Raw genomic sequence first — 72,089 nt, 5'->3', positions numbered from 1 at the left:
ATTTTAAAGCCTTTGTTGGTTTGCTCCTCTATTTCAATAGCTTTTCCATCTTGTAGTCAGATGTTCCTTACTAGGTATGTGTGTTCCCTTATTTGCTTTTCTGTAGTTGGGGCGCTATGGGTTAAGTGCTGTTTGTTTCTCTTTGTTTACCTTAGTAGGAAGTACAGACAGGATTAGAGACTGGAGTTTAAATGCTTGGCCTCAGTCTTGGTAAAGAATGAGAGTAACTCTAGAGCAATAGATCACCTCTGTCTCTTGTTTCTCTAAAGCAAGCTCTATTCCATGCTTCAGAATTCCTAAATTTCTAACTCACCTCTTAGCTGCTCCTTTCTGCAGTTGTCATGCTCCACAAAACTTGAGCTACTTGACAAAGGAAAATAGGTGTGGCAAGAGCCAAAGGACTCAGTCAGCCTTGCATTGGCAAGCAGGGGGCACCCAATGCAGACTGTGGTCTCCATGTTGCCCCAGCAATGACTATTACCCCCCTCCCCAGGGTGAGAGACCTGGGCTGAAATGTGCTGCAGCTCACTCACTTGAATATTTCCAAAGGAGAAGAGAGAGAGAGAGAGTCCTCCCACATGACCTTCCTACTCCAAATCTTTCCACCACTGAACCCAATGGGTTCAACCAGGAATGTATTTGTTCTCCTTCTGCTAAAAGCAAAGCTTTCGTTGCCCACAATGACTGCAGAACTCCTAATGACCTAGGCCAGTCCTGCATATGTGCTCACTTCCAAATAATTTCTCTAGTAAAATTTATCACACTCAGTTGTGTTGTGGGCGGCAGTCGCCCAAACTGACCTGTGGACCGGGGTATCTACCACCCTGGCCACAACCCCTTTCCCCTCCTTCCTCCCCATTCTCACAGTAAGACACTAACCTTAGCATAAAAACTCTGTGGGGAAGTCCTATGACAATGTTGGCAAACCTCTGAATCTTCCTTTGAGCAAATTTTATTTTTACAGTTGGTTTAGGGGAGAAGATGATCGAAACTTCTCTATTCCACCATGTTGTAGGTGGAGTTCTCTCTGGTAAAAATCATATTTAAATCATCATTAAATCATATTTCTAGGAATACAATGAAGAATATAATGAACTAAGCCATCCTTCGCATTCTTCTAACAGCACTGGTGAAATCTTTGAGGCTTTGCTTCAGTTAACTTTCAAGTTTCCCTCCTACTGCATTTAAGGGGCTGAGAAACATGAATGCTAAGGAATCTAGTCAATGTCAGTGTCATGAATATTCATCTACTCAACATATTTTGTTTAACGTATGACAGGTCTAATTCAGACATGGAAGAGATAATTATTGGGGCGGGAATATGTCTACAAGGAATATATATTCTAGGAAAAATGCACATACAAAGAAAATATTTTAATATTAGATGATAATTTCAGAAAGTATGTACTGAGTAGAGCAGCAGAAGAACAGAGAGGAGGCATTTATTGTTAATATATTTACTGAGATGTCCTATCTATTAAAAAATGACCTGAATGATGGAAAGAATGATTAGATTCCTTCCTCCAGTACTGAAAACCCACAGTCATTGTCCTAAACAAAGAGGTACTGACCCAGTCTTTGGCCTAATGATAGCCATGCAAAATCTAAGCTTCAAATTAAACACAAACCAATTCATTCCTCTTTTCTTCACAGATATAATAGCCTAAATAATACCATTGAAAGTTACTATTAGAGACAGTGAGAGTGATCAAATAAAACATTTTAATTTTACTTAAGACTCCAAAGAATCAAGTTATTTGCCCACTGTGGGGGAGGGAGGGAAATGGTTAGTTAACTGCAGAATGAACCTGTAATTCAGGTCTTACTTTTTTTTTGAACTACTTTATAGCACCTTTTGCAATGATTTACACAGATTTTACTGAGGTTCCTCTTCAATTCTCTCCATTTCTTCATCTCTTCAATCCTCTCTGACAACTATTTATAAGTACAGCTTAGAGGATATTTTATTTCCAAAGGCCTTAAAATTGCTCTAGCATTTAAGCATCATTGTTTAAATGATATGGCTTATAATAAATCAAGTCTTCGTTCCATAATTCTTTTTTTTTATAGAGGCATGTTTTATTTATTTGTTTGTTTGTTTGTTTGTTTTGTTTATACATGCACTGGGTACAGTCAGAAGCATGGGAGGGTGAGAGAATTCGCCAGAGCGGGGAGCAGAGCAGGCAGAAGGACTTAAGTACACTGCTGAGGGGAGCAGCGGGAGGCAGGAGAGGTCTGTGCGCCATGTGGGACCCTCCTCCGGTGGCCGGGAAGCAGCCGGGGATCGAACTGGCGCTGCAAGAGGCCGCCGGCAGCTTCGCAACCCAGCACTCAACTGCTGCGCCACTCGTTCCATAATTCTTATCTTACATTTATTCCCATCACACTGCTCAGCATTTCTATGTTCTATTAATTTCTTGATGACAAATGAGGTTGAACGCCTGTTCGTGTTTATTGACATTTGGGTATTCTCATTGTTTGGCCTGATTGGTGTGTATTGTGCTTCTTTGTACTTGACAATCTTTCTTTTATGCACAGAAAATCTTTACATATTCTGGATATTAGTTCCTTGCCAGAGATATGTATGTCCTTATTTAATCATAGATATTTCAGTAACAGAAATACAACTTATGTCTCTCTAATGATTCAAACTTAATTCTTTTGGAGGTCATGGAAGGGTCTCTTTAACATACATTTAGATACTACACAGAAAAAGACACCAGATTTTAAAAAAATAGTGAACAGAGGTCAGAGAAATCACACAAAACTTTTTCCGACCTTCTGCATTATTAGTTTGACTCCATTGTAGGTAGAAATTTCAACATCAAAAACAAAATCAAAATATAGGATCCATACAAAGCTGACATAAATTTTAAAGAAATTATGAGAATCAAAAATTCCTTGCATATGATATATACATACACACATATGCAGACACAGCTAATGAAGCAGAGGGAAACTATAGCACAAAGCCAAAATACTTTTTTAATTAAAAAACAATTTCAGATATAAAAGAACACTACAAGTGAATATAAAAACTCAGTCTATGATAATAAAATGCCAAATATCTCAAAAAATGGCAAAACATTTCAACAAATGTTTCACCAAAAATTTATAAATTACTGCTAATATGCCCATGATATTTTCTATATTATTAATAGAGAAAATGCAAATTGAAATCAAAATAAGAATGTACAAGTCACCTATTAGAATAGTTGAAATTAAAAAAGATTAACATATTTGGCACTTGAAGAAACAACATTGCTTATTGTAGTTCTCATTATATGTAGAGGAAATATTTTAATATATTTATTAATTTTAATATTATAAATGGGGAAAGGTAAAGAGATTAAAGGAAGGTATTCTATTCTATACTCCACTCAAATTAGTAAAATATCAACAGCAATAGACTGTGACAAGTTATGTTTTTGTAGAAACAAAAATATTTGTCTCCAAAGAGAAAGTCAAAAACATTAATAAAGTAAAATGTAATTCTTTTTATTAATTACAATGTAACTCCATTTAAATATGGTCTCAAATCATAGAAATGCAGAATAGATTAGTAAATGCCAGGAGCTTGTGATGGGAGAGTAATAGGGGAGGGGAAATCAAAATTACTCTAAAGAGGTATCTGTCTTTGTTGTGACAGAATACTTCTCAAGTGCAGTGGTGTTTACACAAATCTATACACATGACAAAATAGCACAGAACTGGAAGCATACATTGCATCAATGTCATTTTTCTAACTGTATATTATTCTATAGTTAACTCTTAAGGACAACTCTGTGAAGGGCACATGAGGCCCACCTGTACTATCTTTGCAAATCTTTTTTTTTTTTTTTCAAAATAAAAGAGAAACAAAAATTAACATTACAAATCATAACTGATAAAGTGTTGATACCCAAAATATATAACAGACTCTTACAAGTGAATAACAAAATAAATTTTAAAATTGGACAGAGTGGCCTGAAAAAATATTTCTCAGAAAAGGAGGACACTACAGATGGCCGACAGGCACAAAGAAGATGCTCATCATTACTGAGAGAAATATAAATCAAAACCACATTTAGTTATCACCTCCAACCTACTAGAATAACTATTATCGAAAACACGCAAAACAAGTACTGGTGAGGATATGAAGAAAAAGGAATTTACAAGGGTAAATTGTGGTGGGAATGTAAATTGTTATTTCCACTATGATAAAGTATGGAGAGTCTTAAAAATAAAGAATACGAATGTCATATCATCCAGCAATTCCACTTCTGGACATCTATCTGAAGAACACAAAAACACTAATTTGTAAAGACATGCATGTCTTTTCTTATGCATTACTTATACTAACTTTAGCCAATAACTTTATTTTCCATAAGTGCATTATGGATAAAAAAAAGTTGGGATATATATATATATATATATATATACATACACATATATATAAAATGGAATATTACTCAGTTTTTTTTTTAAATCTTACCATTTGTGACAACATAGATGGAACTTGAAGTTACTACGCTAAGAGAAATAAGTCAGAGGAAGTCAGACGAAGTTTTTATCAAACTATGATTTCATTCATACGTGGTGTATAAATTGAAAAAGCAAATTACAGGGCCTCCCAGGTGGCGCAGCGGTTGAGCGCTGGGTTGCGAAGCTGCCCGCGGCCTCTGCGGCGCTAGTTCGATCCCCGGCTGCTCCCCGGCCACCGGAGGAGGGTCCCACATGGCGCGCAGACCTCTCCTGCCGCCCGCTGCTCCCCTCAGCAGTGTACTTCGGTCCTTCTGCCTGTTCTGCTCCCTGCTCTGGCTCTGGTGAATTCTCTCACCCTCCCGGCTTCTGACTGTACCCAGTGCATGTATAAACCAAACAAACAAACAAACAAACAAATAAATAAATAAGACATGCCTCTAGAAAATTAAAAAAAAAGAAAAGAAAAGAAAAAGAAAAAAAAAGCAAATTACAAGTAAAACAAACTCTCAGACACAAATGACAAACTGGTGGTTATTAGAAGGGAAGGGAGCAACAGGGATAGGTGAAGTGGGTACAGGGGTACAACTATATGGTGATAAATGGAATCGACTTTTAGTGGCAACCATGATGTAGTATTTACAATTGTCAAAGTGCAATGCTGTACACTTGAAACCAATGTAACATTATTAAACAGTGCTACTTCAATATAAATTTACTAAAATAAAAGTTTATATTTCTAAGTAATAATGAGTATATGGAGCAAGAGGATATCTCAAACATTGCTATAAGTAATGCAATATGGGACAGCCATCTTGGAATACATTTTTGTATTCTCAAAGAACACACTTAACATGCAATGCTAAGGCTAGCATTTATCCCTGTAAAAATGACAATACATCCCCTTCAAAGGCTATAAACTAAAGCCTATAACAGCTTACAAATACATAGCAAAAAAAATGGAAAAGCTGAAACATTCATCAAAAGAGAATGAAAAAACATATTGTGGCATAATTATCCACTGTAATTGTATTCAATAAAAACATTTAATTACTGATATAGTCAACAATATGAGTACATATAGAATGTACTTTGCTAAGTGAAAGCAGACAGACACAACAGACTACCTTCTGCTTGATTCAAATCCATATAACATTCTAGAAAAGCAACATCCCTAGAATCACAAAGCATATTGATGTTTTCTAGGAGATATGGATTTGACAGTCAAGGAATACTTTTCAGAGCGATAACATGTTCTATATAGTGAATATTGTAGTGGCTACATAATGTAGTTTGTTTTTATCAAAAACTCATCAACTTATAAAGAATGAATTTGTTGCATATAAATTACACTTCCATAAATGTGATTTTTAAAGCCTATCACCAAATTCCATTAAACAACTTCTTTAAAATATCTCAAAATAAAAGTGGATAAGCATCAATTCTTCAAGAAGACTTAAAAATTCTTAACATCTATAAACCTAACATGGAATCAAAGTATATGAAGCAAAAAATAATAGAACTACAAGGAGAAAGAGATGAATCCACTACTAAAGTTAGTGACTTGAACATTAGATCAGAATGGACAGATCCAGTAGACAGGAAATCATTAAGGACTTGCCCATATCATCAATCAATTAGATATAGCTGGCATCTATAAACTTCTTCGCCTAATAATAGAATATACATTTTTCAGAAGCTCTGATAGAAAATTCACCAAGAGAAAGGACAACCTGGGCCTCCCTGGTGGCGCAGGGGGTTAGGCACTGCACAATAGGGCAATCCGAGGCCTCTGTGGCATGAGTTCGATCCCTGGCCAACCAAAGAGTGGCCCACGTGGCACAGCAGACCTCTCCTGTCTCGCCCGCTGCTCCCCTCACAGTGTATTTCAGTCAGTCTGCCTGTTATGTTCCCCATTCTCTCTGGTGGGTCCTCTCACCCCCCGCATCTCTGGCCTGTGCCCCAGCTCTTTTGTGCATAAATAAATAAATCTTTTAAAAAAAGATAGAAAAATAAAGCACAACCTGTGCCATGAAGTACAACTTAACAAATATTAAAATAAAAATTATTCAATGTCAGCTCTCAGACCACAATGTAATTAAATGAGAAATCAGTAACAGCAAGATGACTGGAGAGTACCAAAATAAGTGGAGATTGAACAACACAATTTTGAAATATTTTGAAGTAAATGAAAATGAAAACCCAACTAGTTGAAATTTGTAGGATGCAGAAGATGAAGTGGCTATGGAGAAATTTATAATATTGAATGCATATAGCAGAAAAAAAATTCTACTATAGAAAACATAGGATAATATCTCCAAGAAAACTTTGACATAATTAAAATTTTTAATAGGATAAAAAAAATTAAACAACTGATAAATAGGGTTACAGCAAAATAAGAACATCTGTTCATCAAAAACTTCATTATGAACATAAACTGACAAGCTCTTGAGTGGGAGAAGAGAAGATATTTGCAACATGGCCCTCCCTGTAAGCACAAGGTGTTAAGTCTCAGCACTATGAAGCTATCGGCAGCCACTGCAGCATAAGTTCAATCCCTGGTCAGGGAGCTGACCCACATGGTACAGCAAACATCTCCTGTCTCAACAGCCCACTGATTTCCTCAGCAGTGCATTTCAGTAGATCTGCCTCTTCTGCTATCCACTCTATCTCGGGTGAATCCTCTCACCACCCCCCCACCTCTGGCCTGTACCCCAGTTCTTCTACATAAAAATAAATTTAAAAATCTTTTTTTAAAAAAAGATATCTAGGTATTGGAACAAGAACAGACATACAGACCAATGGAATCGAATAGAAAATCCAGAAATAAACCCACATATTTATGGTCAACTAATCTTTGACAAAGGAGCAAAGACTATGCATTGGAGCAAAGAAAGTTTGTTCAATAAATGGTGCTGGGAAAACTGGGTTGCTACATGCAAAAGAATGAAGCTTGACCACTACCTCACACCATACACAAAAATCAACTCAAAATGGATTAAAGAACTAGACATAAGACCTGAAACCATAAAATACATAGAAGGAAATATAGGTGAAACACTACGTGATTTGCACATCAAAGACATCTTTACAGACACATCACCCAAAGCAGTGATAGTGAAGGCAAAGATAAACAGCTGGGACTACATCAAATTAAAGAGCTTCTGCACAGCAAAAGAGACAATAACAAAAACAAAGAGAAACCCCACCAACTGGGAGAACATTTTTGCACCCAACACTAATGATAAAGGACTGATCACAAAAATCTGCAAAGAGCTGATGAGACTCAACAACAACAAAGAAAATAACCCAGTCAAAAAATGGACAGAAGAGCTAAAAAGAAACTTCTCTGAAGAGGAAATGCAAATGGCCAATAGACATATGAAAAAATGTTCAACATCACTTGCAATCAGGGAAATGTAAATCAAAACTACCATGAGATACCATCTTACACCAGTGAGAATGGCACATATTAAAAAAACTAGCAACAACAAATGTTGGCGAGGTTGTGGAGAAAAAGGAACTCTCCTGCACTGTTGGTGGGAGTGCAAACTGGTCCAACCACTATGGAGAACTGTGTGGAGATTTCTGGACCTACTAAACATAGAGCTTCCATATGATCCAGCAATTCCACTCCTAGGTATTTACCCAAAGGACACAGAAACATCAATTCCAAAGAACACCTGCACCCCTATGTTTACAGCAGCACTATTTACAATAGCTAAGCTTTGGAAACAGCCCAAATGCCCAAAAATAGATGACTGGATCAAGAAGATGTGGTACATATATACCATGGAATATTACTCAGCATTCAAAAAAGATAAACACATGCAATTTGCAGCAACATGGATGGCGCTAGAAGGGATCATGCTCAGCGAAATAAGCCAAAAAGAAAAAGAAAAATACCGGATGGTCTCACTCATAGCAGGAATCTAGAAAACTTAAATAAGGGATCAGGAAAATGAATAACTATAAGAAAGTGAAAATCAAAATCAACAAAAAACTATGAACCAGAGACACTTTTTGGGGGGGTGGGGGCCGGGAGGGGAGGGATTGGGGTCAGAATGGGGCATGTGCAGTTGTATGGGGGAATATAAAAATAAAATTTATTATTTAATAAAATAAAATAAAATAGCACATGGTGGGGCCTCCCTGGTGGCACAAGGGGTTAAGCACAGCACTATGAAGCTGTCTGCAGTCTCTTCAGCACAAGTTCGATCCCCAGCTGGCCAGGGAGCTACCCACATGGCACAGCATATCTCTCTGTCCCACCTGCTGCTCCTCTCAAATATGTACTTCAGTCAGTCTACTCGTCCTGCTCCCCACTCTATCTCTGGTGAATCCTCTCACTCCCCACACCTCTGGTCTGTACCCCAGTTCTTGTATGCATACATAAATAAATCTTTAAAAAAATAAAAAAAAGGTATCTATAATGTACATATATTTTACAATGACTTTGATCCAAAATATAATAAAAGGGCAGATAATAAATGGGAAAATATTTGAACAGAGGATATCCTAGTGATCAGTAAATAAATGAAAGTTACTAAACGTCACTAATCATAAAGGAAAAGCTAATTCAACCTACAATTTTTTATTAGTATGTTTGCCTTACTGTTACATACCTACCAGAGTAATTTGGTCAAAATGAAAAAGAAAGACAACATTAATTGCTCTGAAGGACATGAGGCAACTAGAATTCTCATACATGCCAACAGAAGTGTGAAATTAGATACACTCACTATGAATAACCATTTCATGGTCTCCCAAATTTGAATATGAATGTGGATAAGCCGTGATTCCAAACTTCCCTCCTAGATAAATAACCAACAAAATTGTTCACATATGTCCATGAAAATACATGTATAAGTATGTTCATAGCCCCGAACTGTACCTAAAGCCCATAACAGTAGAATGGATGCATACATTGTGGCATATAAATATATAGAACAGAATTCTCTGCAGCAATGAAAATAAGCTGTCCCCACACACATCATTGATAACTTAACCAAACAGTAGTTCATAAAGGAAGTGAGAGATAGAGCATTCACTGAAGGATACCATTTTCTGTAAAATTTAAAATAAGCAATGCCTATAGATATTGAAATAATACACTCAATGCCTTTGTACTCAAATGGCATGAAGGGGACTTCTAAGGTGCTGTTAATATTTTGTTTCTTTATCTGAATACTGCTTACAGGTGTATTCTCTTTGTGAATATTGAAAAAGTTATAAACTGTATTTGTAAACTATTTAATATACATGTTATAGTTTATAAACATTTACACAAACTTTCCCTCAAAATAAAATTATAAAATCAAAGTAAAATGAACAAGGAGAAGACAAGAAAACAAATTAGGCAACTAAATTTTACTTACAGTTTCAGAAATTTGAAAATAGACAATTCATTTTGGCAGTTTATTAAAACAAACACAATATAACTAAAAATGTAAAATTTCTCAGGTATGCAAAGTGTTTGATGATGACAAATAAAGGAAAAAAGTTAGTTTGGGGAACTTTGCATGTGAGCATCAGATTAATCTGTATATTTAATTTAAAACAAGTAGAGCAAACTGTTGACTGTTAAGGTTAGGCAATAAGTGCACAGATGATTATTACATTGTTTCTATCTTTCTGTATCTTTAAAATATTTCACAGTAAGATACAGAAAAATCTACACTCATCATAATTTATTAGATATATTCAATATTTGGAATAGAGAAAAAGTAATTTGATATTTTGATAAGTGCATAAAAATTCAATAAATTAAATATTTACTTTTGGTAAGTTAGGTAAATAAGGGGAAGTCCTTGAATTTTGATGGCAATGTGCCAGATTCAACAGTGTGTATATCAACTATTGTGATTATAGAGGCATTTTCATTAAAATAAAGAGCTAGGAAAGGATAACTATTTTCCCCCATTCAACTTTGTCTAAGATGTCTGAGTCAGTGAATAGGGCAATACAACAACAACAACAAAAAAGAAGGATGTGATATAAGTATTAGAAGGATGTATTCTATAGACAATATGTTGTCTTCCAAGGATCATCTATGAGAATGTACAGAGAAATTATTAGAATTAAAATAATAGTTTGCTAAAGTTACCAAATACAAAAATCAACAACTTAAAAAAATTAAATAAAATAAATAATTTTTAAAAATCAACAACTTTATACCAGTTAGAGATAATTAGAAAATATTATAAAAGATTCCCATTCACAAAAGCATAAAACAGCAAGTCCTCTGTGATCAACCGAACAAAAGACCTCTCTGGGGCATAGATCACAAAACGTCACTGAAGAAAACCTAAATAAATATCATCATATTGTGGGTTGGATAAATATATAGACTCTCCCAAAATTAGTTAATAAATTAAAGCAATTCTGAATGCAAACTGGCCCAACCACTATGGAAAGCTGTGAGGAGGACCCTCAAATTGCTAAAAATGAATCTACCATATGACCCAGCAATTCCACTCCTAGGAATCTACCCAAAGGACACCAAAAACATTAATTCAAAAGGATAACTATCCTTTGTACTCCTATGTTCATCGCAGCACTATTTAAAATAGCCAAAATATGGAAACAAACTTAAAGCCCCAAAATAGATGAATGGCTCACGAAGATATGGTATATGTACAAAATGGAATACTACTCAGAAATCAAAAAAGATAAACTCATGCCATTCACAGCAACATGGATGGGCCTGGAAGGGGTTATAATCAGTTAAATAAGTCAAAAGGAAAAAGAAAAATATCGGGTGGGTTCACTTATAGTAGGAACATAGGGAAACCACACAAGGGATCAAGGGGAAAAAAAGACAAAACTAGTAGTCAAACTATAAATTGGAGACATCCATCAGTGGAGGGGGAGGGAAAGGGATCAAAATGGAAGGGAAGAGCATAAGAGTCTGGTGATGGTTCTCGGGTATCTTGGTGGTGGTAATTTTATGGGGACAACACCTGAGAGGAGAAATCAAACACTGTTCAAAAATGAACAACGATGTAAAAATTTATAAATAAATAAATAAATAATGCAATTCTGAAAAAATTTTAATTGGGAGTTGTACAACAATACAAGCTAATTCTGCTATTTATTTGGAGAACAAAATGTCAAGAATAAATCAAGATAATTTTGAACAAAGTATTGGATCTATTAAACAGTAAAACTTTTTTACTACAAAATAATTGTGATTTTAGTATGGTACAGGGAAAAAATAGATCAATGGGATATACCAAAGATCAGAAAATCACTCACATGTGGTAAAGGTTTTAATACAAATCAATAAGAAAAGGCATCAAGCCAGAAAATATTCTCAATAAATAGTTATCCACATAAAGTACATAAAACTGGATCTAAGCCTTATATAATTCACAAAAATTATTTCCATTTGGGGAAAAAAGATTAGGAAAGTGATTCTTAAATAAGACACAATAAAACACCAACTGAAAGGAAAAATATTGATAAACTGAGTTACGTTGAATTTGAATACCTCTATTTTTTTTAAAAAAAGGCATCATAAACAAAGTCAAAAGCTAAGGCACAACCAATTACTATTAGTTTCCAATATAAAATAACTAGAAATCTGTAAGAAATAGAAAAATAATCTGTTAGGAAAAAAGGGTCAAACACTAATTCACAGAATAGGAAATTCAAAAACTCAACAATGAAATGACAATGTGCACAAACTCGATGAGAAATAATCAGAAATTAAAGACTGATGGTACAAGAGTTGGCATATCACAAACTGGAACTCTCATCCACTACTGGCAGAAGTATAAATTGGTCCAACCACAGTTTAGATAATTTTGTCAATATAAAGATAATTTCAAAATGAATATGCTTTCTGATCCACTTATTTGAGTCCCAGACAAATACCCTAGAGAAACTATCTCATGGGAAGAGGGAAAGCTGTGTGTAAGAATGTTCATATTGTTCATAACAGAATAAAAGGAAATAATTACATTTCCATCCACTGGAGAATAAATATTTTCATTATATCTCCAGTATGAAAAGCTTAATAGTAGTTTTAATGAAGTAAAACAAAATATTAATCATAGAATTGAATGAGCAAAGTGGGTTGCAAAAAATGATTTGTACATTCTGATATTTAATAATCTTTGATGAAAAGCTAATTGATGTATAATTGATGTGATTTTTATAAACATATAGTATACATGCATAGTAAAAAATCACTATAGAAAATGATCAGCAGTGCATCATCAAAAGTATATTCTGATGATAAAACAGGTAGGAAAATAAGATTAGGAAAGTTTTTAGCAGAGCATCAGTTATGTCTCTAAATTTAATTTTAAAATATCTCAAGCAAATAGGGCATGATGATCAAATTTCATCAAGTTGGGTGATGTGTACACAGGTGTTTATAATTTTGTATTCTTTCTGAATATTTGAAACTTTTCACAATAAAACATAAACAAAAGCTATTATATATTATTCTAAATCTTTGGGACATACAAAGTTAACAATACAGCAAGTAATCATTATATGACAATATTTATTACATTAATAATAGATGTTGTAAAAGAAACTATTTGTTTAGCAGGCCAGGACAAACATAAAAATGCTATCTTCTGGATCTTCTTCAGACCCCATCCCAGTCACAGTTAATTTACATATGCCAAACAGAAACAACACAGTGGGTGATACATATAGTACACATACACAAAGCTATTTCCATTAAGATGAGCAGGTCAGGTCATAGAGCCCAGGTTACATGATGTGTTTGGATGTGTGGTTTGCTTAGAGAATCTTCCCTGTAGCTAGAACGGACAATACTACGAGGCATTGCAGTGCATTCTGGTAATGAAATAAGTTTCACAGAAATCTCAGATGGCTCTGTATCCAGACTTTCTACAGGACATATATGGATGATGTTCAGACAGGAACACAAATGGGACTGTGCTACAAGAGAAAGGATTCCTAGGGAAAAGAGAAGCCAGGGAGTGCAATGAAGGATCAATGAAAAAATCACATTTCCCTGTGTTTTGGCAGAGAGACCCTAACCCACAGCCCCAGGGATCCCTACAAACTGCCCCAAGCCATGGAGCAGTCTTTAGCGTAAAAGTCTGGGAGTGTATGCAGAATTGCTTAAATGCTACACCATTCAATTAAATTAAGGATTCTTTTTAAAAGAGGACATAATTCTGACTTAGAGCAATTTCAAATGAAATTATAGTCTTAGTAAAGGAGGGTGCCCAGTGTTGATGGGTGGACATTCAGCATCAGATGTAGCCTCTCTGACCACATATTGCCTGAACAGTACACCGAGGGTCACTGTGCTGCTCCACACAAGTGAGCATTCCATCTCAGCCACTCTCCCCAGTTGTGACTTTGCTGGTCATCTGTGCCCAAAGTAGAGACTAGCTCAAAGGCATTAGAAAAGGTGCAAATGAGGAGTCACCTTGCAAGGCAGCATCCTGGCCATTTCATATACAGTCCCAACCTCCAACTCTGTCCTTGTAGGAATGTCCTTGAAGGCTGAGTCTCCTTGAACTTTAGTGACTGAAAGTGCAGGGATGGAACTTCTCCCACCCACCCTTCTTTCCCATGCTTTCTCTCTACTCTCAAGGGCCCTGGAGACTCACCAGAGGCAATAAAGCAGAAAACATTTAAGTAGGCAATGAAAGTGATCCAGGTGATCTTGTAACTAGTGTAGTACACGGCTTGACCTTGTCTTAGCTTTTGGTGATACAGAAGGAGTGCAGAGAATAGAAGGATACCTGATGCCCAGACAAAAGGAGAAAAGTCTTTGCTGAGGAATTTAGCTCGTTCACTCAAGTATTAACCCAAGATACGCCTGACCGCCATGCCTCCACCCTGTACACTGTGTCTTAGACAAACTCCGCTCCAGTGGGAATGTGTCAATGAAGCTGCATACCTGAGCCACAGAACTGGGAAGGCCGGGTGAGAGAATGCAGCCTGGACCCACAAATCAAGGACACCACCAAGCCTGTTTTAGGAGAGCCACAAAATTACCTGTGAGGAAACTGAGGACGACAGGGATGAAGTGGATGTATTTCATGCGAGGAATCATATAGGTATATTCCAAGCCCAGGAACAAGTTATGGAGGAAGGAAAGGCTGAGGACCAACATCATCATGATCCTGACCACTTCCAGTTTATCTGTTGGAAAGGAGAATCTTAATTGAGAGAAGGACAGATATTTCTTCTAGGCTCATTTCCACACAGGAGCCACAGATGGCTAAGTGGGGACGGGGGCAGGAGGAGAGGTGCAAGATAGGATTAAATAATAAAAATGGAAGAGAATATTAAAGAGTCAGGGAGCCTTAACTGCATAGGAAAGAGAAGCAGAAGAAACTATTCTCTAGCTTCTATCTCAGTAAGTTTCCCTTTCTTCTATACTCTTCAAGGAACTCACTGGAAGTGGACACTCTGCAACCTGAGGAGGTTACCTGGAGAATCACAGATAAGCTGGTGAGACAAGTGAAAGTCAAGGAAAGATGAACCCTCCCTCTGGACCCATCTCTTTCCTTAGTATAATTCTGACCTTCTGGCCAAACCGTAGTGCAACATATCCAAGGATTGTGACTTATATATTTTTGTGTTTTCAATTTCAATATGACCCATTCTTCCACAGGGATTCCTACTGTCAAGAAGACTAAGCCCCATGAGGAGAAGAACATGTTGGTCGCCTGGATCTTTCTGGTTGATATATGCAGCATTGTGAGTGGGGACTACAAGCCAAGACTACCATCAATATCTCACGTCTCTTCTCTGATTTTAGTCCTCACAAGAAAGCCAAGATGTAGACTTTTAGTGGTTGTTGCGGCAGTGGCTGTGGCAGATGCTGAAATAGACGATGGAACAGAGAAAATAAATTCACCCTTCACTACTCCTATAACTGGGCCAGTCTGCTGTCAGGATTGCTAACTGTCATGGAATCTTCTATTGGTCTGACCCTTGACCTGTAGCAAGTGCAGTGGAAGGACCAACGTTCCTGAGTGTGCTACCAGATATAGAAGGAGATGTAATTTCACAGAAAGAATCTCTAGTTATGGAATCATACATAGAGACCTTGAAATGACTCAGATATGCATGACTAAGGAGGTCCCATGTTACTTTAGAATTATGTGTTCCAATTCTGGACCTACTAAACTTAGAGCTTCCATATGATCCAGCAATTCCACTCCTAGGTATTTACCCAAAGGACACAGAAACATCAATTCCAAAGAACACCTGCACTCCTATGTTTATAGCAGCACTATTTATAATAGCTAAGCTTTGGAAACAGCCCAAATGCCCAAAAACAGATGACTGGATCAAGAAGATGTGGTACATATACACCATGGAATATTACTCAGCATTCAAAAAAGATAAACACATGCAATTTGCAGCAACATGGATGGCGCTGGAAGGGATCAAGCTCAGCGAAATAAGCTAGAAAGAAAAAGAAAAATACCGGATGGTCTCACTCATAGCAGGAATCTAGAAAACTTAAATAAGGGACCAGGAAAATGAATAACCATAAGAAAGTGAAAATCAAAATCAACAAAAAACTATGAACCAGAGACACTTTTTGGGAGGTGGGGGGCGGGAGGGGAGGGATTGGGGTCAGAATGGGGGGGTTGCAATTGTATGGGGAATATAAAAATAAAATTTATTATTTAAAAAAAAAAAAAGAAAGAACCAGTGAAAAGAAGAAGGAATTGAAGACCATTGACATGAGTAGTCAGATAAGTGGCATCACGAAAGTGAATGAGCATTCAAAATTTAGGATGTTGCCCGTAGTTTCAAGGTCCAAGATTTGTACCAGGGAAGTGCTAGAGCAGCCCAGTGTCTCATGCCCTCCCAGGAGACCCAGCCAGCCAGCCACCATCTTATATTATTGCACTACTCCATATGAATGTTTTTATTTCTGTGCTAGATCCATAGGGATAGAATTCCTTGGTTAAAATATTCAAGTCTCTGGTTTATAGTTGCTTGTTAATTTTTTTAAAGATTTATTTATTTATGCATATAAGAGCTGGGACACAGGCCAGAGATGCAGGGGGTGAGAGGACCCACCAGAGACAGAGTGGGGAACAGAACAGACAGACTGACTGAAATACACTGCTAAGGAGAGCAGCGGGCAAGACAGGAGAGGTCTGCTTCCCCATGTGGGTTTTTCACTGGCGGGCTGGGGCTCGAACTTGCGCTGCAGAGGCTGCGGATTGCTTCATAGTGCAGTGCTTAAACCCTTGCGCCACCAGGGAGCCCCCTTGCTTATGATTTTGATTTTTACTTTATTATAATTAGTCTTTTTCCTGGTCCCTTATTTAGGTTTTCTAAAATTCCTGCTATGAGTGAGACCAGTTTTAATAGATAATGATAGTAAAGATATAAAGGTGTAGTCAGATTAGAGAAACTTAGAGGATGTGAGAAATTACTAAAATGCAAGACAAAGATGAAACCAAATTTCCAGGTAGGAAGGACAGTAGTCAATGAGGCCATTATAAAATGTAAATTATGGGAGGAAGCACAAACCCGAAAAGGAAAAAGTTGGTAAAGACCACTCTGGGTTAGGTTTAAGGTATCTGCAGGACAACAATAGGCAGGATTTGTTTCTGGAACTTGAATACAGATTAGGGTGTCAGCAAGAGAGCTAGTTGAAACACTGGTGTGTGTATCATCAATCACTATATTGCATAGAACGTGACCAGAAAAGGGAAGGAAATTCTGGAGAACACCAACATTATGAGAAAAAGCAAAGAAATAATGAGAAGGTAAAAAATGCAAATGTTTGGTGACATGCACCTGGGGAGGTAAGAATATACTCCCTTGAATCATTTACAATGTTATAAACAAAGGATGCCTCAATCAAAAAAAAAAGGAAAAAATATTTTTAAAAACTTGTTGCTGAGGAAATAAAAAGAGGCTAGAGTTTTGAGGAGAGATTGAGCAACTGAGCTACAGAGAAAACAAGTTAGGCAGTTGAACATATGTCACTTACTTTGACAATAAGGATGTTATTGGTGATTATGGGATTTTCAGTAAAATGATGGCGAATAGAAAGTAGGAGAGATTTTTTGGAGACATAAATATTTTAACTTACAAAAAGATATGCTAGAAAGATATAAAATGATATAAGATGAAGATTTAGGATATAAAGATTTAAGCTACCTGAGACCTGAGTAGTCTGATTCCTGTCCAAGCTGAAATAGTCATGCCTGACATCTGGCTGAAGGGAATGGCACCAAGGGTCTGTGTGAGCCCTGGGCATAGAGAGAAGTGGGCATTCCCCTTCACAGTTGGGTCTTGGTGAAAGTTGTAAAGGGGGTGTTATCGCACAGTATCTACACAGCACAAGTGCATGGTCCTTGCTTTGCTGCCCCTCACATGCCACTTCAGGCCACTGGCTTCTCTGCTCCCACCTTCAGCAGGATGTGTCCCGAGGTGCGGGCCTTCAGGATGAGTTCCCTGATGTGCACAACTGGGTAAGGGCATTTTGCTACCCTTTAGCCCGAGCATTGTGATTATGTGCCTGTCTGGAATGCTTCTGAAATTAAAGATCCCTTTATCCAACCCTAGACTTTCAGAATCAGAACTTCAGAGGGTGGATCCCACTTTTACCAGGCCCCCAGGTGATTTCTCAGCACAATAACAGTTAAGAGTCACTTTCAGTGATAGTGCTGACAGCGGGACATGGTATGGGACATAGTCATGGATGTTTTCCTTGTCCTCTTACCCTCTTCCACTGTGTGCAGGAACCTACTAGTATGGAGCTCTGAATCTAAGGTGTCTTTACTTCTGGGGCTTCCTTCAAGAATCACCTGAATATCTATGTGAAATTTTGAATCACATAATTTTTGCAGTGGTCAGAGATAAAAGACTAGCAGGTATTACATTAGCCAGAGCACTGGCTTTATGACTGGGCTGACTCCACTCCCAGAATCTGTGTTTGCTCCCATATTTAGTGATGTGTATCAGATCACATAGGAGGACCCTAAAAACTCACTTTATGACTCTCAATGTAAACTGCCATCATCCTACATTCTTTCCTCTTTGGGCAAAAAAGCATGGACGCTGGTATGAAGCATCTCTGGATTTCTTTCCCAACTCTGCATCTTAGCAGATGTGTGACTCTGAGCAAATGTCATCATCACTCCTAAATCCATTAGTCTCACTCTTTGCTGAGTACTTTCTACTGGGAACTGGGATCAAATTCACACAGTGCCTAGGTCAGCACACAACACATATCAACACCTTTCACCTTTTCTTCCCCAATGTTGTGGGGATGGCTATGGACAGAGGGATGGAACAGACCCACCCTGGACATGGCATGTGAGATCATCAGGACCATGTTCAAGTCTCTGTATCATCAAGGCCAGGAATTCTTGAGGGATTCAAGTGGAGAGAAATGAAAAATTTGATTTGATCAATTTAATCTGGTACGATAAGCTTGTCCATTCTCATAGAGATTTGAAATCTAGGAACAGCATGAAGCTCTTAGACATTTTACTCTGAGTCATGTCCCTTTGTCTACTCATACTATTCAAATATCTAAAACAGAAATTATTAATTTTAATAGAAATTTATTTACAATACTGGTGTACATTAGGATTTATTGGATAGATTTCTGGAGAACTACCACCCAGGGAACACACTTAAGCCACATGTCCTTTCTGCACAGATCCTGAGCTCCGTTAAGGTTAAAGTCCCATGGCTGGATGGAAAAGGAACAAAGGCCAGGGGTGCCTGGTGGGAGCTGGCACAGGATGCCGATCACATGGAACAGCAACTCTCACTAGCATTAATATAGTGAGAACAACAGTGCAAGGAGGCAGAGTGTGGACGTGTGTTTCTTCCCCACCTAAAAAACACACCAACTAAAGGCCATGGCTTAACAAGAGTTTAAAAGACAGAAAAAAAATGAAGCAAAAATGATACCATCCCTCTAAATATCCATGACTTGCACTACCTCGCCTGACTCTATATATATAATTCATCATTTCTGTGTCACCCACTATTTTGCAGATAGGAAAGAAAAAAGCTGTTCTGACTGATAGATATGTCTGGTCTGTAGCCAAAACACCTTGAACATGCACTATCAGGTCTGACTGCAGATGCTAAGCAGCATCTGGACTGATTAGTGCTTAGATGGGGGATGTAGGACCCAGTGGTGATGATCATATCAATATATTTAATATCTCTTTGTATCCTCTTACCTTCAGTGATTTCTTCCTACCTCTAATGTACATTTAAATTCTATAAATAAATCAGTAAATTCTACCCACACATAAAGAATGTCTTTCTCACTATGGAGAGCAGTGATGTGCTCCAATTCTGAGCACAAACAACTCCTCATGCTTAGTCATTCAACAATTTCTTGAGGGGTTGTTGGGTAATACTCTGCCCACTAGAATGTAATGATTTTGGGACCTAATGTGGATTCCTCTTTCAGATTCCCAAGTACAAAAGGTGTTCAAAATATAATTGATGGGTAAATAAAAAAGATTCCTTCATTAGTGTTATAAAAATGCGTATTTGGGCCTCCACTGGTGGCGTAGCGGTTGAGCGCTGGGCTGTGAGGCTGCCCGCAGCCTCTGCAGCACTGGTTCATTCCCTGGGCGCCAGTGAGGGTCCCACCAAAAAAAAAAAAAAAATGCGTATTTAGGGAACCACCTCTATTTTTAATACTCTCTATGAGAAAATTATATTTTCTTTATCATTTATTCTCATTATCATTGCAATCTAAATATATTCTAATGTTGGACAATAACAACTGCATTACTCTGGACCGTATGACAAAGTGAGGTTTCATTATAAGAAGAGTTTGATAGGCGAGCTAAATGACACTTGTTACACTATATAGTCTGCTAAACCTCAGGAGATAAGAAGCCCTTGGGAACTACTTGTCTTACTATTACCAGAAATAAAATACTTGAACTAAGAAGGGTAGCCACAGTTGCACTTAAACCTGATTCATGTTAGTTGTGGTTGTTTAGACATCAAAGGAAGAAAAGTATAATCAATCGATCTTTATTCCTAACGCAATGAGGCTAGGAGAAGCAACATTCAGCTAGTCTTCAGGAGGGGAAGGTGAGTTTCAGAGGTATAATGATCATATTTTGTAGCTGTTAAAATATGCTCTAAAATCAACTCTGATCATCCACATGAGCACAAAGGCTTCTGCATGTTTGCAGGTCACTGAGCCCTGGTCTAGAGGGAGCAGGCCTTGGACGTCCATCTGGATTCAGTATGCACTGTCCACTCACCTTGTCTAAGGGTCCTAGAGGCTAATCTGTGAATTAATCTGTGAAATCACCAGCCCCGGAAATAGAATTAAAATACTACAAGTAAGTTTATGCAGACCTTGCAATGCACAAATTGTGTTCATAAATTGAATTCCTTAACTTGTACAATAATCCTTTGAAGTGTTCATTTTTTTTACTGATTAAAATAGGAAGCTCATAGAGACACTCTGAGGAGTCAAATGTTATACTGTAAATCTTAAGAGTTGCTCTTGAAACTAAATATAGTGATTTCTAGTTCAGTGTTCTTTCTCATACTTCTGTACTATATTTTTTCCTCATTATAAAAGGAAATTGATATTTGACAAAGCAAAATGTAGGAAAAAAATATTTGCTACACCCGTGCTGCTCAAATTGTAGCCATATATGTAGCATATGGATACTGAGCACTGAAATGTGGGTTCTTTGTTGTGGAAAATGCTGCAGAATAAAATTCACTATGAACTGCAAAAGTTTAGTCAAAACAGAATTTAAATTATGTAATCATAATTTTTATATCATTATTTGTTAAAATTAAATGATCTGAATGATCAGATAAACTATTGCATTAAAATTTACTTCAGTGGTTTGCTTTTACTTTTTAAAAAAATGGGCTTCTACAATCATTGAAATTACACAATGATGTTCATTATATTTCTATTTGGCAATACTATTTAAGACCCCACCTTTGTAATAGTCTTAATTGTTATCATCTTAATAATAGTTTGTGATACACTGAAATATTTAAAAACACCATTCAAACTGCTAAATTTTGTTTTGAGTTGCTAGAATTACATGAAGACTGAAACAGGTAAAACAGAGCAGTATATTATTTGAAGGGTGGCCAAAATTGTAATATAAAAAATTTAGTCCTAACCTAGAGGAATCACTATTTAGCAGACAAAGTAGATACCAATTATCATTGCTCACTTTCTATGTAGATTAAAGATACATTTGTATAATGTTTTTTGTATAACAACTGGCGTATTACACTGCCAGGAATCTCAAGTCTACATATAGGTGTCAAATTACTAAAATATAAAATTGTACAGTTCTACTGAAAATTGTGCAGAATCATGCAAGAAAGCTCTTCTTTTAAGATGTTTTCAAAGATGGTCTTTAAATAGTGCTGTCAGGCACTGAAATGCAAAAAGAGGTTCAAAGTACAAAATAAGAACATAAAGATTTCAATTCTAAAGGAGAATAAGCCAAATAGTGCTTCTCACATTCTATGTACACTCACATTGTGTCCAGAGACCATTAAAATGCAGATTCTGATTCAGTGCTGTGGGTTAGGGCATGGCCTGGTAGATTTCAGTGATGGGGGTGGGGGGGCAGTTTGTGGACTACATATTGAGTAGTAAGGACATACCACACAGACTCATTTAGGAAATAGGAAAAAGAAGTAGCTGGTTTAGATAGAGTCAGTCAGCTGCAGGACAGGCATAAAAAAAGAAACAGGGAAAATGCATGGAATCAGACATTTGAGGAGTATAGATATGGTCTGCAACACTAAGGACAGTATGAAAGCATGATGAAACAGATTGATGGTAAGTACACAGTCTCCCTGAAGATATCTTTGATATTTCTCTGTGTCTTCTCTGTGACTGGGCTGCACCAGTATGTGCTATTTGGCAAGGACTAGCGAAAAGAGGACACCAGAGTATGGCATTAACACTCAGCACAGTGGGGCTTTCACTCTTTTGCGCATGATTCCTCTAGCTTCATCCCTCAGGATAGGAAAAAAAGCAGATAGAAGAGTGAAGAGTTCCATAGAATTGGAACTTGCTCAGAGAAGACATCTGCAGTGTTAGGAAACTTCCTTGTTTAAACTGACTTGGGAAATCAGGAGGAGGCACCAACATCATAGGGAACTCCACTGTCCCAGAGGAAGTGTCTCCCATAGAACAGTAACAAACTGGAAGAAGGAACACATGAATAGCTTCTTGAAAAGCCAAAAGACAGGTCGATCCTGGGCTGGTCATATAGAATTTACTAAAGCAGCTGTCTGAGTGGGGCTCTTTGTAATCACTGGGTAAACATGGAAAAGAGAGAGACAGATTGAGAGACTAGAGAGGACGTGGGAGGTTGTCCAACACTGGGGGGGAAAAAAAGACAGGTCAGCTTTTCAGAAATCATGATGTGACTGCACCCTACATGCAGAACAGGCAGCCCCACATGCATCATCTCTGTCCAACCCTGGGAGAATTCTGGGTGAAACTGGGTTCTACGAGAGCCCTACCATGGAAACACAAATACCTGGGATGCTGCTTTTCTTAAAGTGGCAGCACTAGCAGAAGTGCATTAAATCCAGCTCAGAGGCTTCCTGAGAGAAGTCAAGCGAGCCCAGAAAGCAGTCAGAGATTCTGAGAGCAGACACAGGCTGGGGAGGCTGCCATTCTACCACGCAGCTACTGAAGTGCATGGACAAGCTTCTGACCAGGCAGTAAGTTTAGGATTAGATTAAATCAGAGACAGTCAGTATGAAAACTCAGTTTTCTCAACAGTACTGAGCAATATAATGCTTTTGTTTAACTCCGCATGTATGAAATCATAGCATCCTGGGATACAGACTTCATGTACACCTATTATCACGGCCCCGGAATTAATACCTGCTGAAAACACTAGGAAACCTAACCAAAAATCATGACAGGCCTTAAAAAGAGGCAGCTTCTCTGTTGAAGTACTGGAATCAGGTCATACCTAGGCAAGTGTGTCCTCAGCAGAGGTATTTTCTCAGCCCACAGCCCTTTCTTCATGCCCCTCCTAAGCTGATTTGCTTTGGAAAGCCTCCTCCATGGTCTCCAGCACTAGTCTTCATTCTAACACTGCATTTAAAGGTTACATACTTTTGCTAAAAGAATTTGAGACGCTGGACTGGATATGAAAGTTTATGCATGGTTCCTAAATCTGTAGGTAGGCAGAAGCTTTTCAATTGTTGAATCTTACTACTGACTTTCTGGAGGGTAAGAATCTGTCCTCAAAGGAGGAACAGAACAGGTACAAAGGGAATGTAGAACCTGAAGTCAGGAATGGGAGCTGAGTTGGGTCTCTGCCTGTCTAATTGGATTATTTCCTTTTTGATCTCCACAGATATCCACAGGAGGATGGATATAAGAAATCAGTCCAGAGTGAACGGCTTTTTTCTTTCAGGATTAACTGACCAACCAGAGCTTCAGCTGCCCCTTTTCTTCCTCTTCTTGGGGATTTATATAGTTACAGTGGTGGGAAATCTTGGCATGATCTCAACAATTGCATTGAGTTCTCAACTTCACATACCCATGTACTATTTCCTCAGCAGTTTATCTTTTATAGATTTCTGCTATTCTTCTGTTATTATCCCAAAAACACTGGTAATGATTTTAAGCAGAGATAAATATATCTCTTTTGCTGGATGCATGACTCAGTTCTTTTTTTTCTGTATGTTTGCCGTTTGTGAGTGCTACATGTTGGCGGCAATGGCCTATGATCGCTATGTCGCCATCTGCAGCCCCCTGCTCTACAATGTCATCATGTCCCCGCGGGTCTGTTCTCTGCTGGTGGCTGGTGTCTTCTTAGTAGGTGTTTTCTTTGCTATGGTCTTTGACGGTTGTTTGCTACCTTTGGATTATTGTGGACCCAATATCATTAAACATTATTTCTGTGACATAAATCCTCTTATTAAACTCTCCTGTTCTAGCACTTACATCGATGAAATTTTGATCTTTGTTGTTGGTGGATTTAATATGGTAACCCCCAGCGTAACAATCATCACTTCCTATGCTTTCATCATCTCCAGCATCCTCCGCATCCAATCTAAAGAGGGCAGGGCCAAAACTTTCAACACCTGTGGCTCCCACTTGACAGCTGTTCTTATTTTCTATGGGTCTCTCATTTCCACATATCTCAAACCTACTGCCAGCAGTTCAGCCATCCAGGAAAAAGTAACATCCGTATTTTACACCATGGTGATTCCCATGCTGAACCCACTGATTTATAGTATGAGGAACAAGGAAGTCCAAAATGCTGTGAAAAAACTCTTAAAGAGAAAAACATCTTCTAATTAATATGATTTTTAAGAATTACTTATGCATTATAATGATACATATGTGTGTTGTGTTTATATCCTGACTATTTAAAAAAAATTGGAAGTGAGGTGAAAATATAGATGTAGTTATTGATAAAGTTTTGTACAGATATACCCTTGAAAAAATATCTGAAATTTTATATTGAGATTACTAATAAGTGCACACATAATATCTTTAAATGTAAAACATCGAATATGTAATATAAAATACTAAATGTTAATGTTTAATTCCATTCTGGATTGAACATCAATAATTATGTTTAGTTTTGTTAACAAGGCCAATAAAAAATGAAATCATGATATATAAGTCTGGCACATCAGATAAAAACCATACCAAATTCCTGTTGATTAGACTAAGTCTTTTATATATCTTACTTGAAAGAATATTTTTTCTTGGAGAAATTAGCATAGGAAATCCTAAAGAGTGTGACAAATATAATAAGTACAATTTACAACAAAAGAACTTTTTCATTTTTTTAAGGGCTTATTAAAGGTCAATGTTATATCAAACATGAATTCAGTGAGGAAGTCCAGTAAAGGGCTAAGCCAACAAGGCCCCAGTATTTGGTCTGGTGATCAGAGGATTAGACTGAGACTATCTAGATGACTATACCATATTTATACAATTTTATTTAAAATTCAGCAGTTTTTCTGTATCCCAAACATATGTGCAGTATTTAAAACTTCCTGTGTAATTCTTTGAGTTGGCACTTAATCCAGGATGTAAGCTCTATGTTTTTAATTTCCTCCTCATACTTTTTGAATTAAACAAGAAAAACTTTATTGTCCCAAGAAACTGTTAAAACAATAAAGAAGATAATCTACCATATACAGAATATGATGTGTCCATTAATTCATTTCTCAGCATATGATTATGGACAGTATGTACTGGGTGCTCCCTTACATGCTAAAATACCATGTGAATATGGACAAGGTTTCTAATTACATTTTGTGGATGAGTGAGTGGCATCTATTACAGAAGTAATTTAATAAACAAGCATGATAATGAGGTATAAATAATGCTTTCAAAGAAGTGAGGCATATTTTGTCAGTGGATTGTGGGCAACACTGGTAGAAAAAGAAACTTAACAAAATCTGACTGAGAATAAAGAGTATGTAAAAAGGAAGCAGGTACAGATTCTGAAGGATGTAACAGACTTGGCATATTCAAGAAACGAGCAGTACGGCTAAAAACTCATGACAGAGGAGAGAGACTAAAGGGGGTTCAGGAAGAAGGCATATTCCAGATCACATCAGGAGTATGACTTTACCAGAAGCCACTGGTATGTTTCAAAAGTAAAGTTTTGTAGATTATTTATATTGACAAAGTGTCTTCTATATAAATAATTAGAAAATATATAGATGTGTGTATATGTGTTATGGGTATATTGAAGTGATTGATAAGGAGAGAAAAACTATTGGCCAGCTGGAAACTCAGAGAACACTACTGAGTCTAATGAAATACTCTGGAACGAATAATTTGTCGGCATGCCGGCATTAGGAGCAGAAAAATTTATAATTTCATGAGAGATTTACATTTACATTTGTAACAAATAGGACAGAACAGTTCACTTGGTTGAGGGATTACATACTGATTTGGGGACCTCATTCTACCAAGAATTAAGGAACACTTGCGACTTGGACGTGCTCTTTCTGTAAATCACAGTTTAAATTTATGGAATTTTGTGTTACACCTGCATAGGAAATCAGTTTCAGGATTATAACTACCTCTGCCTTTTGTAAAATTTATAATTAATAAATTTGAAATGTAACTTCTGCATATATAATATTTACAGTATCCTGAGAATACATCTTTTTTCTATACATGGATATATAAAACTGATTATGGATATTTTCTAGAATAAAAAGTGAATAAATTCAAAACAATGAAAATATTATTACTAACTCAATGAAACTGAAATTATGTGTAGTTTAAGAACTTCAAACCATATAATTTAAATATTTTAAAATTCAATCACCTCCAAATAGCTTCAGGAAAAAAAAATTTAAATGTTAGTAAATGAAGAACTTCCACACTGCCTATAAGAAAAATGGAGATCAGAGTTCAGTGCCTGCCATAAGTAACTGCAAAAACAGGTAAAATATATTTTTTGAAATCAATATTGAGACTATGAGGATAAAGTATCCTAGCAGTGAGATTCCTGAGAGAAGAGACACAAATGAGATGAGCTTTGTCACCACTAGCACATTCCATCTCAGGGCACTTTTAGACCACATGCAGGGAAAGTAATCTGACTGTTTGAGGAGACAGATATCAGAGTTTGGTGAAATGAAGGCTTTAGAAATGTTCATACACGGCTCACAAGAAGAGGGTTGTTAAACAGACACAGAGGTTGCATAAATCTTCAAAGGAATGACCTTGAGTGTTTGGCTGAAGACCAATGTACACAGAAGAACTTAACAAAGCTAAGAAAATAATAGCAGCTGAGAAGCCATGGGGTGAAAACATCTCAGAGTGCAGAGATCTGGTTGAAGCTCTAAATCCAACTAGTCAGAAAAGAGATTTCTTTTTGCACACATTAGAGAATCAGAAGCATCATGAACCAACATTACGCTTAATTTTTTCTGTAGTAAAGGCTATTCCAGAGCTCAATGGTAAAGAGACATAAAATTTGAAAAGACTCAACTGATAATATCTAAATTGTCACACAAAGTAACTTTCAACATTGATGAAAGGAAAACTATAAAATCGTGCATGTAACCATGTAACAATGTTACATTAGTTATATTTGCATAGAATAGATCATCACTCCACACCCAAGGCTTAACACACTGTTTTCCATAAGCAGGAGAAAAATCAGTTAATAGAAAAATACATGGAAATAACAGAGATAACAGAATTAGTATAAATGAACTTACAAAAGTTCTTAGAAGAAGAATTTATAGGAAAAAGTAAGTATTCAGAAGAGAAACATACAAGATATCAAAATGATCCAGATGGGAATGGCATCAGTGAAAACAGCAGAAAAGTCACCTCCACCCTCAGCGCACTCCCCTCAGACACAATAAAAATCACTAGAAGCTTTGAGAATTTTACCAGAACTCTAGTAAACAGTCAAAGGTTTATAGTAACCAAGTGAATGCTAACTCAAGAGAAAACTCAAAAATGCTAATTAAACTCTGTAACATTTGCCTTGCTTCTACAACATCTCTCTCAAATTCAGTAGTGGACTTGAAGATGACAGCCCATGTCCCCAATGTGGAGTTCTAGTCCCTCAATCTGAAAGAAGCAGACCAGACTTTATTCTCAAAGAAATGTGCTTTTCTCTCCAAACTTCTGGTGGCTGTCTAAAAGACTGATGACACAAAATAATTGGTTTGTTTTGCCGAACTCAGAACTTAGACGAGAAAAGCTGCAGGCTTTTCTTGATCAACTTACAAAGCAAATGAACAAACTACAGTGACTTGGGGAAAAATATCACATTTGAGACAAACAGTAGAGCACTGAAAGAAGAAGTAAAAACTGGAGAGAATTACTTTGGAATTAGGTTTCTTAAAAGTGCTTGTGTAAAAGAGAAAGCTAGAAATCCAAGCAAATTCTCAGGGCAGGAGACATACAAAGAAAAGATTGAGAAGATTCTAAATGTTCTCCTCTGGATCTGTATTCTCAGTACAAGAAGAAAGTGAATGCAAAAGCACAGTGGTAGTCCACCATCACAGTTAATGTACAAAGTTGGGGAGATATTTTTCACACAATACATGCACAAACACATATACACATACAGACCACATATCTGTGTGATTATCTATTTATTTGGGCTCCTCATGTTCAAAAATATCTCTTCCTAAACACTACCGGCACCAGTGAAAGGAATAGTGTCCTCACTGACTACACATAAACTCATGACATCTGCAGCAACATGGATGGAGTTAGAAGGGGTTATGTTAAGGAAAGTAAGTCAGAAGGAAAAAGAAAAAATATCAATGTGTCACTTATAGGTGGAATATAGGGAAACTCAACAAAAGGTCAGGAAAAAGACAAATCTTGCAGGCAAACCATAGATCTGAGAGATACAACAGGGGAGGGGGCAGGAGAGGAGCCAAAACAGGGGTGGGAAGAGCACAAGGCATTAGGGTGATGGTGGTGGTGTGAGAAACTTGGGGACTACCATCACAAGTTCTGTGGTGGTGTGAGAAACTTGAGGACTACCACTGAGGGAGAAATCAAATAGTGTTCAAAAATGAACATTGATGTAAGAAAATAAGCAATTAAAAAGAAAACAAATGTCAAGGAGTTCACAAATATTGAAATCATTCCCAGCTCTTCTTGGATCTAGGCATCAAACAAGAAATCAATTATCTAAAAGAAAAGCAGGAAAATCCTTTAATACATGGATAATGACCACAGTGGTCAATGAAGAAATCAAAAATTACCTCAACACAAATGATAACAAAGACACACCATTCCAAAACTTATGGGATTCAACAAAAGCAGTAGTAAGGAGGAAATATATAACAATACAGGCCCACATCAAAAAACTAGACAGCATCCAAATAAAGAACATTCTATTGTCTCGAGGAATTAGGAAAAGAAGAGGAAACAGATCCATTAGACAGTAGAACAAAAGCTTTTAAAAGATAAGGAGAAATAAATGAAATAGAAATAAAAAGACAGCCCAAAAGATTACAAAACCAAATTTGGCTCAATGAAAAAATAAACAAAATAGAGAAAACCTGAGGAAGGCTCACCATGAAAATAATGGAGAAATTTCCAATAAATAGAATCAAAAAAAGAAAGAAGATAAATTGTAACTAACATTGCAGAAATTCAGAGGACAGAGACTACACTTAATATCCATTCACTAACAAATTGAAAACCCTATAAGACATGACAAATTCTTAGAATTATAAAATCATCCAAATTACATATGAAAGAAGTGTAAATCATGAACCAAATGATCACAAGCAAGGAAATTGAAACAGTAATCCAAACTGTACCCCAAAAAGTCCAGAATCAGATGGTTTCATAAGTGAATTTGAGACAAGGATTACTCTAATGTTAAAACTACAGACAACACACAAAAAGAAAACTACAGACCAATTTCCCTAAGGAACACAGATGCAAACATCCTCAACAAAATCCTTGCAAACCAAATGCAAATATTCCTTAAAAGAATCATATATCATGATGATGTGGGTTTTATACCAGGGACATAAGTGTGGTTCAACATCTAAAAATCAGCCATCATAATTCACCATATAAACAAAAAGGAAGATAATAAAACGATTATAGCAATGATACTATGAAATCATTTGAAAAGTTTCAACACCCATTTATGATTAAAACCTCAAAAAACAGGGGATAAATAGAACATAACATTTAAAAAGCCATTAACAACAAGCCCATAGCTCCTAACATTCTCAATGCTACAAAACTGAAAGCTTTTCCACTAAGAGCTGATACAGGACAAGGATGTCTACACTCACCAGTACTATGAACATAGAATTGGAAGTCCCTACTAGAGCACTTAGCCATGGGAAAGACAAAAAGGAATGAAACTGGAAAAGAAGCAAAACTCTAATTACATGCAGATGACAATATAATGTACATAGAGAGCCATAAAAACTCCACAGAAAAACTAATCAATACAATCAGTTTAACCAAGTGGCAGGTTATAAAATCAATACACAAATATCAGTTGCTTTCTTATATGCAAACAATAAGATAGAAGAGGAACAAATTAAGCAAGTGATACTATTTGTAATAACACCAAAAAAATTCAATACCTAGGAGTAAACCAAACAAAGGAAGTAAAAGAGCTATACAAAGAAAACTGTAACACATGGTTCAAAAAAAAAATAGAAGACCCAAAAAAATAGAAGGGCAGGGCGTCAATACAGAGGAGGGCAGAAAACAAGGAACTGTGGGGATGAATATTCTCCCACGATGGTGGGAGAACTACAGGGACTACACCGGGAGAGTGAAATCAAATACTATACAAAAATTAACAAAGAGGTAAAATAAATAAACAAAAAAACACTACCTCAAAATTATAATCCCGTATTTATTGCAGTGCTATTAACTATTAAGGAACCCACCTGAATGTCAAAAAACAGATCGCGGCTATATACACAATTGAATATTACTCAGAGCAAAGAAAATGATAAACTCTACATGGATGGAGCTGGAAGAGATAATGCTAAGTGGAACAAGCCAAAAGGAGAAAGATAAATAATGGATGGTGTCTCTACTATGTGGACTATAGAATGTTTAGAGTATAGAATAGCTATATTTAGAACTATATTTAGAATATAGACTATCTAAGAGTCAGATAAAGACAAGCTTAAAAACTCACCCTTGAATGACTATAGAACTGATGCACCAGAAGAGGAAAATGGGGTAAGGTAAGAATAAAGAGAGAAGCAAGCACAGGGGATTAGAATGGTGGACTATGGGTGACTGATGTCCCTATGCTTGCAATACCTGAAGGGCTTATCCAACTATTACTTCAATTAAAAATCAATTAATTAATTTTAATAAATACATGAAATTAAAACTATTATTCCAAAAGACTGTCTTTCACACTGTGGAGAGCAGTGACTTGCTCCATCTCTTACACATAATTCCTTATACTTATTCCATAGAGGCCATGGTGCTCATTCATTCAATTTGTTTGAGGTGTGTGTTGGGCAATAACCTGCCACTAGATTGCAATTTTGATGAATAGTGTTGATTCATCTCTGAGTGACCATCAAAATAGACATCTAAAATAGAGTTGATAGATAAATAAAAAAGATTCCATCTCTTATCCTTTAAAAACACATAAAACTGGAAACAACCTCTATTGTTAATAACACTTTCCATGAGAAAATTAATATTCTTAATATTCTTTTTCTCATTTATTCTCCTAACTTTCACAGTCTAAACATATTCTAAACTTGGATTATGCCTACTATATAACTCTGGAAAAGTGACTACATTACATGGCTAGGTTTCCTTATATTAAAATGAGTTTGATAAACCAGCAAATGACAACTCTTTTTTTAAAAAAAGATTTATTTATTTATGCATACAAGAACTGGGGTACAGGCCAGAGATGTGGGGGCGTGAATGATTCACCAGCGACAGAGTAGGGAACAGAACAGGCAGATTGACTGAAATACATTGCTGAGGGGAGCAGCAGGCAAGACAAGAGAGGTCTCCTGCACCATGTGGGTAGCTCCCTGGCTGGGGATCAAACTTGTGCTGCCCTGGCTGTGGACAGTTTCATAGGTTGCATCTTAACCCCTTGTGCCACCAGGGAGGCCCAGCAAATGACAATTCTTATAACTCTATAGGCTGTTAAACCTCAGGAGATAAGAAACACTTGGGAACTCCTTGTCCTTTTATTTCCAGAGATAAAATGTTTGTGTGATTAGAGAAGTCAAAGTTACAATTAAACCTTATTCTTGTTTGTATGGTTGTTTATATGCTGAAGGACGAAAAGTATAATTAATCTATTATATTCCTAACAGGATGAGATTATATAATTAATCTATTATATTCCTAACAGGATGAGACTACGAGAAGCAATACTCAGCTAAGTCTTCAGAAGGGGAAGGTGAGTTTCAGAGGTATGATGCCCATACTGCATAGGTGTTAAAGACATGCTCTGAAATCAACTCTGATTGTCCACATGAACACAAAGGCTTCTGTGTGTTTACAGGTCACTGAGCCTAGGTCTAGAGGGAGCTGGCCTGGGACGTCCATCCAGACTCAGTGTGCGTTGTCCACTCACCTTGTCTAAGGGTCCTAGAGGCTAATCTGTGAATTAATCTGTGAAATCAACAGCCCTGAAAGTAGAATTGTAATACTACAAGTATATTTATGCAGACCTTGCAATGTACAAATTGTGTTCAAACTTAACTGTCTTATTTAATTTGTACAATAATCCTTGAAGTGTCTATTTTCTTGCTGATTAATGCATGAAGCTCAGAGAGACACTCAGATGAGTCAAATGCTAAACTGTAAATCCTAGAGTTGGTGTTGAAACTAAATGTAATGATTTATGGTTCAGTATCCTGTCCACCACGTCTGTTAATTTTTTTCTCCATTAAAAAGTGGAAATTGATTTTTGACAATGAAATCAGAGTAAAGAAAAAAATTATTCTACACCTGTGCTATTCAATGTATAGCCATATATGTACATGAGACTACTGAGCATTTGAAATGTGGTTCCTTTGATTTTAGAATTGCTTAAGCATAAAATAAGTTATGAAATCCAAATTTTTTTTAAAGAATGTGAAACACCCAGCTATAACTTTGATGTTCATACTTTTTAAAATGAGGTGATTTGGATTTACCAGGTGAATAAATTATAGCATTAAAATTGACTTCAACTGTGTGCTTTTATTTTTTAAAAAAAGGGCTTCCAGAAAAATTTATTCATTTATGCACAATTTAGTTCTCTTTCGCAATACTATTTTGAGACTCCAACTTTGTTAAGGAAATTAGCCAGATAGTATTTCTCACACTCTATCTACAAACACATCATGTCTAGAGATTGTTAAATTGCAGATTCTAAGTCAGTTCTGTGGATTAGGACATGACATCATGCATCTCACATCCTTCCAGTGATGGTGGTGGGACCAGTTGTTGGACAGCATATTAAGTAGCAAGGACCTAGTGTACAGGTTTGAATATAAAGTAGGAAAAAGAAGTAGCTGGCTTGGATAGAAGTCAGACAGAGGTGAAGGACATAGGATTAAAAAAAATACAGGGAAATGCGTGGAATTAGACACTTGATGAGAGTAGATATAGTCTGCAACACTAAGGACACTGTGAAAGCATGATGAAACAGATTAATGGTGACTACACAGCCTACTTGAAGATATCTTTGATACTTCTCTGTGGAGACTCTGTGACTGGACTGCACCTGTGCATGCTATTTGGCAAGGACGAGAGAAAAGAGGACTCCAGAGTATGGCACTAACACTCCAAGCACACTGGGGTATCAATCTTTTGCACATAATTCCTCTAGCTTCATCCTTCAGGATAAGGAAAAAAAAAAAAAAGAGCAGATAGGAGAGTGAAGGCTTCCACAGAATTGGAACTTGCTCAGATAAGACATGTGCTGTATTAGGAAACTTCCTTGTTTAAACTGACTTGGGAAATCAGGAGGAGGCACCAACATTGTAGGGAACTCCAGTGGCCCAGAGGAAGTGTGTCCTACACAACAGTAACAGACTGGAAGCTGGAAGACATGAATCGCTTCTTGAAAAGCCTGGAGACAGGTGATCCTGGGTTGGCGAATTCATGAAAGCAGCTGTTTCAGTGGCGCTCCTTATAATCACTGGGAAAAATAGGAAAAGAGAGACTAGAGAGGCTCAGGAGGTAGTCCATCATTGGGAAAAAGAAAAAGACCTGTCAGCTTTTCAGAAATCATAACAAGACTGAACCCAGAACAGGCAGCCCCACACGTGTCATCTCCACCCAAGTCTGGGAGAATTCTGGGTGAAACTGGATGCTACAAGAACCCTACGGTGGAAACAAAAATACCTGGGATGCTGCTTTGCCAAAAGTGGCAGCACTACAGGAGTGCACTAAATCCAGCTCAGTTGTTTCCAGAGAGATCTCAAGTGAGCCCAGAAAGCAGTCAGAGAGTCCAAGAGCAGACACAGGCTGGGGAGGCTGCCATTCTACCACGCAGCTACTGAAGTGCATGAACAAGCTTATGACCAGGCAGTAAGTTTAGGATTATATTAAATCAGAGACATTCAGTATGAAAACTCAGTTTTCTTATCAGTACTGAACAATATAATGCTTGGAGACACTTTTTTCAAATTTGAAATTATTGAGTGTTTTATAGTTGTTTTGGAGGTTCTGAAATATCCTCCAGTTAAGAAACTTGTTTAAAGCTGCATGTATGAAATCACAGGATCCTGGGATACCTATTTCATGTACAACTATTATTAAAGCCCCAGAATAAATACCCCGTTGAATGCACCAGAAACCTAACCCAGAAATCATTATGGGCCTTAACAAGAGGCAGCTTCTCTGTTAAAATACTAGAATGAGATCACACCTAGGTAAGTGTGTCCTCAGCGGAGGTATTTTCTCAGCCCACTGCCCTTTCTTTATGCCCATCCTGAGCTGATTTGCTTTGGAAAGCCTCCTCCTGGGTCTTCAGCAGTAGTCTTCTTTCTAACAATGGACTTAAAGGTTTTATACTTTGCTAAAAGAATCTGAGATACTGGACTGAGTATGAACGTTTATGCATGGTTCCTAAATGTATAGGTAGCCAGACGCTTGCTGTTTAATCTAGAAGCAGGTGCAAAGAAATGTAGAACCTGGATATGGGAATGGGAGCTGAGCCGGGTCTGTGCCTGTCTAATTGGATTCTTTGCTCTTTGATCTCCACAGATTTCCACAGGAGAATGGGGATAAGAAATCAGTCCACAGTGACCGAGTTTGTTCTTTCAGGATTGACTGACCAACCAGAGCTTCAGCTGCCCCTTTTCTTCCTCTTCTTGGGGATTTACATTGCTACCATCGTGGGAAATCTCGGCATGATCTCCATAATTGCACTGAGTTCTCAACTTCACATTCCCATGTACTATTTTCTCAGCAGTTTATCTTTCATAGATTTCTGCTATTCTTCTGTTATTATCCCCAATATGCTGGTAGGGCTTTTAAGCAGAGATAAATCTATCTCTTATGCTGGATGCAATATTCAGTTTTTTTTATTCTGTGTGTGTGCTGTTTGTGAGTGCTACATGTTGGCAGCAATGGCCTATGACCGCTATGTCGCCATCTGCAGCCCCCTGCTCTACAATGTCATCATGTCCCGTCGGGTCTGTTCGCTCCTGGTGGCTGCTGTCTTCTCAGTAGGTCTTACCCTTGGCATGGTTTTTGAGGGTTGTTTGCTAAGTTTGAATTTCTGTGGATCAAATATCATTAAAATTAAACATTATTACTGTGACATCGTCCCCCTTATGAAACTCTCCTGCTCCAGCACATATATTGAGGAACTTTTGATTTTTGTTTTTGGTGGATTTAACATGATAACCACCAGTGTGACAATCATCATTTCATATATTTTCATAATTTCCAGCATCCTCCGCATCCAATCTAAAGAGGGCAGGGCCAAAGCTTTCAGCACCTGTGGCTCCCACTTAACAGCTGTTCTTATTTTCTATGGGTCTCTCATGTCTATATACCTCAAACCTGCTTCTAGCAGTTCAGCCATCCAGGAGAAAGTGACGTCTGTATTTTATACCATTGTGAATCCCATGCTGAACCCCCTGATTTATAGTCTGAGGAATAAGGAAGTCCAAAATGCCGTAATAAAACTCTTAAAGAGAAAAACATCTTCATAATTAATATAATTTTAAGAATAACTTATTCATTATAATGATATATATGTATGTTGTGTTTATAACCCAACCATTTAAAAATAATTTCAAGTGAGGTGGAATATAGATGTAGTTATTGATAAAGCTTTATACAGATATACTTCTGAATAAATATCTGAAATTTTATACTGAGATTACTAATAAATGCACACATAATAGCTTTAAAATGTGAAACAACAAATATGGAATATAAAATACCAAATGTTAATGTTTAATTTCATTCTGGGATTGAACATCAATATTTTAGTTTTGTGAACTAGGCCAATAAAAAAAATGAAATCATGATATATAGGACTGTCACATCAGATAAAAACCATACCAAATTCCTGTTGATTAGACAAAGTCTTTTCTCTTATTTATCTCACTTTAAAGAATATTTTTCTTGGGGAAATTAGCATAGGAAATACTAAACAGTGTGACAAAAATCATGACTATAATATACAACTAAAGAACTTTTTCATTTTTTAAGGGCTTATTAAAGGTCAATATTATATCAAACATGAATTCAGTAAGGAAGCTCCAGCAAAGGGCTAAGCCAACAAGGTGATAAAAGTATTTGGTCTGGTGATAAGAGGATTAGACTAAGACTATCTAGATGAATATACTATATTTATACAATCTTACCTAAAAGTCATCAGTTTTTCTGTATACCAAATATATGTGCAGTATTTAAAACTTTCTTTGAATTATTTGAGTTGGCATTTAATCAAGGATGTAAGCTCTATGTTTTTAATTTCCTCCTTATACATTTTGAATTAAACAACAGGAAAAACTTTATTGTCCCAAGAAACTCCTACACAATAAAGAAGATAATCCACGACACACAGAATATAATGTGTTCATTAATTCATTCCTCAGCATATGATTATGATGGAAAATATGTGCTGTTAGGGCAACACTGGTAGATCTCCTTGAAGAAGAGACTTTTAATGAAACCTCACTGAAGAGAAAAGTGTATTTTTGTAAAAAGGATAGAGCAGAAGCAGGTACAGATTACAAAGGATGCAACAACTTGGCATGTTCAAGAAATAGGCAAAATGGCTAAAATTTCATAACAGAGGAGAAAGAGGGACCAAAGGGGGTTCAGGAAGAAGGCATATTCCAGATCATGTCAGGAGTATGACTTTACCAGCAGCCAATGGTATGTTTCAAAAGTAGAGTTTTGCAGAATATTTCTATTGGCAAAATGTCTTCTACACAAATAGATTAGAAAATATATAGATGTGTGTATATGTGTTATGTGTATAGTGAAGTGATTGATAAGGGAAAAAAACTATTTGCCAGCTGGAAACTCAGAGAACACTATAGAGTCTAATGAAATACTCTGCAATAAATGATATAATTTTTCAAGCATGTCAGCATTAGGAGCAGAAAAATTTATGATTTCATGAAAGAGTTCCATTCACATGTGTAGCAAATAGAATAGAGCAGTTCATTTGGTTGAGGGATTACCTATTGATTTTGGGACATCATTCTACCAAGAATTAAGGAACATTTGTGACTTGGATGTGCTCTTTCTGTTAACCCCAGTTTAAATTTATAGAATTTTGAGTTACACCTGCATAGGAAATCAAGAGTTTCAGGATTATAACCACATCTGTCTTATCGTAAAATTTATAATTAATAAATTTGAAATGTAACTTCTGCATATATAATATTTAGAGTATGCTGAGAATACCTCTTTGTTTCTATAATGATATATAAAAACTGATTATGTATATTTTTAGAAGGAAAAAGTGAATAAACTCAAAACAATATAAATGTTGTTAATAACTGAGTAATATTGAAATTATGTGTAGTTTAAGATCTTCAAACCTTCTATTTTATTTATTTTAAAAATCAATCACCTCCAAATAGCTTCAGGAAAAAAAATGTGAATGTTAGTAAATGAAGAACTTCCACACTGCCAATGAGAAAAAAACTAAAATCAGAATTCTGTACTTGCCATAAATAACTAGAAAAACAGCTATAATATATATATTTAAACCAATATTAAGACTTTGAAGATTAGGTACCCAGCAGTGTGATTCCTGAGAGAAGAGACACAAATGAGGTGAGCATTGTCACCACTAGCACATTCCATCTCAGGGCACTTTTAGACCACATACAGGGAAAGTATCTAACTGTGTTGAAGAGACAGATATCAGAGTTTGGTGAAGTGAAGGCTTTAGAAATGTTGATACACAGCTCACAAGAAGAGGGTTGTTAAACAGACACAGAGGTTGCATAAATCTTCAAAGGAATAACCTTGAGTAATTGGCTGAAGACCAATGTATACAGAAGAACTTACCAAAGCCAAGAAAATACTAGCAGCTGAGAAGCTGTGGGGTGAAAATTCTCAGAGTACAGAGATCTGGTAGAAGCTCTAAATTCAACTAGTCAGAAAAGAGATTTCTTTTTGCACACATTAGAGAATTAGAAGAATCATGAACTCTTGAACCAGAATTTTTTCTGTAGTAAAGGCTATCTTAGAGCTTAACTGTAAAAAGACAGAAGATAAAATCTGGAAAGACTCAACTGATGAGCAATATCTAAACTGTCTCACAAAGTAAATTCCATCATTGATTAAAGTAAGACTATAAACCCTTGCATGCAACAGTGTTACATTAGTGATGTTTGCATGGAATAGATTATCACTCCACATGAAAGGAGCAACACATTGTTTTCCATAAGCAGGAGAAAAGTCAGTTAATAGAAAAAAGACATGGAAATAACAGAGATAATAGAATTAGTATAAATGAACTTACAAAAGTTCTTAGAAGAAGAATTTATAGGAAAAAGTCAGTATTCAGAAGAGAAACATACAAGATATCAAAATGATCCAAATGAGAATGGCATCCCCCTTCAGTGCACTCCCCTCAGTCACAATAATAATCAGTAGAAGCTTTGAGAATTTTACCAGAACTCTAGGAAACAGTCAAAGGTTTATAGCAGCCAAGTGAATGCTAACTCAAAAGAAAACTCAAAAATGGCTTTGCTGCAAACCCTGTAATATTTGACTTGCTTCTATAACATTACTCTCAAATTCAGTAGTGGACTTCAAGATGAAAGCCCACATCCCCAGTGCAGAGTTCTAGTCCCTCAATCTAAAAGAAGCAGACCAGACTTTATTCTCATAGAAATGTGCTTTTCTCTCCAAACTTTTGGTGGCTGACTAAAAGAGTGATGACACAAAATGTTTGGTTTGTTTTGCCCAACTCAGAAGTTAGAAAAGCAACAGGTTTTTCTTGATCAACTTACAAAGCAAATGAACAAACTACAGTGACTTGGGGCAAAAGATTATAGTTGAGGCAAACAGTAGAACACTCAATGCCTCGAAGCAAAAACTGGAGAGAATTACTTTGGGAAATTAAGTCATTTGAAAATGCCTGCGTATAAGACAAAGCTAGAAATCCATGCCAGTGCTCAGGGCAGGAGACATGCTAAGAAAAGATTAAGAAGATTCTAAATGTTCTCCTCTGGATCTATATTCTCAGTGCAAGAAGAAAGTGAAGGCTAAAGTACAATGATAGTCCACCATCACAGTAAATGTACTACTTTCGGGTGACATTTTCACAAAATACATGCACAAACACATACACACAGAGAGACCACACATCTGTTTGATTATCATTTATTTGGGCTTCTGGTGTTCAATAAAATCTCTGCCAAAACATTAGCAACACCAGTGAAAGGAACAGTCTTCACTGACGACACATTACAAATAACACAGATTTGTTTTTTGTTTTTTAATTTTTTAAAGATTTATTTATTTATGCATACAAGAGCTGGGGTACAGGTCAGAGGTGCTAGGGGGTGAGAGGATTCACCAGAGACAGAGTGGCAAACAGAACAGGCAGATTAACCAAAGTACACTCCGAGGGGAGCAACGGGTGAGCCAGGAAAGATCTGCCGCACCATGTGGGTAGCTCCCTGGCTAGTTGGGAATAGAACTTGCGCTGCAGTGGCTGTGGATAACTTCATAGGTTGCCTCTTAACCCTTGCACCACCAGGGAGGCCTCAAGAACACAGATTTTTAAACAATATTAAAAAGTCAGTCACCAACATGATGATGAAGGGACACCAGGTTAAACTGTCAAATAAATATAATTGATAGAGAGAAATAACATGAGTTCCTGGAGTGTCCCAAATGTGTTGGACAAAATTGGTGACCCAATAGAAGCAGAGGGAAAGTTAAAACAACAGGGTAAGGGAGGAAAGAAAATCATGGATCCTTCTCCCCACCCTCAATCACACAGGAAAAGAAAAGAAGGTGAAAAAGTATGGAGTCCAAGGGAGAATCCTGAGACTCCTGAAAACTCTGGAAAGTGACAGGTGGGGAAACAGGGGCAGAATGGCAGGCACAGAGCTGGGTGTGAGCCCTGTCGTTGTGGAACTCCCCTCCCCCTCTTCTGTTTCCCAGAAACCTGAGGGAATTAGCATAGTTCAGAGAGCTTTCTAGGAGACGTCTCTGGCACCACCTAATGATCAGAACAAAACCACCAACCAACTACACCTGAAACTGACAGGCTATAGCTGAGGTTATTCCAGGAAGGACATATCGTTTAACCACAAGCAGGAGGGGCATCAGATGAAACCTCATAGGGCTAGTCCCTACACTGGGGTCATCTAGATACCACAAGCCCCAGGTGAAAGGAGACCTCAGGAGCCCCACACTTACCCAACAACCTCAGGGAAACAGAAAGAGTGCCCGTCCTCCCAAACTCACAGTGGCAGTGGAGATGATCAGAAACTGTTAGACATGCCACAGTTTATGCCACATCTCTCAGAGCAGGTTCTATATCCTCCCTCAATACACCACAAGGGAGACAGGGAGCTGAGAAACCTATCTTACCCAGTCCTACAGTGCTCCCCAGTGGACCAGGCCTCAGCTTGTTTCTGGAAGCTCAGGGCTCTGCACAAGACTCTTGACTACCACTAGCTGAGGAGTCAGATCCCATCCTATGCAGTGAGGGCCGAAAAGCACAGCTCCAAAAAATATTACAAGGAACTCTAGAACTAAACCCAACAGAAGAATGAATAGGAAGAAGAGAACAAAATAAGGAACCAAATCACAGAAAGGCAACCAAATGGCAAATACAGTGTACCAATATTAAATCTAAATGCAAATAGTCTAAATTCATTCAATAAAAAGACACCAATTACAAGCAGTGAAATTGAAACGGTAATCAAAACCGTCCCCAAAAACAAAAGCCCAGGATCAGACGGCTTACCAAATGAATTCTACCAAATGTTCAGAAACAAACTAGTGCCTATCCTACACAAACTCTTTCAAAACAGAGAAATAAAACCACACATATATGGACAACTAATCTTTGGTAATGGGACAAGGACAGTTTGCTCAATAAATAGTACTAGGAAAACCGGATTGCTACGTGCAAAAAAATGAAGCTAGACTACTACCTCACACCATGCACAAAAAACAACAAAAAATGGATTAAAAAATTAGACATAAAACCTGAAACCATAAAATATAGAGAAAAAAATATAGGCAAAATACTACATGGCATACATCTCAGTAACATCTTTAAAGACATCCCCTAAAGCAAAGAAATTGAAGGAAAAGATGAACAGCTGGAACTACATCAAATTAAAGAGCTTCTGTACAGCGAAAGAGACATTAACCAAAACAAACAGACATCCCATTGATTAGGAGAAAATTTTTGCACACAATAAAACTGATCACAAAGATCTACAAAGAGCTGAGGAGACTCAACAAAAACGAAGTAAACAATCCAGTCAAAAGCGGGCAGAAGAGTTAAAAGACACTCCTCCAAAGAGGAAATGCAAATGTCCAACAGGCATATGAAAAAAATGTTCAACATGACTTGAAATCATGGAAATGCAAATCAAAACCACAATGAGATACCACCTTACACCAAAGAGAATGGCACATATTAAAAAAAAAACTAGCCAAAAAATGTTGGCGAGGATGTGGAGAAAAAGGAACTCTCCTACACTGCTGGTGGGAGTGCAAAATGATCCAACCACTATGGACAGCTGTGTGGAGGGCCCTCAAATTACCAAAAAATGCAGCTACCATATGACCCAGCAATTCCACTACTAGGAACCTACCCAAAGGGCACAAAAACATTAACTCAAAACGACACCTGCACCCCTATGTTTACCGCAGCTCTTGTGCAGTAGGTAAGCTATGGAAAAACACAAATGTCCCCAAATAGATGACTGGATCAATTAGATGTGGTATATATATATATATATATATATATATATATATATATATATACACAATGGAATATTACTCAGCAATCATAAAAGATAAACTGATGCCATTCACAGCAACATGGATGGAGCTAGAAGGGATTATGCTCTCAGTAATAAACTAGCATGGATGGAGCTGGAAAGAAGGTTAACTGAAATAAGACAAAAGGAAAGATAAGTAATGGATGGTGTCAGTAATATGTGGAACACAGAGTACTTGAAGACTCAGATAGACAAGCTTAAAAACTCACCCTTGAAGGCTGACTATAGAATGGAAGGTTCAGGGAGACAGGGGATGTGGAGGGAGGTAAGAATAAAGCAGGAAGGAAGCACAGTGGACTAGGTGGGAGATTTTGTGAGCACTAAGTTTGCAATGCCTGGAGGGCTTATCCAAATGTTACCTCAATTAATATTTAAAAATAAATAATTGAATAAAATTAAAACTACTATTCCAAAAGATTGTGTTTCACACTGTGGAGAGTACAGATCTGCTCCATCTCTTGCACACACAATTTCTCATATTTGTTCCACAGAGAACATGGTGCTCATCCATTCAATAATTTCTTGGTGGGTGTTTTGAGCAATACTCTGCCACTAGATTACAACATTTTGATGAATATTGTTGATTCCACTGTCAGTGACCCAGTCAAAATAGATGTCCAAAATATAACTGATAGATAAGTAAAAAAGATTCCATCATTTATCCTTTAAAAGTCCATATAACTGGAAACAATCTCTGTTGTTAATAATACTGACCATGAAAAAAATATTCTTTTTTTCACTTATTTTCCTAATTGTGGCAAACTAAACATATTCTAAATTTGGATTAAACCCACTGCATAACTCTGGAAATATGACCTCACTACATGACTATGTTTCCTTATGTTAAAAGACTCTGATAGGCCAGCAAATGACAATTATTACAATTGTACAGGCTGCTAAACCTCAGGAGATAAGAAGCCCTTGGGAACTACTGGCCTTATATTCCAGAGATAAAATATTTGCATAATTAGAGAACTTACAGTTACATTTATCCTGGTTCTTGTAGAATCGTTTAGATCCTGAGGGATGAAAAGTATAATCAATCCATCTTTATCCCCAATATGATGAGGCTAGGAGAAGCCACATTCAGCTAAGTCCTCAGAAGGAGAAGGTGAGTTTCAGAGGTATGATATCCATATTGTGTAGGTGTTAAAACATGCTCGAAAATCAACTCTGATTGTCCAAATGAGCACAAAGGTTTCTGCGTGTTTGCAAGTCACTGATCCTTGGTCTAGAGGGAGCAGGTCTTGGATGTCCATCCAGACTCAGTGTGCATTGTCCACTAACCTTGTCTAAGGACCCTAGAGACTAATCTGTGAATTAATCTGTGAAATCACAGACATCCCTAAAGGCAAGGAAAATAGAATTATACTACAAGTATGTTTATGCAGACTTTGCAATGCACAAACTGTGTTCAAACTTAACTGTCTTATTTAATTTGTACAACAATCCTTTGAATTGTTTATTTTCTTACTGATTAAAACCTGAAGCTCAGAGAGACACTCAGATGAGTTAAATGCTATGCTGTAAATCTTAGAGTTGTATATTTACATAGAAGCATATTTGGGTTATTTTCCCTTAGAGCTGATTTTCTCTCCATGTTCTTATTTTCTACTTTGAACCTCTCTTTGATCCTCTTTGTGCCTGAAAGCACTGCATGCTCAAGTAAACTCATCTTTGAAAATATCCTATTACAAACTAAATGTAGTAATTTATGGTTTAGTGTTCTTTCTGCTACTTCTGGTAATTTTTTCTTCATTAATAAATGGAAATTGATTTTTGAGAATAAAGTCAGATTTAGGGAAAAAATAACTCTACGCTTGTGCTATTCAATGTATAGCCACATATGTACATGTGACTACTGAGCATTTGAAATGTCGTTACTTTGATTTTAGAGTTGCTGAAGCATAAAATATGGTATGAAATCCAAAGAATTTTTTAAAGATTTATTTATTTATGCATACAAGAGCTGAGGTACAGGCCAGAGATGAGGGGAAGGGGTGGTGAGAGGATTCACCAGAGACAGAGTGGGCAACAGAACAGGCAGACTGACTGAAATACACTGTGCTGAGGTGAGCAGCGGGAGAGCAGGAGAGGTCTGCTTCGCCATATGGGTTGCTCCCTGGCCCCTGGGAATCGAACTCATGCTGCAGAGGCCGAGGATTGCTTCATAGTGTGGTGCACTGCTTCATAGTGTGGTGCTTAACCCCTTGTGTCACCATGGAGGCCCCAAAGAATTTTTTTTAAGAATGTGAAACACCGAGCTATAACTTTGATATCATTACTTTTTAAAATGAGATGATCTGGATTGAAAAAATTATAGCATTAAAATTGACTTCAACTGTGTGTTTTTATTTTTTTTAAAAAAAGGGCTTCCAGAAAAATTTAAATTTTCCATTTATGTGCAATTTCGTTCTCTTGGCAATACAGTTTGAGACTCCTTTGTAAAATACTCTTGATTGTTATCATTTTAATGATATTTTAGGTACAGTGAAATGCTTTAAAACACCTTTTAAATTACTAAATTTCTTTTGAGTTGCTACCATTATAAGAGACCTGAATCAGGTAAATCAGAGCAGTAGACTATTTTAAGGATGGTCAAACTTGCAAGGTAAAAATTTTAGTCCTAACATAGTAAAAATCACTACTTAGCAGATGGTTAAGCAGATACCAGTAAGCATTGCTCACTATCCAGGTTATGATAATTTGTATAACATTTGTCTTATAAAAACAGACATATTACACTGGCTGGAATCCCTGAGGATAGGACTCAAAGTACTACAATATGAAATCGTACAGTTCAATATATTTTTTTAAGATTTATTTATTTATGCATATAAGAGCTGAGGTACAGGCCAGAGATGGGGGCGGGGTACGGTAAAAGGATTCACTAGAGACAGACTGGGGAGCAGAACAGGCAGACTGACTGAAAAACACTGCTGAGGGGAGCAGCGGGCAAGACAGGAGAGGTCTACTTCGCCATGTGGGTTTCTCCCTGGCCAGCTGGGGATCGAACTCATGCTGCAGTGGCTGAGGATTGCTTTATAGTGTGATGCTTAACCCCTTGTACCACCAGGGAGACCTGTACAGTTCAATCTTAATCTCATGCAGTGTCACCCAAAAGGTTCCTTGTCATATGGTATTTTCAAAGATGAGCTTTACCTGAGCATGCAGTGCTATCAGGTGCAGACAGGAGCAAAGAGAGGTTCAAACAGAAAATAAGAACATAGAGAGAAAATCTCCTCTAAAGGAGAATAACCCAAATAGTGCTTTTATGTACACATGGAGCAGCAACTCTCACTAGTGCTAATATAATGACTGCAACAGTGGAAGGAGGCAGTTGGGAAGGCCCTGTGCTTCTTTCCAGCCTAAAGAAATACGCCAACTAAATGCTTAACTTAAGAGTTTAAAAAAAAAACAACAGAAAATATAAATCAAAAACTAAACCTAACCTTTCTAACCATCCTGGATTTATACTAGCTTAGCTGACTTTACACTTGTATCATTCTTGGGTCACCACTTTCAGATGATATATATTTTTTTAAAGATTTATTTATTTACACAAGAAGTGGGGTACAGGCCAGATGTGCAGGAGGGTGAGAGGATTCACCAGAGACAGAGTGGGGAACAGAACAGGCAGACTGACTGAAATACACTGCTGAGGGGAGCAGCAGGTAAGACAGGAGAGGTCTGCACCATGTGGGTATCTCCCCACTGGCCGAGATCAAACCAGCACTACAGAGGCTGCAGACAGTTTCGCAGCGCTGCACTCAACTGCCTGCACCACCAGGGAGGCCCTCAGATGATATACTTTAGAGAGGAGAAAAAATTGTATTCTGATTGGCTACAACACCTTGTCCACAGCCAAACCACCCTGGAGATGTCCTATATGGGTGGAGAAGCTAAGCAGGACATGAGCTGGTTAGTACTGGGATGGGAGATACAGAATCCCAGTGCAGATGACCTTGCCTGTATCTTTAATGTCCCTTTGTATTCTCTGAGTTTCAATGTATTCTCTTAATTGATTAATTTATTAATTAAGAAATTCTATCCATACATAAAGATTGACATTTTCTCTATGGTGAGTAGTGATCTGCTCCCTCTCTGAGAACACACAATTCCTCATTATATTCCATAGGGCACCATGGTGCTTATTCATCCCACAATTTCTTGAGGTGTGCATTAGGCTATTCTCAGCCCAACAGATTGCAACATTTTGAGGGACTATTACTAAAATCTATCTGTGTCCCAATCAATGGCAGCTACACAAAAGATTCCATTATTTGTCCTATAAAAATATGTAAATAGGAAACTAGTTCTATTTAATAAAACTTTCTGTTTGAAAATTATATTCTTTTTTCATTTGGTTTCTTTTTGTTAAAACCTAAATCAATTCTAAATATATCTGAATGTTAGGACATGCCATGCATTACTCAGGAACTGTGACCATATAACATCATTAGATCCTTATATTAAAAAGTTTGAAAGACCATCAAATGAAAGGACTTATACTACACAGCCTGCTAAACCTCAGGAGATAAGAAACCCATGGGAATTCCTCATCTTTATATTTCTAGACGTAAAATATTGAAACTGAGATGCTTCACAGATTCACTAACACTAGACTCATGTTACTTGTGGTTGTTTAGACACTGAAGGATCAAATGGTATAATTATTCCATCTTTATCCCTAATGTGATGAGGCTAGGAGAAGCAACGCTCAGCTAAGTCCTCAGAAGGGAAAGGTGAGTTTCAGAGGTATGATGTCCAGATTGTGTAGCTGTTAAGACACGCTCGAAAATCAACTCTGATCGTCCACATGAGCACAAAGGTTTCTGCATGTTTGCAGGTCACTGAGCCTTGGTCTAGAGGGAGCAGGCCTTGGATGTCCATCTGGACTCAGTATGCACTGTCCACTCATATTGTCTAAGGGCCTTAGAGGCTAATCTATGAATTAATAAGTGAAATCACACCCATGAAAGAGTATTATAATACTACAAATATATTTATATAGATCTTGTACTGCACAAATTCTGCTCATAAATTGTCTTCTTTAACTTGTACAATAATCCCTTGAAGTGTTTTTTCTTAAATGATTAAAATATGAATCTCAGAGGGATGCTCAAATATTATAATGTATATCTTAGAGTTGTTGATGAATCTCAATATAGTGATTTCTGGTTCAGTATTCTTTCTTATATTTCTGTACTATATTTTTCCTCATTCTAAGAGCAAGTTGATATTTGACAAAAGTGAGATTTAGAAAAAACAATTTTCCAAACCCGTGTTGCTGAAATTATAGCCACATATGCAGCATGAGGCTATTGAGCACTGAATTGTGGGTCCTTTGACATGGGAAATGCTGCAGCATAAAATACCTTATGACTACAAAGATTCAGTAAAAACAGAGTGCAAATCACTTAATAATGATTTTTATATCATCACTTAATAAAATGAAATGATTTCCCTACCTCAGGTAAATAAACAATAGCATTACAATTGACATTAAACGTTTGTTTTTACTAGTTAAGAAATGTGTTTGTAGAATCATTTAAATCACCCATCAATGAAAAACATATTTCTATTTGTCATTACTTTTTGAGATTCTACCTTTGTAATATTCTTATCGCCCTGATAATAATACTTTGTGGCACACTGATGAGAGTAGATATTGTCTACAACACTAAGGACACTGTGAAAGCATGATGAAACAGATTAATGGTGACTACACAGTCCTCTTGAAGATATCTCTGATATTTCTCTGTGTGTTCTCTATGACTGGACTGCACCTGTGCATGCTATTTGGCAAGGACAAGGGAAAAGAGGACTCCAGAGTATGCTACTAACACTCGAGGCACAATGGGCTATCACTCTTTTGCACATGATTCCTCTAGCTTCATCCCTCAAGATAAGAAAAAAAGAGAGCAGATCGGAGAGTGAAGACTTCCACAGAATTGGAACTTGCTCAGAGAGGACATGTGCAGTGTTAGGAAGCTTCCTTGTTTAAATTGACTTGAGAAATCAGGAGGAGGCACCAACATCGTGGGGAACTCCAGTGGCCCAGAGGAAGTGTGTCCTATAGAGCAGGAACAGACTAGAAGAAGGAAGACATGATAAGCTTCTTGAAAAGCCTAGAGAAAAGCATGGAGACAGGTAGATCCTGGACTGGAGAATTTACTAAAGCAGCTGTCTAAGTGGGGCTTTCCTAATCATTGGGAAAACAAGAAAAAGAGAAACAGAGAGAGAGGGACAAGAGAGGACTCAGGAGTTAGTCCATCATTGGGAAAAAGAAAAAGACAGGTCAGATTTTTCAGAAATTACAATGAGATTGAACAAAGAACATACAGCCCCACATGCATTACCTCCGCCCAACCCTGGGAGAATTCTGGGTGAAACTGGGTGCCACAGAAACCCTACCGTGGAAACACAAAATACCTGGGATGCTGCTTTGCTAAAAGTGGCAGCACTACATTGGGTGCATTAAATCCCCATTAAAGCTCAGAGGCTTGCTGAGAGAAGTCAAGTGAGCCCAGAAAGCAGTTGGAGATTCAAGAGCAAAAACAGGCTGGGAGGCTGCCATTCTAGTAGGCAGCTACTGAAGTTCATGAATAAGCTTCTTACCAGGCAGTAAGTTTAGGATTAGATGAATCAGAGACAATTAGTATGAAAACTTAGTTTCCTCATCAGCACTGAGCAATATAATGCTATGAGACTTTTTTCTCTAAGTTTGAAATTATTGTGTTCTATAGTTGTATTGGAGGTTCTGAAATACCCTCCAGTTAAGAAACTTGTTTAATTCTGCATGTATGAAATCATAGCACCCTGGGATACTGACTTCATGTACACCTATTATTACAGCCCCAGAATTAATACCCTGCTGAACACACTTGGAAACCTAGCCCATAAATCATTACAGGCCTTAACAAGAAGCAGCTCCTCTGTTGAAATACTGGAATGAGGTCACACCTAGGCAAGTGTGTCCTCAGCAGAGGTATTTTCTCAGCCCACAGCCCTTTCTTTATGCCCCTCCTCAGCTGATTTGCTTTGGAAAACCTCCTCCATGGTATCTAGCACTAGTCTTCTTTCTAACAGTAGACTTAAAGGTTTTATACTTTGCTAAAAGAATTTGAGGCACTGGACTGGATATGAAAGTTTATGCATGGTTTCTAAATCTGTAGGTAGTCAGAAGCTTTCCGACTGTTTAATCTCACTACTGACTTTCTGGAGGGTAAGAATCTGTCCTCGATGGAGATACAGATCAGGTGCAAAGGGAATGTAGAACCTGAATTCAGGAATGGGAGCTGAGCTGGGTCTCTGCCTGTCTAATTGGATTATTTCCTCTTTGATCTCTACAGATTTCCACAGGAGAATGGGGATAAGAAATCAGTCCACAGTGACCGAGTTTGTTCTTTCAGGATTAACTGACCAACCAGAGCTTCAGCTGCCCCTTTTCTTCCTCTTCTTGGGGATTTATATAGTTACCGTGGTGGGGAATCTCGGCATGATCTCCATAATTGGGTTGAGTCCTCAACTTCATATTCCCATGTACTATTTCCTCAGCAGTTTATCTTTTATAGATTTCTGCTATTCTTCTGTTGTTATTCCAAAAACGCTTGTAGGAATTTTCAGCAGAGATAAAGCTATCTCCTATTCTGGATGCATGACTCAGTTCTTTTTTTTCTGTATGTTTGCCGTTTCTGAGTGCTACATGTTGGCAGCAATGGCCTATGACCGCTATGTCGCCATCTGCAGCCCCCTGCTCTACAATGTCATCATGTCCCCGCGAGTCTGTTCTCTACTGGTGGCTGGTGTCTTCTCAGTATGTTGTTTATATTCCATGATTTTTGAGGGATGTTTGTTAACTTTGGATTTCTGTGGATCCAATGTCATTAAACATTATTTCTGTGACATCATGCCTCTTATTAAGCTTGCCTGTTCCAGCACGTACATTGAACTTTTGCTTTATGTTCTTGGTGGATTTAACATGGTAACCCCCGCCATGACAATCATCGTTTCATATGCCTTCATCATCTCCAGCATCCTCCGCATCCAATCTAAAGAGGGCAGGGCCAAAACTTTCAGCACCTGTGGCTCCCACTTGACAGCTGTTGTTATTTTCTATGGATCTCTCATTTCCACATATCTCAAACCAGCTTCCAGTAGTTCAGCCATCCAGGAGAAAGTGACATCCGTATTTTACACTATGGTGATTCCCATGCTGAACCCCCTGATTTATAGCCTGAGGAATAAAGAAGTCCAAAATGCCGTAATAAAACTCTTAAAGAGAATAACATCTCCATAATTAATATGATTTTTAAGAATAACTTATGCATTATAAAGATAAATATGTGTTTTGTGTTTATATTCTGAATATTTAAAAAAATTGAAGTGAGGTGAAAATACAGATGTAGTTATTTATAAAGTTTTATATAGATATACTTCTGAATAAATATCTGAAAGTTTATATTGAGATAACAAATAAGTGCTTTAAAATGTAAGACAACAAATATGTAATATAAAATACCAAATGTTAATGTTTAATTCCATTTTGGGATTGAACATCAATATTTATGTTTAGTTTGGTGAACTAGGCCAATAAAAATAATGAAATAATCATTAATGTCACATCAGATAAAATAATCATTAATGTCACATCAGATAAAAACCACAGCAAATTCCTGTTGATTAGACAAAGTATTTTCTCTTATTTATCTTACTTTAAAAGATTATTTTTCTTATGGACATTAGCATAGGAAATACTAAACAGTGTGACAAAAATCGTGACTACAATTTACGACAAAAGAACTTTTTCATTGTCTTTTAAGGGATTATTAAAGGTAAATGTTGTATCAAACATGAATTCAGTGAGGAAGCTCCAGCAAAGGGCTAGGTCAATAAGGCCCTAGTTTTTGGCCTGGTGATCAGAGGATTAGACTAAGACTATCTAGATGAATATACTATATTTATACAATCTTATCTAAAACTCATCAGTTTTTCTGTACCCCAGACATATGTGCAGTATTTAAAACTTTCTGTGTAATTATGTGTGTTGGTATTTAATCCAAATGTAAATGCATTGTTTTTAATTTCCTCCTCACATATTTTGAATTAAAAAGAAAAATTTTATTGTTCCAAGAAACTGTTATACAATAAAGGAGATAATGTACCACATGCAGAATAAAATGTATCAAATAATTTATTTCTAAGCATATGATTATAATGTGCTGGGTGCTCCTTTACATGCTGAAATTGCAGTGAATATGATGGACAAGAATTCTAATTAGCTTTGGTGGATGAATGAGTGGCATATATCACAGAACTAATTTAGTAAATAGGTATGGTAATGAAGTATAAATAATGCTTTCAGCAGTGATAGTGAAGGCAAGGATAAACAGCTGAGACTACATCAAATTAAAGAGCTTCTGTACAGCAAAAGAGACATTAACCAAAACAAAGAAACACCCAACCGACTGGGAGAAAATTTTTGCACACAACACTAATGATAAAGGACTGATCACAAAAATCTATGAAGAGCTGATGAAACTCAACAAAAACAAAGAAAATAATCCAGTCAAAAAATGGGCAAAGAGCTAAAAAGAAACTTCTCCAAAGACAAAATGCAAATGGCCAACAGGCATATGAAAAAATGTTCAATGTCACCTACAATCAGGAAAATGCAAATCAAAATTACAATGAGATACCATCTCACACCAGTGAGAACGGCACATATTTAAAAAAAACTAGCAACATATGTTGGCAAGAATGTGGAGAAAAAGGAACTCTCCTGCACCGCTGGTGGGAGTGCAAGCTGGTCCAACCACTATGGAAAATTGTGTGGAGATTCCTCAACCTGCTAAAGATGGAGCTTCCATATGATCCAGCAATTCCACTCCTAGGTATTTATCCAAAGGACTCAGAAACATTAATTCAAAAGGACACCTGCACCCCTATGTTTATATCAGCACTATTTACAATAGCTAAGTTATGGAAACAACCCAAATGCCCAAAAATAGGTGACTGGATAAGAAGATGTGGTACATATACACAATGGAATATTACTCAGCATCAAGAAAGATAAACTCATGCAATTTGCAGCAACATGGATGGAGCAGGAAAGGATCATGCTCAGCGAAATAAGCCAGGTGGCGCAGCAGGTTCAGTGCTGTGCTGTGAAGCTGTCCACAGCCTCTGCAGCGCGGGTTTGATTCCTGGCCAGCCAGGGAGAAACCCACATGGTGTGACAGAACTCTCCTGCCTTGCCCTATGCTCCCCTCAGCAATGTCTTCAGTCATCTGCCTGTTCTGCTCTCTGCTCTCTCTGGTGAATTCTCTCATCCTCCTGCGCCTCTGACCTGTACCCTAGTCCTTGTATAAATAAATAAATCTTTAAAAAGAAAAGAAAAGAAAAAAAATACTGGATAGTCTCACTCATAGCAGGAATTTAGAAAACTTAAATAAGGGACCAGGAAAAAACCTAATTATAATAAAGTAAAAATCAAAATCAACAAGCAACTATAGACCAGAGACACACTACAGGGGGTGGGGGGTGGAGGAGGGAGCAGGATCAAAACAAGGGAGGTGTGAATTGTATGGGGACTATAATCAAGATGAAAACGCATACATTGTGCAAAAATGACAAATGATGTAAAAAATATATAAAATAATAAATAAATAAATAATGCTTTCAAAGAAGAGATGCATATTTTGTCAGTGGATCAAGGGTCACACTGGTAGATCTCCTTTAAGAAGAGAACTTTAATAAAACCTCACTAAAGAGAAAAGTGTATTTATGTAAAAACGGTAGAGCAGAAGCAGGAATGGCTAAAAACTCATGAAAGAGGAGATAGAGACACCAAAGGGGGTTCAGGAAGAAGGCATATTCCAGATCATGTCAGAGGTATGACTTTACCAGCAGCCACTGGTATGTTTCAAAAGCAGAGACTTATAAATTATTTCTATTGATAAAATGTCTCCTACACAAATAGATTAGAAAATATATAGACGTGTGTATATGTGTGATGTGTATAGCAAAGTGATTGATAAGGGATGAAAAACTATTGGCCAGTTAGAAACACAGAGATCACTACTGAGTCTAATGAAATACTCTGCAATAAGTGATAGAATTTTTCATGCATGACAGCATTAGGAGCAGAAAAAATTATGATGTCATGAGAGTTCCATTTACATTTGTAACAAATAGGACAGAACAGTTCACTTGATTGAAGGATTATATATTGATTTGGGGACATCATTTTCCCAAGAATTAAGGAACATTTGCAACTTGGATGTACTCTCTCTGTAAATCCCAGTTTAAATTTATGGAATTTAGAGTTACAACCTGCATAGGAAATCAGTTTCAGGATTATAACCACTGCTGTCTTATTGTAAAATTTATAATAAAATTGAAATGTAACTTCTGCATACATAATATTTACAATATCATGATACCTCCATCTATATATGATACATAAAAACTGATTATGTATATTTTCTAGAAGAAGAAGTGAATAAATTCAAAAGAATGAAAATGTTATTAATAACTCAATAGAATTGAAACTATGTGTAGTTCAAGAATTTCAAACCCAATATTTCAAATATTTTAAAAATTTAATCGCCTCCAAAAGTTTCAGGAAAAATATTAATAACATTAGTAAATGAAGAATTTCCACATTGATATGAGAAAAAAAACAGATCACAGTCAGTACCTGGCATAAATAACTAGAAAATCAGGTAAAATATATTTTTAATATCTATATTGAGACTTTGAAAAATAGGTGTACCAGCAGTGTGATTCCTGAGAGAAGAGACACAAATGACATGCTTAACACCACTAGCATGTTCCATCTCTGAGTACTTTTAGGCAATATTCAGGAAAAGTAATCTGACTGAAGAAACAGATATCAGAGTTTGCTGAAGTGAAGGCTTTAGAAATGTTCTTACACAGCTCACAAGAAGAGGGTTGTTAAACAGACATAAAGGTTGCATAAATCTTCAAAGGAATGACCTTGAATATTTGGCTGAAGACCAATGTATACAGAAGAACTTAACAAAGCCAAGAAAATACTAGCAGCTGAGAAGCTGTGGGTGAAAACTTCTCAGACTGCAGAGATCTGGTAGAAGCTCTAACGCCAACTAGTTAGAAAAAAGATTTCTTTTTGCACACAGTACAGAATGAGAAGCATCATGACCAACATGATGTTTAATTTTTCTCTAGTAAAGGTAATCCCAGAGCTGAATTGTAAAAAGACATAAGATAAAATTTGGAAAGACTCAACTGATGCGCAATATCTAAATTGTCTCACAAAGTTAATTTCAACATTAATGAAAGTAAAACTAAAAAACCATTATGCACCAATGTTACATTAGTGATGTTTGCATCATCACTCTACAGGCAAGGAGCAACACATTGTTTTCCATAAGCAGGAGAAAAGTCAGTTAATAGAAAAAGACATGGAAATAACAGAGATAATAGAATCAGTATAAATGAACTTACAAAAGTTCTCAGAAGAAGAATTTATAGGAAAAAGTAAGTATTCAGAAGAGAAACATACAAGATATCAAAATGATCCAAATGGAAATGGCATCAGTGAAAACAGCAGAAAAGTTACCTCCACCCTTGGCGCACAGCCCTCAGACACAATAAAAATCTATATAAGCTTTGAGAATTTTACCAGAATTTTAGTAAGCAGTCAAAGGTTTGTAGTAACCAAGTGAATGCTAATTCAAGGGAAAACTCAAAAATGGCTTTGCTACAAACCCTGTAACATTTGCCTTGCTTCTATAACATCTCTCTCAAATTCAGTAGTGGACTTGAAGATGACAGGCCACATGACCAGTGTGGCATTCTAGTCCCTCAATCTGAAAGAAGCAGACCAGACTTTATCCTCAAAGAAATATGCTTTTCTATCAAAATGTCTGGCTGACTAAAAGACTGATGACACAGGATGGTTGGTTTGTTTTACCCAACTCAGAACTTACAGCAGAAATGCAGCAGGCTTTTCTTGATCAACTTACAAAAGCAAATGAACAAACTACAGTGACTTGGGGCAAAAGATTACAGTTGAGTCAAACAGTAGAGCACTGAAAACCTAAATGTAAAATGGAGGGAATTATTTTGGGAAATTAGGTCATTTGAAAATGCCTGTGTACAAGACAAAGTTAGAAATCCAAGCAAATGCTCAGGGCAGGGGACACGCTAAGGAAAGATTGAGAAGATTCTGAATGTTCTCCTCTGGATCTATATTCTCAGTGCAAGAAGAAAGTGAAGGCTAAAGCACAGTGATAGTCCACCATCACAGTTAATGTACTACTTTGGGGTGACATTTTCACAAAAATACATGCACAAACACATGCACACACAGAGACCACATATCTGTTTGATTATCATTTATTGGGCTCTGGTGTTCAATAAAATCTCTGTCAAAACATTAGCAACACAAATGAAAGGAACAGAGTCTTCACTGACTACACATTACAAGAAATATAGATTTTTAAAACTATTTAAAAGGCACTAAGAAACAATAGTTACGGTGCACTGCAAGTAGTAAAAATAAAACCATTTTGAAGGGGAATCACTTCATTTCCTGAGTTAACACATGATAATATTCAAAATATCTAATTTTTAAAAAGGCAATACAGTATGCCAAGAAAAAAGAAACTATTGCCCAGTCACAGAAGCAATGAACTAAAACTGTCTCTGAGGAAACCAAGACAGTGGGCTTACTAGATAAAGACTATTATTGCCTAGAAATAAATAAAAAGATAAAGGAAACAATGAATAATCATGTAGAGTAACAAAAGAATATAAACAGAGTAACAATAAATAATAAATAATTTACCCTGACAATAAACAGAGTAACAATACTCTGAAAATAAACAGAGTAACAAAAATAATAAGAGTAAAGCAGAAATTCTGGAGCTGAAAAGAACAATAAAATGGAGAAACTCAACAGAGGGTTTCAACAGTAGATGTGTACATGAAGAAGACTCTATCTATGCGCCTAAAGAGAAAAAATTAAAACTACAGAGGAGAAGAATGAAAATAAGAATTAAAAAAAAAACTGAGAGAATCTTAGTGACCTGTACAATACCATCAACATTGCCAAAATATGCACTATGGGTGGCCAAAAAGTAGAAAATGAGAGAACAGGATAGAAAGATTACTGGAGAAATAATAGAGGGAAATAAATTGGACCTCAATTGTTGAAAGACATGAAACTATACACCTAAGAAACTTAATAAACATCAATAAACTAAAAATGGAAGAGATCCACAGTGAGAAAAATTATAATCAACATTAAAAAAAAAAAAGACAAAGAATTTCGAAAGCAGTGAGAGAAGCAATACAACCCTCCCTGATTGAAAGTCCCAATTCATGCCAGGTAAGTGCTAGAGCAGTTTCAGAACTCAGAACCTCCCTAGATACCCTGCCAAACAACTCTCTAGACAGGTGACCCCACAAGCCAATATACCTAGGCCATTGATGTCCCAATTCATGCCCCAGAACTACTGGAGCAGTCCCAGGTGCCATCACTTCCTAAGAGACTCCATCGGCCACCTGCCAAGATAAATGTGACCCCATAATACTGATGAGGGAGGATCCAAGCAAGACAGAATCCCCAACCACAGCATCCATAACCCAAAACAAATAATACAAAGAAGAGGAAACCCAACTAATTGGCACATGAGCCCTCAGGGGAATAATACAGCACACAGAGAGAATGACTTTCCAGAACCGATCTTCCAAGACATGGAACAAATGTTCCTCCATCAGATACAGACTTTAAAATTGCCATGATAAAGGCAAATCAACAAATTGAAAAATTCTGTGAAAATGCAGAAAAACAAATAAATGCCCTTAGTAATGTAATCAATGAACAGAAGGTAGAAAATCATAACAGTGGAAATTCAGTATATAAAAAGAGATATACAGGTGATGAAATTTCAGGAGAATGTTGTGGAAGTAAAAAAGACATAATGGAATAATGAATCGGTGTCCTTGAACATCAAATGTTCAGAGAACCTACTAGAAACAGAGTAGGAAAAGAGTAAAAAAAGATGGAAAAAAGTAAAACAAACAAATAAAAAATCAATTTACCCACCTTCATGAGGAAAGGTAACATAACAATGATGGAAATACCAAAGTTGAAAGAGAGGAAAAAAGGTGCAGAAATGTATATCAGGAAATAATGGAGGAAAATTTCCCAAACTTAGAGACAGACATAAATAAATAAATTCAGGAAGCTAAAAAGCCCCAAGGTACCTAAACAAAATGTGACCTATACTAAGACATATAGTAGTGATCCTTCCCAGAGTTTAACACAAAAAAAGAATATTGAAATTGGCCAGGGAGAAGAAGTAGACAACATTTAAAGGTACCCTGGTCAGTCTAACATTAGTCTTCTCTTTAGAACACTATAGGCAATGAGAGAATGGAATGATGTGTTCCAAATACTTAAAAATAAAACTGCAAGATAAGAATACTCTACCCTGCAAGGCTTCCTTCAGAAATGAAGGATAAATAAAGATCTTCTCAGATATAAATTCAAGGAGTTTGCAAACACTAAACCACCTATCCTAGAAATACTGAAAGGACATAATACATCTTAAATGAAGAGAGGCACATACATAAAAAACTAAATAAGGAAATAAACTATACCACAAAAATTAAGAACAAAAGGCAGCAATAGACTTTCATATATGAATAATCACTCTGGACTCAGGACTGAACTCACCAATTCAAAGACACCAAGATCTAGTTGAATTACAAAACAAAATCCAACCTTCTGCTATCTCCAGAGTCACAGCTACACTCAAAAGACAAACATAGGCTCAAAGTAAAGAGTTAGAAAACAATTCTACAGGAAATATGCTACAATAGAAGACAAGGACAGTTATATTTTTATCAGACAAAATAGATTTCCTCTTAAAATATTAACCAGAGACAGGGGGGAGACACAAGATTAAGGGAACATTATATCAGGAACATAGACCACTTAACAGCATAACTCACCAAATGAAGCAGCATCAAAATATATTAGACAACTAGCAACTATGAAAGCAAACTTTGGAAAACACACACTTATGGTAGGCACTTCAACACTCCACTTTCACCAATATGTCAATTAGGCAGAAAACAAACAGGGACATAACAGCTTTAAATAAAGAATTAGAACACATGGACCTCACTGACATTTCCATGACATGCACCCCCCAAAAAAATAGAGCATGATTTTATTTAGTGCACATGGGCTATTCACAAGAAGGAACACTCTCTTGATCACAAAACAAACACCAATAATCTATCACAATGGAATATTCCTCAGCAATCAAAAAACATAAACTCATGACATTTGCAGCGACATGGATGGAACTAAAAGGGATTATATTAAGGAAAATAAATCAAAAGGAGAAAGAAAAAATATTGGTATGTCACTTATAGGTGGAATATAGGGAAACCCAACAGAGGGTCAGAAAAAGACAAAATTTGCAGGCAAACCATAGATCTGAGAGTTACAGCACAGAGGGGGCAGGAGAGGCGCCAAAAAGGGAATAGGTTGATGATTCACAGGTTCTGTGGTAGTGGGAGAAATATGAGGACTACCACTAAGGGGAGAAATCAAATAGTGTTCAAAATATGAACAATGATGTAAGAAAATAAAAAATAAGCAATTAAAAAGAAAACAAATGCCAATAAATTCACAAACATTGAAATTAACCCTAGCATCTTCCTGGACCACAAAGGCATCAAATATGAAATAAAATATCAAAAAAAAAAAAAGACAGGGAAATCTTTTAATACATGGACAATGACCACACAGTACTGAAAGACTGTGGTTCAATGACATAATCATAAATTACTTCAAGACAAATAAAAATGAGGACACAACATTCCAAAGCTTATGAGATGCAACAAATGTAGTACTAATGAGGAACTATATAACAATACAGGCCCACATCAAGAAACTAGACAGCATTCAAATAAAGAACATTCTCTCATCTCAGGAATTAGGAAGAGTAAACAGTTCCACTAGACAGTAGAACAGAAGAGGAACAAATTAAGCAAGTGATCCTATTTGTAATCACACCAAAACAAATACAATACCTAGGAGTAAACCTAACAAAGGAGGTAAAGACCTATACAAAGATCTGTCTATACACACTGTTCCAAGAAATAGAAAGGCAAACTGTCAAAGCAGGGGAGGAAAGGAAACAAGTAACTGTGGGGATGAATCATGGGTACCCTGGTGGAAGGAGAACTACAGGGGCTACACCAGAGGAGGAAAATCAAATACTATACAAAAATTAACAAAGAGGTAAAATAAATTAAAAAAAAAATCACTACTTCGGGGCCTCCCCTGGTGGCGCAGCAGTTGAGCGCTGGGTTGGGAAGCTGTCCGCAGCCTCTGCAGCGCCAGTTCAATCCCCAGCTGCCAGCGAGGGTCCCACATGGCGCACAGACCTCTCCTGTTGCCCGTTGCTCCCCTCAGCAGTGTACTTCATCAGCCTGCCTGCTCTGCTCCCCGCTCTGGCTCTGGTGAATTCTCTCACCCTCCCACACTTCTGACTGTACTCAGTGTTTGGATAAATAAATAAATCAATCTTTTAAAAAAAAAAAAAGCACTACTTCATAATTATAATCCCATATTTATTGCAGTGCTATTTACTATAGCCAAATTAAGGAACCCACCTAAATGTCAAAAAACAGATGACTGCTATATACACAATTGAATATTACTCAGAGCAAAGAAAATGATAAACTCTACATGGATGGAGCTGGGAGGAATAATGTTAAGTGAAACAAGTTAAAAGGAGAAATATAAATATCAGATGGTGTTACTACATTCCACTAAAATGTGGAGTATAGAATATTTAAACTAAGAGATAAAAATAAGCTAAAAAACCCACCTTTGAATGACTATAGAACTGATGCACCAGAGGAGGAAAAAAGGGGATAGGGTAGGGTAAGAATAAAGAGAGAAGCAAGCACAGTGGACTGGAAATGTGGACTATGGGTGATTGATGTGCTTCATGTGCTTCATGCTTGCAATACCTAAAGGGCTTATCCAAATATTACCTCAATTAAAAACAATTAATTTTAACAAAAAATAAAATTAAAACCATTATTCTAAAAGATTGTCTTTCACCTGTGGAGAGCAGTGATATGCTCCATCTCTTGCACACACTATTCCTCATGCTTATTCCATATAGGACATGGTGCTCATTCACTCAACAATTTTTGGGGGGGTGTGTTGTGCAATAATCTGCCACTAGATTGCAATTTTGATGAATACTGTTGATTTCTCTCTGAATGACCAATCAAAATAGGTTTTAAAATAAAATTGATGGATAAATAAAAAGATTCCATCATTTATGCTTTAAAAAATACACATAACAAGAAACAACCTCTATTATTAATAATATTTTCCATGAGAAAATGAATATTTTCTTCTCATTTATTCTCCTAATTGTCACAATCTAAACATATTTTAAACTTGGATTATACCCACTGCATAACTCTGGAAATGTGACCTCAAGGTCACATATAGGTTTCCTTATGTTAAAAGTTTTGATAAACCAGCAAAATGACAATTCTTAACAACTCTACAGGCTGCTAAACCTCAGGAGATGAGAAACCCTTGGGAACTCCTTGTCCTTATATTTCCAGAGATAACATATTTGTGTAATTAGAGAAGTCACAGTTACACTTAAACCTCATTCTTGTTTGTATGGTTATTTATATACTGAAGGATAAAAGTGTAATTAATCCATTATATTCCTAACAGGATGAGACAATGAGAAGTGATACTCAGCTAAATCTTCAGAAGGGAAGGTGAGTTTCAGAGGTATGATGCCCATATTGTGTAGGTGTTAAATATGCTCTAAAATCAACTCTGATTGTCCACAAAGGTTTCTGCAAGTTTGCAGGTCACTGAGCCTTGGTCTAGAGGGAGCAGGTCTGTGATGTCCATCCAGACTGAGTGTGAGTTGTCCACTCACATTGTCTAAGGGCCCTAGAGGCTAATCTGTGAATTAATCTGTGAAATCACCAATCTGGAAAATAAAATTATAATACTAAAAATATATTTATGCAGACCTTGCAATGCACAAATTGTGTTTAAACTTAACTGTCTTATTTAATTGGTACAATAATCTTTGAAGTGTTTGTTTTCTTACTGATTAATGCATGAAGCTCAGAGACACAATGAGTTGCTTCAAATGTTAAATTGTAAATCCTAGAGTTGGTGTTGAAACTAAATGTAGTGATTTATGGTTCAGTGTTCATATTGCCACATTAGTTAATTTTTCTTCATTAAAAAGTGGAAATTGATTTTTGACAATGAAGTCAGATTTAGGGAAAAAATTATTCTATACCTGTACTATGCAATGTACAGCCACATATGTACATGTGACTACTGTGCATTTGAAATGTGGTTCCTTTGATTTTAGAATTGCTGAAGCATAAAATAAATTATGAAATCTAATGATTTCTGAAAGAATGTGAAACACCTAGTTATAACCTTGATATCATTACTTTTTAAAATGAGATGATTTGGATTTACCAAGTGAATAAATTATAGCATTAAAATTGATTTCAACTGTATGTTTTCACTTTTTTAAAAATGGGCTTCCAGAAAATTTTAAATTTTCTATTTATGTGCAATTTAGTTCTCTTGGGCAATACTGTTTGAGACTCCACTTTTGTAAAATACTTTTAATTGTTATCATTTTAATGATACTTTGGGTACACTGAAATGCTTTAAAATACCTTTTAAATTACTAAATTCCTTTTGAGTTGCTACCATTACAAGAGGCCTGAATCAGGTAAATCAGTGCAGCAGACTAAGGTATGTCACTAACACATAAAGCACAATGGGACTACCTCTGTTTTGTACATGATTATTCTGTTGGCATCCCTTAGGATTAAAAAAAACAAAACAAACAAAAAAAAAAACCCACAGATACACATGTCAAGTGTTCTGCAGAACTGGAACTTGCTTGCTCAGAGAACAACTGTTAAGTGCTATGAAACTTCCTTGATTGAAACTGACTTGGGAAATTGGGAGGAGGTACTGACATTGACATGGTAGGGAACTTCAATGGCCCAAAGATTGTCTCCTAGTAGAGTAGTAACAGATTATATGTAGGAAGTCATGAAGAGCTTCTTGAAAAGCCTGGAGAGAGGTAAATCGTGGGCTGCTCATGTTGAGAATGTGCTAAAGCAGATGTCTGAATGGGGCTCTTTATATTATCTGGGTAAACACAAGAGGAAAAGAGAAGTAAAGTGGGGGGAGAGAGATCATATTTTTCAGACATAATTCCTAATTGAACCTGAAACACCCAGCTCCCACATGTGCCACCTTTTCCCCTCCTGGGAGAATTCTGGGTGAGAATGGGAAGTGCCACACCCGAGTCGCCTGTGGAAACATAAACACCTGGGTTGCTTGCTGTACAAAAATGGGCAGCACTGGAAGAAGTGAATTAAGATCTCTTCAGTGTTCTTATATTTCCTACCCCAGAAAATAAGGAGAGATTCAGACAGCAGAAACATGGGGGGGGCCTGCTTTAATGAAGTGTATGTAGAACTTGAATTTGATCAGAAAGTCAGTTTATGATTAGAACAATCTGGAGGATATTTAGGAATGAAAACTCAGTTTTCTAGTTACCCTGAGCCAGAGAGTGTTAACATGTGGGTTTTTTTAAGTGGGAGGGGAAGATGATCACTAAATAAGTTTTGAAAATATTGTGAGTTATATGTTATTTTGGAGGTTATGAAATATTCTCCAGTTAAGAAACTTATTGGTTTAAATAGAAATGTCTGAAGTCATAGCATCCTGTGATATTTCATGTACAGGTATTACCACAGCCCCAGAATTAATAATACTCTGCAGAACACATTTGGAAACCCTGCCCAGAAATCATTATTGGCCTTAACAAGAGACAATTTCTCTGCTGAAATCCTGGAAGCAGGTCACACAGAAGTGAATGGGTCCTCAGCAAAAGCATTATCTCAGCCCACAGCCCTTTCTTTTTAAAAAAAAAATAATTTATTTTTATTTATTTATGCATACAATAGCTGGGGTGTAAGCCAGAGGGGAGGAGTGAGAGGATTCACCAGAGATGGAGTGGGGAGCAGAACAGGTGAATTGACTCAAATACACTGCTGAGGGGAGCAGCGGGCAAGATAGGAGAGGTCTGCTGCACCATGTGGGTTAGCTCCCTGGCCAGGGATCGAAATGCTGCAGTGGCTGCCCATAACTTCATAGAGGTAAGACTTAATCCCTTGCACCAGCAGGAAGGTCCCCACAGCCCTTTCCTTATGCTGCTCCTTTGCTGATTAGCCTTAGAAAGCTTCCTCCATGGTCTTTAGCCATGTTTTCTTTCTGACACTGGAGTTAAAGACTTTGTATTTTGCTAAAAGAATTTGAGACACTGGATTGTTTCTGAAAATTTACGCAAATTATAGGTACAAAGATTGCTTTACCTGCAGCTGACTTCCTAGTGGAGAACCTGTCCTCAGTGGAGGCACAGAACAGGCTACAAGTTGATAACAGAAAATGAATAGGGAATGGGAGCTGAGCTGGGTCTCTGCCTATCTCACTGGGCTCTTTCCTCTGGTCTCCACAGATTTCTACAGAAGAATGGGTAAAAGAAATCAGTCCACAGTGACCGAGTTTCTTCTTTCAGGATTAACTGACCAACCTGAGCTTCAACTGCCCCTTTTCTTCCTCTTCTTGGGGATTTACATAGCTACCATCGTGGGAAATCTCGGCATGATCTCCATAATTGTGTTGAGTTCTCAACTTCACATTCCCATGTACTATTTCCTCAGTAGTTTATCTTTTATAGATTTCTGCTATTCTTCTGTTATTATCCCCAAAATGCTGGTAGGGATTTTAAGCAGAGATAAAGCTATCTCCTATTCTGGATGCACTATCCAGTTTTTTTTATTCTCTTTGTGTGCCGTTTCTGAGTGCTACATGTTGGCAGCAATGGCCTATGATCGCTATGTCGCCATCTGCAGCCCCCTGCTCTACAATGTCATCATGTCCCCGCGGGTCTGTTCTCTGCTGGTGGCTGCTGTCTTCTCAGCAGGTTTTACCCTTTCCATGGTTTTTGAGGGTTGTTTGTTAAGCTTGGATTTCTGTGGGTCAAATATCGTTAAGCATTATTACTGTGACATTGTCCCCCTTATGAAACTCTCCTGTTCCAGCACGTATATTGAAGAACTTTTGATTTTTGTTTTTGGTGGATTTAACATGATAACCACCAGTGTGACAATCATCATTTCATATGCTTTCATCCTCTCCAGCATCCTCCGCATCCAATCTAAAGAGGGCAGGTCTAAGGCTTTTAGCACCTGTGGCTCCCACTTGACAGCTGTTCTTATTTTTTATGGGTCTCTCATGTCCATGTATCTCAAACCGGCTGCCAGCAGTTCAGCCATCCAGGAGAAAGTCACTTCTGTATTTTACACAATTGTGATTCCCATGTTGAATCCCCTGATTTATAGTCTAAGGAATAAGGAAGTGCAAAATGCACTGATGACACTCTTAAAGAGAAAAACATCTTCATAACGAATACACTTTTAAGACTTATTGGTATATCATAATGATATGTGTGTGTGTTTACATACTACCATTTAAAAATAAGTTGAAGTGAGGTGAAAGTATAGATATAGTTATTGTTAAAGTTATGTTCATATATAATTCTGAATAAATATCTGAAATATTATATTGCAATTACTTAATAAGATTAATAGGATGTTTAAAAAAGTGTGAAAGTGCAAAACTCCAAATTTTAAAGTTTAATGCCATGCTGGGATTGAACATCAATATTTATATTTAATTTTTAACCAGGTCATAAAAACACAAAATCATGAAATACAACACATTCATATCAGACAAAATACCATACCAAATTGGAGTTCATGCAACTATCTTTTATTTTTCTTACTGAAAAGGAGATTTTTATTATGGAAATTTGGAGAGGAAATACTGAACACTGTGATTGAAACATCACTACAACTTTAAATAAAGGTGAAAGTAAATTTCCATTTTTTAAGGGATTATTAAGTGTAAATGTTATATCAAACATGAGCTCAATGAAGAAGATCCAGGAAAGGACTAATCTAAAATGTCCCAGTATTTGGTGTCTATAGATAAAAATATTATCATATTTATCTAATATAATATTTATAAAGATGAGGACATCATATTTATACAGTCTTATTTAAATATGTGTTTTTTCTGCACGACCAGTATATGTGCAGTATTTTACAACTTTCTGTGGAATTCTTTTGAGTACTATTTTATCCAGGATGTAAACTCCATGTTTTCAATTTCCTCCTTATGCATTTTGAATTAAAGAAAAAGGTTTATAATCTAAGAAGGAAATCTTAAACAATAAATCAAGATAATGCACCACTTGCATAATACAACATGTCAATTCATTCATTTTCTCAGAATATGATTATCATGGGCAGTATTGCCAGGTATGCTTCTAAGTGCTAGAATATTATGTGAATATGATGATAAGGTTTCTAAATACTTTTGGTGTATGTGAAAGTGGTTTATATTACAGAAGTAAGTAAATAAATAAGTATGATAATTACAGATATAAACAAATGCTTTGAAAGAACTGAGGCATATACTGGTCAGTGGACGAAGGCCAAATCTTGACAGATCTCATAAAAAGGACTGATGACACAAAATGATTGCCTTTATTTTGCCCAACTCAGAACTTACAAAAGAAAAACAGCAAGCTTTTCTTGATAAAATTATAAAGCAAATGAAAAACATACAGTGACTTCAGGCAAAAGATTACAGTTGAGACAAATGATAGAGCACTGGGTGTCTAGAAGTCAAAATTGGCAAGAATTATTTTTGGAAATCAGGTCATTTGAAAGTGCCTGTGTATAAGAAAAAGTTAGAAATCCATGCAAATACTCAGTTCAGAAGACATATTAAGGAAATCTGAGAAGATTGTAAATGTTCTCTCTGGATCTACAGTTTATTTACTATTTATTTGGACTCTTGGTATTCAATAAAATTTCTGTCAAAACAATAGCAACCCAGGGCCTCCCTGGTGGCACAAGGGGTTAAGCATAGCACTGTGAAGCTGCCCGCAGCCACTGCAGCATGAGTTTGATCTCCAGGAGGCCAGGGCATACCCACATGGCATAGCAGACCTCTCCTGTCTCGTCAGCTGCTCCCCTCAGCAGTGTTTTCAGTCAATCTGCCTGTTCTGCTCCCCACTCTGTTGCTGGTGAATCCTCTCACACACCCGCACCTCTGGCCTGTTCCCCAGTTCTTGTATGCATAAATAAATCTTTAAAACAAACAAACAAACATGAGCAACACAAGTGGAAAGAACAAAGACTTCAGTGACTACACATAACAAAGAATACAGAAAAAAATAAGTCACAAAGTAAACAACAATTATAGTCAACTGTAAATAGTAAAAATAAAAAACACCTGGAGGGGAACCACTTCATTTCCTGAGTTAACGCATTACAATATTCAAATATCTAATTTTAAAAAGAAGCTATAAAGCATGCAAAGAAAAAAGAAAGTATTGCCCATTCACAGAAGAAATGTATTTAGAGAAAAAATGGAGGAAAACTTCCCAAACCTACATAAGGGAATAAATGTACAAATTCAGGAGCTAAAGAATCCCTAGGTACCTAAACAAAATGCAACCCATATGGAAACATCTATATTGACTTTTCCCAGAGTTCAAAGAAAGAAAGAATATTGAAAGTGGCCAGGGAGAAGAAGCAGATAATATATAAAGGTACCCTGATAAGGCTAACCTCAGACTTCTCTTTAGAAGAAATGAAGGATAAATAAAGATCTTTTCAGACATAATGAAATACAAGGAGTTTGCAAACACTAGACCAAGAAATATAGAAAGATAATGTATCTTAACTGAAGAGACACATATACACAAAAAGCTAAATAAGGAAAGGAATTGAACTACAAAATATAACAAAATGGCAGCAACAGACTTTCATATTTCAATAATCACTCACCAATTCAATGAGACAGAGTATCTAGTTGGATTACAAAATATAATCCAACCTTCTGCCATCTGTCCAGAGACACATCTCACCTCCAACAGACACAAAGTAAAGGGCTGGAAAACAAGAAATGGAACACAATAGAAGGCAAGGACAGTCATACTTTTATAAGACAAAACATATTCCCCCTTAAAAAGGTAACAAGATAGAGGAAGGAACACCATATGTCGGGAACATATAATATGCAACAGCATAAACTCACCCAATGAAGGAGCATCAAAATACATTAGGCAACTAGCAACTCTGAAAACTGACATTGGAAAAAACACACTTATAGCAGGGCACTTCAACACTCCACATTTACTAATATACCAACTAGCCAGAAAATAACAGGGATACAATAGCTTTAAATAAAGAATTAGGACACACGGACCTCACTGACATTTCCAGGACACTGCACCTCCAAATAATAGGAGTAGGCATTTTTTTGAGTGCACGTGGGACATACACAAGAAGGGCCACACTATCAATCACAAAACAAATACCAACAATATATCACAAAGGAATACTATTCAGCAATCAAAAAAATGTACACTCATGACATTTGCAGTAATGTAGATGGAGCTAGAACAGATCATGCTAAGCAAACTAAGTCAAAAGGAAAAGGAAAAAATATCATATGAGTCACTTATAGGAGGAATATAAGAAAACCCAACAAGGTTCAGGAAAATGACAAAACTTGCAGACAAACCATAGATCTGAGGGATACAACAGGGAACGGAATGGGCGAGGGGACAAAACGGGGGCGAAAAGAAGACAAAGGACTTTGAACAATGGTGATTGTTCACAGGAGCTGCAGTGGTGGGAGAATTATGAGGACTTCATTGAGGAGAGAAATCAAATAGTGTTAAAAAATGAACAATGATATAAGAAAATTAAAAAATAATTAAAAAGAAAACAAATGCCAATCAGAAAACAATTCACAAAATTGAAATCATCCCTGGCGTCTTCTTGGACCACAAAATTATCAAACAAGAAACCAAATATCAAAAGAAAGCAGGGAAATCCTTTAATACATGGACACTGACCATATACTACTGAGAGACTACTGGATCAATGAAGAAATCAAAAAATACCTCAAGACAAATGACAATAAGGACACAATATTCCAAAACTTAAAGGATGCAACAAAAGCAGTATTAATAAGGAAATATATAGCAATACATATAGGCCCACCTCCAGCAACTAGAATGCATTCAAATAAATAACATTCTCTCTCATCTCAAGGAATTAGGAAAAAAAATAAACAGATCCACTAGTCAGTAGAACAGAAAATTTTAAAAGATATGGAGAAATAAATGATATAGAAATAAAAAGACAATCCAAAGATTACAAAACCAAATCTGGCACATGAAAAAAGCAAACAAAATACACAAAACTCTAGCAAGGCTCACCATGAAAACAATGGAGAAATCTCAAATAAATAGAATCAAAAAATGAAAGATGAGATGAGAAATTACAATTGACATTGCAGAAATTCAGACAACCCTGAAGATCTGTACACCAACAAATCAAAAACCCTAGAAGATATGACAAATTCCTGGAATTATAAAATCACCCAAAGTACATATGAAAGAAATATAAATCATGAACCAAACAATCACAAGCAAGGAAACTGAAACAGTAATCAAAACTCTCCCCAGAAAAGTCCAGGACCACATGATTTCATAAGTGAATTTGAGGCAAGCATTACTCTAATGCCAAAAACCAACCAAACAAACAAACAAAGACAACACAAAGAAGAAAACTACACACCAATTTCCCCAAGAAACACAGATGCAAAAATCCTCAACAAAATCCTAGCAAACCAAATAAAACAATGCATTAAAAGGATCATGTACCATGACCAAACGGGATTTATATCAGGGATATGGTATGGTTCAACATCTGAAAATCAATCATTATAATTCACCATATTAAAAAAAGAAAGATAATAAGCATATTTTTATATCAGTGGATGCTGACAAAGCATTTGACAAGTTCCAATATCCATTTATGGTGAAAACCCTCAAAAAACAGTGGCTAAAATGAACATAACATAATAAAGAAATTTCCAACAAACCCACAGCTACTATATTTCTCAGTGCTTCTCAATTTGTACCATTTTACGCTATTTCGCTCTTTCCAGGAATCAAAAACTGAAACATTTTGCACTAAGAGCTGATACAAGACAATGATGTCTATACTCACCACTACTATTCAACATAGAATTGGAAGTCCTAGCATGAGCACTTAGGCAAGGGAAAGACATAAAGTAAAATAAATCAGAAGAGAAGTAAAATTCTCATTGTTTGTAGATGACAAGATAATGTCATCAAATTAGAGCCGTCAAAACTCCAGAGAAAAACTAATCAATACAATCAATTTAGCCGAATGGCAGCTTATAAAATCAATAGACAAAAATTAGTTGCCTTCCTATATTAAATAATGATATAGAAGAGAAAGAAATTAAGCAAGTGATGCTATTTATAATCACACCAAAATAGGACATTCCTGGTGGTGCAGCAGGTTGAGCACAGTTCTGTGAAGCTGGCCGCAGCCTCTGCAGCACAGGTTCGAATCCCGGTGGCCAGAGAGAAACCCACATGGCGCAGCAGACCTCTCCTGCCTTGCCTGCTGCTCCCCTCAGCAATGTCTTCAGTCCATCTGCCTGTTCTGCTCCCCGCTCTGTCTCTGGAGAATTCTCTCACCCTCCCGTGCCTCTGACCTGTACCTCAGTTCTTGTATAAATAAATTTTTAAAAATCTTAAATAATCACACCAAAATAAATTAAATATCTAAGAGTAAAACTAACAAAGCAGGTTAAAGAATTATATAAAGAAAACTGTAACATATTGACCCAAGATATAGAAGACAATGGATTATTACCAAGAGCAAGGAAAATGATAAACTCAACATGGATGGAACTGGAAGACAAAAGGAAAGATAAGTAATAGATGATATCAGTATATGTGGAATATAGAGTATTTACTCCAAGAGTCAGATAAAGACAAGCTTAAAAAGTCACCCTTGAAGGCTGACTATAGAACAAAAGGTCCAGGGCCTCCCCGGTGGCGCAGCGGTTGAGTGCTGGGTTGCGAAGCTGCCCGCAGCCTCTGCAGCACTGGTTCGATTCCCGGCTGCTCCCCCGCCACCGGAGGAGGATCCCACTTGGCACGGAGACCTCCCCTGCCGCCCGCTGCTCCCCTCAGCAGTGTACTTCGGCCCTTCTGCCTGTTCTGCTCCACGCTCTGGCGAATTCTCTCACCCTCCCGCACTTCTGACTTTACCCAGTGCATGTATAAACAAAACAAACAAACAAATAAAATAAATAAATAAAACATGCCTCTATTTAAAAAAAAAAAAAAAAGAACAAAAGGTCCAGGGAGATAGGGGATGTGAAGGGAAGGTAAGAATAGAGCAGGAAGGAAGCACAGTGGACTAGGTGGTAGACTAGTGTGCAATGCCGGAGGGCTTATCCAAATATTACCTCAATTAATTTTTTTTAAAAAATAATTGAATAAAATTAAAACTACTATTCCAAAAGATTATCTTTCACACTGTGGAGAGTACTGATCTGCTCCATCTCTTGCACATACAATTCTTCATATTTATTCCATAGAGAACATGGTGTTCATTCATTCAACAATTTCTTGGGGGGTGTTTTGGACAATACTCTGCCACTAGATTGCAACATTTTGATCAATACTGCTGATTCCTCTCTAAGTGACCCAATCAATATGGGTATATAAAATATAACTGATAGATAAAAAAGATTCCATTATTTATCCTTTAAAATTACATATAACTGGAAACAAGCTCTGTTGTTAATAATACTGTCCATGAAAAGATATTTTTCACTTATTCTCCTAATTGTGGCAAACTAAACATATTCTAAAGTTGAATTACACTCACTGCAAAACTCTGGAAGTGTGACCTCATTACATGGCTAGGTTTCCTTACCTTAAAAAACTCTGATAAGCCGGCAAATGACAATTATTACAACTGTACAGGCTGCTAAACCTCAGGAGGTAAGAAGCCCTTGGGAACTCTTTGTCCTTATATTTCCAGAGATAAAATATTTGTGTAATTAGAGAAGTCACAGTTACATTTATCCTGGTTCTTGGAGTATGACTGTTTAGATCCTGAGGGATGAAAAGTATAATCAATCCATCTTTATCCCTAACATGATGAAGCTAAGAAAAGCGATACTCAGAGCTAAGTCCTCAGAAGGAGAAGGTGAGTTTCAGAGGTATGATGCCTCTATTGTTTAGGTGTTAAAACATACTCTAAAATCAACTCTGATTGTCTAAATGAGCAAAAAGGCTTTTGCATGTTTGCAGGCCACTGAGCCTTGGTCTAGAGGGAGCAGGCCTTGGACATACATATGGACTCAGTGTGCATTGTCCACTCAACTTGTCTAATGGCCCTAGAGGCTAATCTGTGAATTAATCTGTGAAACTGCCAACCCCCCAAATAGAATTATAACACAACAAGTATTTTTATGCAGAAGTGCAATGCACGAATTGTGTTCAAACTTAACTGTCTTAATTTGTACAACAATCTTTTGAAGTGTGTATTTTCTTACTGATTAAAACATGAAGCTCAGAGAAAAACTCAGTTGAGTCAAATGT

The 72,089-nt window shown here is 36.8% G+C and overlaps 5 protein-coding genes across 5 annotated transcripts; 4 read left to right on the top strand and 1 right to left on the bottom strand.

Annotated features, from left to right (window-relative positions):
- Positions 1–13,177: 13,177 nt before the first annotated feature.
- On the bottom strand, positions 13,178–15,164 carry TMEM225 (transmembrane protein 225; the record flags this gene model as incomplete). Its single annotated transcript, XM_084249909.1, has 4 exons — positions 13,178–13,332; positions 14,067–14,201; positions 14,458–14,604; positions 14,990–15,164. 4 exons carry the CDS (start codon positions 15,162–15,164, stop codon positions 13,178–13,180), a joined length of 612 nt encoding a protein of 203 aa, XP_084106035.1.
- Positions 15,165–23,818: 8,654 nt separating this feature from the next.
- On the top strand, positions 23,819–24,757 carry LOC311181436 (olfactory receptor 8D4-like; the record flags this gene model as incomplete). The annotated part of the gene is made up of 1 exon (XM_084249908.1): positions 23,819–24,757. The coding sequence occupies one exon, from the start codon at positions 23,819–23,821 to the stop codon at positions 24,755–24,757; it is 939 nt and encodes a 312-aa protein (XP_084106034.1).
- Positions 24,758–35,154: 10,397 nt separating this feature from the next.
- LOC311182119 (olfactory receptor 8D4-like) lies at positions 35,155–36,096 on the top strand (the record flags this gene model as incomplete). The annotated part of the gene is made up of 1 exon (XM_084250719.1): positions 35,155–36,096. One exon carries the CDS (start codon positions 35,155–35,157, stop codon positions 36,094–36,096), a length of 942 nt encoding a protein of 313 aa, XP_084106845.1.
- Positions 36,097–49,765: 13,669 nt separating this feature from the next.
- Positions 49,766–50,698, top strand: LOC311181435 (olfactory receptor 8D4-like; the record flags this gene model as incomplete). The annotated part of the gene is made up of 1 exon (XM_084249907.1): positions 49,766–50,698. One exon carries the CDS (start codon positions 49,766–49,768, stop codon positions 50,696–50,698), a length of 933 nt encoding a protein of 310 aa, XP_084106033.1.
- A 13,321-nt stretch (positions 50,699–64,019) lies between these two features.
- LOC311182157 (olfactory receptor 8D4-like) lies at positions 64,020–64,972 on the top strand (the record flags this gene model as incomplete). Its single annotated transcript, XM_084250754.1, has 1 exon — positions 64,020–64,972. The coding sequence occupies exon 1, from the start codon at positions 64,037–64,039 to the stop codon at positions 64,970–64,972; it is 936 nt and encodes a 311-aa protein (XP_084106880.1). The 5' UTR covers positions 64,020–64,036.
- Positions 64,973–72,089: the final 7,117 nt, after the last annotated feature.

Source organism: Talpa europaea, assembly GCF_964194135.1.
Source record: "Talpa europaea genome assembly, chromosome: 12".
In the NCBI taxonomy this organism is placed as follows: domain Eukaryota; kingdom Metazoa; phylum Chordata; class Mammalia; order Eulipotyphla; family Talpidae; genus Talpa; species Talpa europaea.
This window is presented reverse-complemented; position numbering and strand designations above follow the sequence as displayed.